The 72,089-nt window shown below is 40.5% G+C and overlaps 1 protein-coding gene across 1 annotated transcript; it reads right to left on the reverse strand.

The window, feature by feature from the left end:
* Positions 1–23,932: 23,932 nt before the first annotated feature.
* Positions 23,933–53,907, reverse strand: LOC117488886 (BMP/retinoic acid-inducible neural-specific protein 3-like). The gene is given in 8 exon segments (XM_034138039.1): positions 23,933–25,211; positions 27,043–27,265; positions 30,781–31,017; positions 33,814–33,919; positions 36,386–36,541; positions 36,543–36,604; positions 46,001–46,203; positions 53,675–53,907. Coding segments are annotated over 8 exon segments (2,346 nt in total). The 3' UTR covers positions 23,933–24,085.
* Positions 53,908–72,089: the final 18,182 nt, after the last annotated feature.

The following is a 72,089-nucleotide window of genomic DNA, read 5'->3' on the forward strand; positions in this document are numbered from 1 at the left end:
ACATTCCCCTGATAGGTGGAGAGTTGGCCCAATAGCCGTAGCGCCACTTTCCTGACGTCAGTAAAGTGTTCAAATCTGGATCAGTTTTTATCAGATCCGTTGCAGCCCCTTTTTTAGAGATTTGGGTATGGAGGAAAATAGAGAGGGTTGTGTTTTCTGACACTTGGTGAGTTCCCTGGAACACCGGGGACACATATTCATGTATAAAAGACGTACAAAAGTGCATTTTGCATGATAGGTCCCCTTTAAATTAACTGTTAATTAGGATTATCATCATCCAGTAGTCGAGGCGAAAGTAGAATATGTGTCTAAGCATTTTATGAAACATATGTAGTGATCAATATCATGTTTACTGTTCCTTTGTATATTCTGTTCATCGTAAAAAGGTTTTAAAAGAAGTGCTGCTACAGTTAGTTTCCAGGGAAGGTGTCCCTCGTGGCTTTTTAAAGCAAGCTGTCTGGGCTGTTCTGACGTATCGTCAGCTATTATCCCTGATGCCTCCCATGGGGCCGTCCTCTCCATAAACTCTTCCCCTTCACTGAGTCCCTGCCTCCCGTCACGAGCATGCTTGTTAAACAGACACACACATTAGTCTAACTCATGTTCCCTCTGAGGCCCACAAGCCACCAACCCAAAGCTGCTGCTTATCACTCAGCCTCTGCCCCATGTGTGTGTAAGTAAATGTGTGGTGTGTATAGTTGCTTGCATATAGTTATGCTTCTGCTTTCCCCTTAGATTAAGGCAAATCAAAATATGCATACTTTTCCCCTATTTCTAACATCCTACCTCCTAATGGCTAAGTTCTAGGTTTGTTTGGCTTGAACTGAACAGTTTGACCCAGAATCCTTTAGCAGAGGAGCACATATGCAAATATAATTGATTAAAAATCGAAATATCCTGGTGAAGAAGGAATCTTGTAGAAAACATTCAGATATACGGTTTAACATGTTATCGCAGCAAATATTCTAAATGGCCGCCAAGAGGAATGTCGTCTTTGATGCATAAATCTCTGCTGGTCAAGCGGGGTTTGAAGGCAGTCGCGTCACTGAATCTACACACATACAAGTCCCTCAAAAGCGTTGAGGTGAAGCACATCAAAACTATTCGAAGTATCAAATAGAAACTTACCCCAGGGGAAGTGGAGCAACTGTTAACCTGTTAAGCCTGGTAGCCCCCGTGGGAACATGTTTCAAATGGGGGGTGCTGTGGGGATGACACCAGGGCCGGTTCTGACCAATTTGCTGCCCAAGGCAAGATTTTGGCTGGCAATGAAAAACCTCTACAAAAGACCAATACACTACAAAAAGAGAAACGTATTGACATGGTGGACAGCTTATATAAAAAGGCTTAAAATATATTAAGTATTGTATGAACATGTTTTATTTGGGGGGTGGACGTCACATCCTCTAGGGGGGTCCGGGGGTATGTCCCCCCGGGAAGTTTTTTTTAACATAAACACCCATATAAAAAAGATCGGTTTGCATTTTATTAATCAAATAAGTATGTGAACATAACCTACCATAGCCAATAACAAATAAATGTAACTTATTTTATTTTTGTGGTTCATTTATATCTTATTTTACCAGTTAACATTTATTTATTTATGCATATTTTTTAATCTCTCCAGTTTTAAACGATATTTTTGGTTTACTTTCCTATAGTATACATTGGAATGATTTCAAACCTGTTTTTATTTAACCTAATAATTATAAAGGTGTGCCTTGGAAATATTTGTTTACATAAATTGTGATCAAACCGTTTGAGACCCACTGAGATAACTTAGACTAAAGTCTTCCTGCTTTCTTACAGTGCAGACGCTTTTCTGCTTGCTCTTGCCTCTGCTTACTTTTTTATGCTGATTTTCCTATTTTTCTTTTCTGAAAACTTCGAGCAGCGGCTCCTGGACATTAACTTATCACAGTTATTCTTCGTAAATAGATGGAGGATTTCAGCCATATTTCAATATTTTTACGACGACCTCAGTCTTATAGTAGCGTGGCCTAGCAACAGCTAAAGCCTGGTACTGCATGCTATTTAGCTTAAGCTAGTTAGCAGCAAAATGCCTCCGTTCTCTACAGATGACTTCCACAAACTTCTACAGAAGATGGACGTGTTGGAAATGAAAATACAACGGTTGGAAGTTAACGTGGAAGTGAATGGACTAGGTTGGAATGACACCACTTTACCAGTGTTGCAAAAGAATGGAGAAAGGCATGCTAACTCACATCTAGTTAGCAGCTACAAGGATTCCAAGGAACAGGAGGGCTGTGTACCGGGTAATAAATCTACAAGTGGTAGTCCTCCCTGGAACTCTCTGGGTGCAAAGCCTAAGAGTAAATAATTTCCATGGGATTTGGGAGGACGAATAACAGGCAGAGCCCAGCGCTCTGAAATCTGTGATGTGACCGGCTGGCCTGCATTGTTATCACCCAGGAAGAGCGCCTCTTCAACCCCTATTCATACTAGGAAACAGCCGTGGACAGCTGCTAAAGGGAGAACTACAAACAATCCTCCTAAACCACCAAGTGTGCCAATCCAGAACAGATACGCTCCGCTGACCCAGAACTGGAGATCTCTTTCTGATGACCTGGATAACCTGTCCTCTTCACACAGCCGGGTAAGGACCAATCGCTACTCCAAAAGTAAAAGGCTAGAGGGAAAGCTAACAACTGGGCCTGAAACTCTGATTGTGGGTGATTCTGCTGTAAGAGATGTAAAAAGTCTGTGTAGTAAGAACAACACCAAAGTACTCTGTTTTCCCAAGGATATGGTCTCTGACTTGGCTGAGAAGATCCTGCATATTGGGGCTGAACATCGGACTGTGAAAAATGTGGTACTGCACATTGGAATAAATGATGTTGTGAAACAACAGTCAGAAGTGCTGAAAGAAGACTTTAAATGTCTGTTGGAAACTGTCAGCTCTCTAAATGCGGAGGTGTTCATCAGTGGCCCTCTACCGCCAGTCAGAAGAGGAGTGGAGAGATTCAGCAGATTGTTTGCACTGAACACGTGGCTTTCAACTGCCAGTACTGACCATTCTGTCAATTTTATTGACAATTTTATTGACAATTTTAACTTTTTCTGGGACCGCAGACATATTTTTAAGGCAGATGGAGTTTGCCTGAACAAGTCAGGAGTGAAATTGTTTATCTCTAACATACTGTATTCAACTGCCTGCATCATCAATCTGTTCCCTCTGCCAAGGACAAGCAACAAGAGCAATCAAAACAACACATCGCACAGAAAACCTTGAAGAAGTATCAAGTTTCCGTCTCTGCACAGATACGACAGCTGACGGATCAGATGCAGTTCATCACTCACCTTCGGACTGCTCCGCCGATGACGTCAGTCACAGCTGACTGCTTTCATGTCGCGGATCCTGTTGACGCTGTCAACCCGAGCCAGGCTGTTTCCTCCTCACTACGGCTGGCTCTTCCGGAGAGGTTCTCCGGAGATTCCATAAATTGCAGAGCTTTCCTGGTGCAGTGCAATCTGCATTTCCAACACAACCCAGGGGCTTTTTCATCAGACCATGGTAAAGTGGCGTTCATTGTGTCCCATTTAATGGGAAGAGCTGCAGCCTGGGCTACTGCAGAATGGTCCAGAGACACTGAACTATGTTACTCATTAACCAACTTTATAGACACTATGAGTCGTATTTTTGATCACTCGTCACCTGCTACAGAAGCTAGCCGAAGGCTACTTCAGATGCGCCAGCACAATCGCCAGGTGGTGGATTATGCTATCGAGTTTCGCACGGCGGCAGCGGACAGCGGGTGGAATGTTCCGGCTCTTCGCGACGCTTTTCTGACTGGGCTGTCAGATCCAATCAAGGACCTGGAGTCTCTCATCGCCGTTTCCATCCGGATCGACAACCGACTTTGGGAAAGGGAGAGAGAACGTCGACGCAACCGTGACGGACATCCCAGTTTCCAGGGCTTTTCTCAGCGAGCCGTTCCACCAGAGGAGGTTTTCCAGCCAGCGGATTCGGCCCGTTGGAGGACAGCACTTCCGCCTGTCTCAGATGAACCCATGCAGTTGGGAAGGACCAGGCTTTCTGTGGAGGAGAGACAGCGCCGGCTACGAGAAAGGTGTTGTTTCTACTGTGGCCAGCCGGGTCACCAACGCGCTTCATGTCCGGGAATACCAAGCTTACCAGCCAAGAGGAGGGCGCTGGTGAGCAAGCTTCCCACAGACTTTCCTCCTTGACCAGATACGAAGGTAAACATTTTTATTAATGATCAGGTCATTGACCAAGGGGTGCTAATAGACTCAGGAGCTGACGAGAGTCTTATGGATTGGGGTATAGTCAAACAGCTTCGTATAAAGACTGTTCCTCACCCCATTAACGCCAGTGCTTTAGACGGACGTTTATTGTTTACAGTAACTCACTGCACAGAACCTATCCAGATTACTGTGGATAATAATCATACTGAAACTATGCAGTTTCACATTTTTGAATCTACTCAGCATCCGATTATTCTGGGTTTTCCGTGGCTAAAGATCCACAACCCACACATTGACTGGCGCTCAGGAAAAATTAAGGAGTGGGGAGAGGATTGCATTAACAGGTGTAAACATTCACGCTCTGTTAAAGCACCAACAGACCCTAGTAGGATCATCATAGATCACCCAGACTATTGTCATGGCCTGGCTCTTGGCCATAACAAAAAGCGTGGGAAAGGACAAGAACATGTATGAAAAATAAATTTATTAACAAAAGTTTGTCATAAACAAAGAAAAACTAACACAAAGGAAAAAGCCAAAAAAGGCTAAGCAACGTGGCTGCTCCGTGGTCAGGTCCTCTGCGGGAGAGAGAGATTGAGAGTCTGCTCAGGCCTTTCAATCCTCTGGTGCCAGCAGACAGGTGTCCTCAATCAGCGCTGACACAGAGGGAGAACATTAAAGGGCAATGCACACACACACCACAGGAGACAGTAAAGCAGGGGTCGTCACACCCCCCCCCTTAAAGTCAGTGTCCCTAGGACCACCGGCACAACAAACCAACCCCATCCCAAACAAAAACAAAAACCCAACCAGTAATGAAAAACAAAAACAAAAGACATAAGGTACCCTATTTTAAAGAAAACCAACAACTGTAACATACAACCCTCATTCTGCCAACCGCGCCTCCAACACCCAGCCACATCTTTAGCAACCCAGGTACCTGAGAAGCACACTTTAAAAAGATGGGCAGAGCAAGAAAGATTTACAAAACAGTATGAAAGACAATACATTACAGTCAAAGATATAAGTTATGCGCATTTTCCTCGGGGCAAACTGCTAACAGATGGTCCGCTTTTCTGCAGTTGTAGCCGTTAGCCTCACTGGCTTTACTGCAACGCCCCGCAACGTGGCCAATGTCGCCACACCTGTAACATTTCACCTGATTACAACGTCTCCAGATGTGACCAAGCCCACCGCAGAAGTAGCACCTCCGGTCGTTGGCATGCCCACAGTCACGAGCCATGTGGCCTGGTTTGTTGCAGTTGTAAACAAAGAAAAACACAAAGGAAAAAGCCAAAAAAGGCTAAGCAACGTGGCTGCTCCGTGGTCAGGTCCTCTGCGGGAGAGAGAGATCGAGAGTCTGCTCAGGCCTTTCAATCCTCTGGTGCCAGCAGACAGGTGTCCTCAATCAGCGCTGACACAGAGGGAGAACATTAAAGGGCCATGCACACACACACCACAGGAGACAGTAAAGCAGGGGTCGTCACACTATCCTGACCTACAGAAAGTACCGATATGTTATCACGATCTAAAGGAAGCCTTTAACCTGTTAAGCACCAAGCCTGTTTTTCATGTTTCAGGCTCGAAAATGACATGCCCAAAACAAATGACTACAACTTAACTTCTAAAAGGGTTATATGAATAATTTCTTTTATCAAAGCAAAGTTACATCTGTGAGTTGGATGTAGAAGTTTCAGAATCAATATAAATGTTTTTTATTTTAAAGAAAATTCAGATTTTACATAGTAAAAAACTGTAAATTATAATGTCCGTCCAAAAATTATTTTTTACAGATAGTGAAAACTACCCTTGGATGATGGGTTAGTAGACTAAAAGCTTTAGGAATCCAAAGTACAACATATAATAAGTACCCTGTATCAAGATTGATGCAAAACAAGTGACATTTGACCTTTTTAGAGAGGTTTAGCCAAAACCACCCCACCTCTGAGGTGATTTGGGTGAAAATGTTTTTTTTTCTATATCTCTGGCCCCCCTTGCTCGATTTTGATGGTTGACACCTCTTTCTGACCGTTAGAGCCAATAGAATCAAAGGGGGAGGCTCACACACACACTCATTGTGAAGAGAAAAGGTGGGGGCTGTGCGCATGTAAATGTAAAGCAGAGTGGAGCTACATTCTAGCTCTGTCATTTGGAAACAAAAAAGCAGTTTTATTGCTTGTGGATTATCAGAAATAATTTCAAAGAGGGCACAGATACATTGGATGAACCTATGGATTAACTGCAGCATCGTTTTTTTATCGTTTTAATGCCATTGAAGACCAGTTTTGACCAAGGTAAGCCATGTTAGCGTTTCTAGCTACTTAGCTCCACATGTTATGATGTACGCTTTCGTTTATAGCGTCGCAAATGTTTATCACTGAGTGTTGAGGTAGGCACCACTAGATTCAGTGTCTCCAGGACACCAAAAACGAGTGGTTGGCTGTGCATCTAGGATAAGTAATAAGGGAGTTAGAGTGAGTTTAAGTGCCGTTTTAGGTTAAATCTTTTCGCTCGTGGCTAATTCAGAGGCTGAGTGCTAGCATTGTGGGTTTTTTTTTGGAAAAAAAAATTAAAAAGATCAGTTAGCTGAGTTTCTTCCCGTTACATGGATATAAAACATTCATAGTTTTATTAAATATTAAGATTCCTTAGACGTTGTTTCCTGCAAATGATGCGTTTATCCGCCCGGTACCGGGGGGGCCGTGCGTAACAGGTTAACAAGTCAAAAGCCATGTCGCTACCTCCTCACCGACCTTTTGATTGCCCCATTGATCTCCTACCGGGGGCTCCCATTCCCAAGGGAAGACTGTATTCAATCTCAAGGCCAGAGAGAGCGGCAATGGACGAGTACATTTCCTCTTCTCTCAAATCAGGGATTATCCGCCCTTCATCTTCCCCAGCTGGAGCGGGGTTTTTCTTCGTAGGAAAGAAGGACGGTTATCTGAGACCTTGCATAGACTACAGCCCTCTTAATGACTTTACGGTGAAGAACCGCTATCCTCTGCCACTCATGTCCTCTGCTTTCGAGCTACTTCAGACTGCCAAGATATTTACCAAGCTGGACTTAAGAAATGCTTATCACTTGGTTATAATAAGGAAGGGGATGAGTGGAAGACAGGATTTAACACTCAGAGCGGTCACTATGAATACCTTGTAAAGCCTTTTGGACTGTGTAATGCACCGGCTGTGTTTCAGGGTTTTGTGAATGAGGTTTTGCGGGAATTTTTGAATGTTTCTGTGTTTGTGTACCTTGATGACATTTTGATTTTCTCACCAGACGCTAAGTCCCATGTTAACCATGTCCATCAGGTTCTGCAGAAACTACTCGAAAATAAATTGTATGTCAAGGCAGAGAAATGTGAGTTCCACGCAGAAAAGGTGGCTTTTCTAGGATACATAATCTCACCAAACCAGATTCAGATGGATCCTACAAAAGTCAGCGCAGTTTCCAGGAAGAAGGTTCAGCAGTTTCTAGGGTTTGCAAACTTCTACAGAAAGTTTATAAGAAACTTCAGTTCTGTTGCTGCTCCTCTGCGTGTTCTCACTTCTCCTAAGGTTCCTTTCAAGTGGACTCCCCAGGCGGACGTCACTTTCCAGCGCCTCAGGGAAAGGTTCACCACAGCTCCCACTCTCACCATCCCGGATCCCCAGCGCCAGTTTGTGGTCGAGGTCGATGCTTCCAATGAGGGAATTGGAGGAGTATTGTCCCAAAGATCCATGGAGCACAACAGGATACACCCATGTGCCTTCCTGTCGCGTAAGTTGACGATGGCAGAGAAGAATTATGATGTGGGGAATAAAGAACTGTTAGCTGTAAAAGCTGCTCTTGAGGAATGGAGACACTGGTTGGAGGGGGCAGAGCAGCCGTTCTTAGTCTGGACAGACCATAAGAACCTGGAGTACATTAGAAAGGCTAAACGCCTCAACTCCCGCCAGGCCAGGTGGACTCTATTTTTCAGTAGGTTCAATTTCACCCTCTCTTTTCGCCCCGGATCCCAGAATCATTTCCGCTTTTTGGAAGGAGTTTTACAAACTCATAGGCGCCACCGTCAGCTTGTCATCAGGTTACCACCCCCAATCAAATGGACAGTCGGAGCGCCTGAACCAGGAACTAGAGACTACACTACGCTGTCTCGTTTTCCAGAACCAGACCACCTGGAGCAACCACCTCACATGGGTCGAGTTTGCTCACAATACTCTTCCCACGGCGGCCACAGGTCTCTCTCCTTTCCATTGTGCCAATGGCTACCAACCTCCGCTGTTCTCAACCAACGAAGGGGAAGTAACGGTACCATCGGCTCATGCCTTGATTAGACACTGTCTCCGAGTTTGGGCTGGGGCTCGTCAGTCTCTTCTCAGAAGTTCGACTCGGATGAAGGCTGTAGCAGACGTCCACCGCAGGGCCGCTCCCCTCTACAGTCCGGGTCAAAAGGTGTGGCTTTCCACCAAGGACCTACTTCAAGCTTCCAAAAAGTTGGCTCCAAGGTTTGTGGGACCTTTTTCGGTGTCTAAAGTCATAAATCCTGTGTCTGTGCACTTACGACTTCCCAGGTCCATGAGAGTACATCCTACATTCCATGTCAGCAAAATCAAACCAGTGTATGAGAGCACACTTGTTCCCGCCTCCAAGCCCCCTCCACCACCCCAGTTTTTTGAAGGTGGTCTAACTTACAAGGTCCGCAAGCTGCTGGAGGTCCGCAATAGGGGTCGGGGCAAGCAATTCCTGGAGGATTGGAAAGGTTATAGTCTCGAGGAAAGGTGCTGGGTTCCTGCGAAGTTCATAGTAGACAAGACTCTCATTCAGGATCTTTATGATCGGCCTGGGCCATCAGGAGTCGGCCCTAGAGAGGGGGGTACTGTTGTGCACCGTCAAAAGTGCTAAGTCAGTCATGTTTTATATTGTTATTCTTGTATTGTCTTTCACTTCCTGTTTTGTTTTGTCACGTCTCTTTTCAGCTTCCTTGACTCCCTTTCCTAGTGTGTTCTCCCGCACTCATCAGCATCAGCCCCACCCCTGATTGTTTTCACCTGTGCCCTGTTATCTCCTGTTTATATTCCCCTGTTTCCCTCTGTTTGTTGTCAGGTCGTCTTGTCCTGTCCTCATGCCAGAACTCTGCTCATCCACGATTGCCTAACTTGTCACTTGCCTAAATTACGCTCCTGAAACTCTTTCGTAAGTTTCTGTCCTCACATTGTGAGCGTTTTATGTTATGCCTTTTTGAAACCTTTTTTGTCGCCTCGATTAAGAGTGTTGTTTTTCTTTTTGTATAACCTTTTTTGGCAAATAAAGTATATTAATTATACTTTACCTCTGGCTCCCGGGTCGTGCATTTGAGTCCTTATTTCCTTGTGTAACCAAGTTCGTAACAATATGTGCTGGGTCCAGGCTCAAGGGCGTATGACACTCTCAACTCTTTCCAGGACAAGCCTATGGACTGACTCACCATGTGACGGAGCCCACGCACAATAAGAGGCACACTCTGGACTTAATTATCTCAAAGGGTCGGAATATCTCAAAGGTTGTGGTGACTGATGTTGCACTCTCTGATCATTCCTGTGTTTTCTTAGAGAGCTCTATTTCTGTTCACAAAAATGTTCAAAAAGAGGTAACCACAAAGCGATATTTAACTGAAAATACTAGAGAAATGTTTACTCAGAATTTTTCTTCCACACTTGCCCCTGCTAACATCTCAGTAAATGAGCTAGTAGATCATTTTAATTCAAAAATTAAAAATGTTATAGATGCCATTGCTCCAACTAAGATAAAGGAAGTGACTGGCAAGAAAATATCTCCATGGAGAAAGGCCATGACCGTGAAAACAGAAAAAAGAGAGTGTCGAAAAGCTGAACGCAGGTGGCGAAAAACAAATCTCCAGGTTCATTTTGAATAATTTGGAATTGAAAATTGCACGACAGTCTTTCTTCTCTGACATCATTGCCAAAAACAAAAACAACGCACGTGCCTTGTTTGCTACCGTTGACAGACTAACAAACCCCCCAGTGTCAGTCGCCTCTGAATTTCTATCCACCAGGGCCTGCAATGAATTTGCCTCCTTCTTCACTGACAAAATTCAGAAAATTAGACAAGCAGTCAGTGCCTCTGTATCAGGTACAGCAAATGTTTTGTCCCTGTGTCCACTTAAAATCAATTCAAACACCATAACGCAATTCCATCAGATTAATGATAAAAACCTAGAGGACATTATTCAACTTCTGAAATCCTCCTCCTGCTGCCTTGATATTATTCCAACAGGATTTTTCAAAAATGTTTTTCATTGCATGGCCTCAGATCTACTTCTTATAGTAAACAAATCTCTTCACTCAGGTGTTTTTCCACAGGCCGTAAAAACGGCAGTCATTAAACCGCTCTAAAAAAAGAATAATCTAGATGCTTCAGTAATGAACAATTACAGGCCCATATCAAACCTCCCATTTCTAGGTAAAATCATTGAAAAAGTAGTTTTTCAACAGTTGAGTAACTTCTTGCATTTAAATAACTGTATCGATGTGTTCCAGTCAGGCTTTCGTCCAAACCACAGCACTGAGACTGCTCTTGTAAAGGTCTTCAATGACATCCACTTCAACACAGACAGTGGCAGAACTTCAGTGTTAGTATTATTAGATCTCAGTGCTTTGACACTGTTGACCACAACATATTACTAGACCGACTGGAAAACTGGGTGGGACTTTCGGCAACAGTTCTAAATTGGTTTGAATCCTACTTAAAGGACAGAAACAACTTTGTTTCTATAGGTAAATACACATCTGAGTTGACAAATATGACATGTGGGGTTCCTCAAGGCTCCATCTTGGGGCCTCTTCTCTTTAACATCTACTGTACCAACACACTCTCACTCCATAAACGTCCAGGAGCGACGCTTGGTCAGGGTCCCGAGGCGTGCAGTTGGGACGCTCCTAGGCTCCTTCAGCTTCATAAACAGACGCAAATAGCTTTCAACTGATTGCAATGTATTCCCATCTGCGGCGGGATTTGACGCTCATGGAAGCACGGCATTCGTTTGTGTCGGAGGCTGTTAAAGGCAATGTAGGCGTCCATTCCCATTGGATAACGGAGAATTGTACACCCGGAAGTAAGTATTCCCCTTACTGTCGATTGATTTGACAGTGATATCTCCACTACTCATCAACTCAAAAACACCAGATTATCCTTGTTAATTAAACGACATTGATAGGTTTTAGTGTGTGTACAATGCTTTTGTCACGTTTTCCCCTTCAATTCTGAGAAACAAGTAGTTTTCTATGAGTTTTGGATGGCCGAAGACATTACATTACCCACAATCCTCTGTAGCAACCATAGACTGTATAAAAAAATTACATACTACATTATTCCGAGTGTGCTTGCTTTTCTCTTTGAAAGTCATCACATAACGGCATTGTAATACACGTTTCGGCTGCATTAAATATGACATATCTGCCGTAGTTAACTCTATTTAAAGAGCCCTGATGACAAGACTTCTAGACAAACAGGAACTGTCGCCAAAACTGAAAACTTGACGTGGATCTTAAATATATAAGCAATTAAACAACATCTTACATTTCTTTTCACACAATACGTCTCCTTGCAGTATCAACACTAATTCGGCTGACTTTTATATTTGATCCAATTGGTAGATAGGCTGTATTTACGCCATAACGGTGCACAGCTGATAGAAAGGGACACCTACTGGTTAAAGCACGTTATTGCATTTTATAATTTTATTATTAGATATTAATAGGATCCCTATAAAGTATATTCTTTACTCGTCGTTATTCTCTACTAATAGTTAATTAAAGACTGTATATAATGACTATTTGGCACATCCCATTCAAGATTTCAAGATTTTCTAAGGTTTATTGACATATCATATTATACACAACTACGGTGTAGTTATGCAATGAATGAAAAACTTGGGTCGCAGGTTCCTCAACAGTGCATTACAAGACATCTATCAATATGTGTGTACCTCCACCATTACATTGTCATATTCTGCACATTTCTTATACTATCTACATACATCTTATAAGAGTATAATACATATGTATAATATCAGTTAAAATAAGTGCTTAAACATAGTTAACATTGCAGGAAAGCAATATATTAGACGTTAAGTACTTTGTCAGGCTTAATATTTATCTGTAGATACAAATTTCACTGTGTGCTGTGTGCTCTGCATGTGTGACCATCAAAGAGGGTTTCATCCCTCCATATTCATCTTCTATACCCCCAAAGCTTTTTTCTTATTCAAAAGAAGACCTTAACCTAAAGTATTCTTTAATGTTTAAATAAAGCCTTATTAGTTTGTCTGTTTTGCACATCCTCCTATTAATATCTAATAATACAATTCTAAAATGCAATAACGTGCTTTAACCAGTAGGTGTCCCTTTCTATCAGCTGTGCACCGTTATGGCGTAAATACAGCCTATCTACCAATTGGATCAAATATAAAAGTCAGCCGAATTAGTGTTGATACTGCAAGGAGACGTATTGTGTGAAAAGAAATGTAAGATGTTGTTTAATTGCTGATATATTTATGATCAAGTTTTCAGTTTTGGCGGCAGTTCTGTTTGTCTAGAAGTCTTGTCATCAGGGCTCTATAAATAGAGTTAACTACGGCAGATATGTCATATTTAATGCAGCCGAAACGTGTATTACAATGCCGTTATGTGATGACTTTCAAAGAGAAAAGCAAGCACACTCGGAATAATGTAGTATTTAATTTTTGTATACAGTCTATGGTTGCTACAAAGGATTGTGGGTAATGTAATGTCTTCGGCCATCCAAAACTCATAGAAAACTACTTGTTTCTCAGAATTGAAGGGGAAAACGTGACAAAAGCATTGTACACACACTAAAACCTTTCAATGTCGTTTAATTAACAAGGATAATCTGGTGTTTTTGAGTTGATGAGTAGTGGAGATATCACTGTCAAATCAATCGACAGTAAGGGGAATACTTACTTCCGGGTGTACAATTCTCCGTTATCCAATGGGAATGGCCGCTCACATTGCCTTTAACAGCCTCCGACACAAGCGAATGCCGTGCTTCCATGAGCGTCAAATCCCGCCGCAGATGGGAATACATTGCAATCAGTTGAAAGCTATTTGCGTCTGTTTATGAAGCTGAAGGAGCCTAGGAGCGTCCCAACTGCACGCCTCGGGACCCTGACCAAGCGTCGCTCCTGGACGTTTATGGAGTGAGAGTGTGTTGACTGTACATGCTACCACTGGCTCAGATAATGAAAAACTACAAAATAAGTTACCATAGCTATGTGGATGACACCCACATTTACATAACCATTTCACCAGGAGACTATGCTCCAATTCAAACACTGAGTAAGTGCATTGAACAAATCAATGACTGGATGTGTCAGAACTTTCTCCAATTAAACAAAGATAAAACTGAGGTAATGGTTTTTGGAGCCAAGCCAGAACGTATAAAAGTTAGCGCTGAGCTTCAGTCTGCAATGTTCAAAACAACAGATAAAGCCAGAAATCTGGACTCTGACCTGAGTTTGAACAGTCACATTAAAACAGTTACTAAATCAGCCTACTATCACCTAAAAAACTTATCTAGGATTAAAAGACTAATGTCACAGCAGGATTTGGAAAAACTTGTCCATGCTTTTATCTTCAGTAGACTCGACTACTGTAATGGTGTCTTCACAGGTCTCACTAAAAAATCCATGAGAAAGCTGCAGCTGATTCAGAACGCCGCTGCTCGAGTCCTTACCAACACTAAGAAAGTGGATCACATCAGTTCAGTTCTAAAGTCTTTACACTGGCTTCCTGTGTGTCAAATAATTGATTTCAAAATACTGCTGCTGGTTTATAAAGCACTGAATGGTTTAGGCCCAAAATAAATGTCTGACCCCCTGCTAAATTATGAACCATCCAGAACTCTCAGGTCTTCAGGGACTGGTCAGCTTTCTGTCCCCAGAGTCAGAACCAAACATGGTAAAGCAGCGTTCATTTATTATGCTCCAAATATCTGGAACAAACTCCCAGAAACCTGCAGGTCCGCTGCAACTCTTACTTCTTTTAAATCCAGGCTGAAGACTTTTCTTTTTGCCGCTGCTTTTAATTGATATATTCATATCTTAAACTGCACTGTAACTTTTATTATCTTTGCTTTTTATCTTTGCTTTTAAATGAGTGTTTTTAAATGTAATTTTATAGCATTGCTTTTAAATGAGTGTTTCTAGATATCATTTTATAATATGTTTCTTAATGCTCTTAATGTCTTTCATTTTTGTAAAGCACTTTGAATTGCCTTGTGTTGAAAGGTGCTATATAAATAAACTTGCCTTGCCTAAAGTGAACTATCTAAACCAGGGGTGGGGAACCTCCGGCCCCTGGGCCGTATACGGCCCGCGAGACCATTTGGTACGGCCCTCGAGGTCAAAAAATATATTTTACAATGTGTGTGGATACAAATTAAACAAGCGAGTGCCTGTTTTTCCTGGCCAAGGTCAGGGTCCTTGAACACAACACGAGCCTAACGTGTCATCACGTGGTATATGTCTGGTCTGACATGGGTGTAGTTCTGACGGAGAGCACCAGAACGTCGCTCCGGCACTTCCAAAAATTGCAGTACCCATAAGGAGCCTTACACATGCTGCAATTTTTGCATGGCTGTGTCTTAGTTGTAAGCCCAGTGGCGATCTGTTCATCTGTCATACTGATCATACAGTCAATAACTTTGTTGTTATTAGCATCTGGTTAGCTAGCTATGCTAACGAATATAAGAAGCTTTTTCTCCAACCAGTGAGGTAAAGGCACATCTTTATATGATCATTATAGTTATAAAAAAATAAGAGAATAAAGTAAACAGGTATAAAATACTATATGACAGTAAAAAAAAGTTGTTATTAATAAACAAGAATATAGTTTGAAAGGGGAGTGATTTGTAAAATATCCATAAAGAAAAATAAATCTGCTTACAGTTCTGTTTCATATGGGTGTTGAGAGATGTATCCATATATCTATTAATGTTGCCCTCAAAGTGCACCAGATTGATGCTTTTAACATCAACATTTAAAAAAAAAATCTTCCCGGGGGAGCATGCCCCCGGTCCCCCCTAGAGGAGGTTAGGTCCCCCCCACTTAAATCATGTCCACATGGATAGGAAACTAAATACATTTGCACACATCTTGTGTCCATATCTTTCTGTTTTGGTGGTCATGCCACAACCGTGCACGTGAATGCATGCGCGAGTAAGATATCTGGATTAAGAGGCTGCTTTTTCTTTGCACAGCATGAAAGAAAGGCGAAATGAATGGGCTGTGATTTTAGTATTTTTAAGCAGAGGTTGAGTTCAATAATTTGTACGGCCCTTGAGAGGAAAAAGGTTCCCCACCCCTGATCTAAACCCTCAGAGTCCTTTACCTCACTGAGCCTCTCAGTCTGACAGGAAATAACTCTCCCTCCACATTATTGTAGAAACAGCTTCTTATATCCGTTAGCGCAGCAGAAGCTAACAACAATCCCCGCCGGTACTGGTGCGTCTCTCTCTCTCTCTCTCTCTCTCTCTCTCTCTCTCTCTCTCTCTCTCTCTCTCTCTCTCTCTCTCTCTCTCTCTCTCTCTCTCTCACTTTGGCTGTGAGCTGCGGGCGCCTGATAAGCCAACATCCCCCACTTTCATTACTTACAGCGCCCATCGTACAGGGCAAATGGAAAATGTAACCGGGGTGAAAAGGGTGTTATCTTTACTTAATTATGAATGTTGTTACATCAAGGCTGAAAATTCGTTTTTTTTTGTATTATATTTGTATTATATTTCCAATGAATCTTGTGGACGTGCAGATTCCCTGTCCTCCATCAGCGGGTGCACCCTCAGCACCCCTACTTCCCACGGCCATGCGAGGGCTCCCGCAACATCTTGCAAGAAACAGCGTCTGAGGGCTTCTTAACATTTAACAAACTATCAATGTGTCATACCCACTTAACGGGAAGAAACTCAGCTACCTGACGTTATGAACAATTTTTACCGAAACAAAACACAAGTCTAACGCCGAGCCTCTGAATTAGCACTAAGCGAAAGAGTGCTAACGCACTTAGCACATAACTCACGGTAGAAATATATTATACTTCATCGGATCTGCACAAACTAGATATCATATGAAAGCTGAGATTCCACAGATTCCAATGGTATAAGTATCATCACTGTGCGACCAAAACTCGAGCAAGCAAAGACAACACACAACTTCACTTTACGGAGCCAAAACGGCAAATACGTCTTACCTTTGCTTTTTTCTGATCAAAAGTTGTGTTCAAGGGCATTAACACACATATAACACTGCTGAAGGTTAATCCAATGTCTCTGTGTCACTTTGAAATGATTACTGATAATCCATCATCATATTTATGTCAATAAACTGAGTTTATGAGTGTATGAGAGCTGTAACCCAGCTTCCGGTTTTGGGCATGCTGGCTGCGCATCACTATCATTCACCAATGGTAATGTTTAGATGGATTTAGGAACTCCCTCTCGATTCTATTGGTTCTATCGGTTAAAAAGAGGTGTCAATCATCAAAATCGACCGATGGGTTCCAGAGATATGGCAAATACACCCAAATGACCCCAGAAGTGTTTTTTTTTTCTAAACCTCTCTAAAATGGTCAAATTTCACTTATTTTGCATCAATCTTGATACAGGTTACTTATTATATGTTATAGTTTGGATTCCTAAAGCTTTTTGTCTACTATCCCATCATTCAAGGGTGGTTTTCACTATAAGTAATGGTTTTTTTTTGGACGGAAACTATAATTTACATTTTTTTACTATGTTCAATCTGAATTTACTTTAAAATAAAAACATATATATTGATTCTGACTCTTCTACATCCAACTCACAGGTGTATTATTGCTTTGAGAAAAAAGATTATTAATTTACCCCTTTTAGAAGTGAAGTTATAGTCATTTGTTCTGGGCATGTCATTTTCGAGCCTGAAACCTGAAAAACAGGCTCAGGGCTTAACAGGTTAACAAACCCAAATCAAAACATCAGTGAAATGAACTAACTCTGCAGAACTAACAGACTGGAAGTGTTCAAGGATCCAGGCCTGTGCAGTGGAGCAGCTGGTTATAGGAGCACAAACAGCATGCTCTTGGTAAACACCAGAAGCAGGCCATTACACAGCTATTAGTGAGAAAATAAACAGAGCAAGCCCCCCATTGTTACAATCAAATCAAGTAATTTAACCCAAGGATTTTTTCACTAATGTCTCAGTTGTTTTCTAGTTACAGAAAGTTCACATGCTGGCCATTATTTAAAAATCCACTCTTGTTGTTTTTCAATCTCGGAACGCATTGGCTATTGGTCTAATGATGATAAGCCTTAAGGGGCATGAGGGTATGAGCCAACATTTTGTGGCAAGGGCGTCACTTTGTGTTATAAAAAAAAGTGGGGGGGGGGGACGTGTCTTCTACATCCCTAGTGTAAATGAGACCTGCTGCATATGCTACTGAATCCAACACATTTTACCCAGTTTTGGGGGGTTGGATTGTATCCAGTTAATATCTGAGCCAACACTTTCATTTGTGTGTGCCACTCATTGTTTACGACCAATAAGCATAGCAGCAAATACAAGTACCAGCTGCCGACTCATTTTATACTATGAAAAAAAAGGCGCACTTTGTCACCTTTCCTTTTAGAAATATCCCCATGTATCTTTTCTTAGTGATTCTTTCCTGACTTAAAGGGGACCTATCATGCAAAATGCACTTTTGTATGTCTTTTATACATGAATATGTGTCCCCGGTGTTCCAGGGAACTCACCAAGTGTCAGAAAACACAACCTTCTCTATTTTCCTCCATACCCAAATCTCTAAAAAAGGGGCTGGCGCTACGGCTATTGGGCCAACTCCACCAATCAGGAGGAGACAGCCACGGCCATTGCCGTTCGAAAGCGCTGGAGACGCTGTAGTACATATGCCAGGCCAGTAGATGGTGCTGTTCTCACAGAATCAGCCCTTGCAAAAACAGAGCTAGAAATTGTCAAATTGAGCAAAATGAGGCATGGCTAAAATGCATGATCTGTTTGGTATTTTGAAAAAAAAAAAGTATAAATATGCCTTATATAGGTATGGTCCTACACTATATTATTCAAATATAGCATGATAGGTCCACTTTAACTAAGAGGATTTTCAAAATGTTATGCTTTGAGAAAGTGGTGGGATATTATGGTCATGCAGCTTGTCTAAGCTAAAAAAGAAAGAAGAGAAAGTAGGCTTACTTCATTTAAGAACTTAGAAAAGGAGAATACAAAGGTATGGCGGGTAAGACAAACAAGCACGATTTAAATCTTGACATAAAGATATTTCCGTAAAAATCTCTCAATTTAGGATCCCTATAGTATATGGAATCTAATCTAAGCAAATCAATCCCCCATGTAATGTACATAATTGTATGACACAACCAGGGCCGTCCCTCCCTACAGGCAGATCACGCAGACTACGTTGGGCCTCACCTCGCGGAGGGGGCCTCATCTTGCGGAGGGAGCCTCAACTGAGCCGCAAATGTGGCGCACCGATGCGCTTATGCGGCGCAATTAGTGTGGCACGGCACGGTTTCGCCGCTGCGAGGCTCCACTAGCACCCCACCCCCCGACACAACAGACCAATCTCAGACTTGTAAGGGATAATGTGCAGCGAGGCGGTCATTATGGGGAAAAGAACACCCGAAAGGCAGAGCCCGACGCGAAGCAGAGGGATCTTGATCAGCACATAATGACAATAATGACCAAGTCGCTGCACATTATCCCGCTTATTACAAGGCTACATTCTCAACAAAGCAACGATATGACTCCCAATATTAATTTAAATGCTTTTATAGATTTTGAAAATGTTTTTATTGATAGTAGGCTATTATTGATTTAAAATGACATGCATCCGCTAAGAAAAATAGTCCGTTGTTACTGTTTGAACTATAGTAGCAACGGCAGGAACTGCTTCGATAGCGTTTTTGCGGACCTTTTTGATTACAGATTTTAAAACATTGTTGCTTGCTTTAAAAGTAGCACAATTCATTATGTCAAACCTTGGAAAGTATCTAGATATCCCTGCCCTAATGCCAAAGTAACTGGCAACTGAATATGTTTTGCCGTTTGATGTCTATGTCTGGACCGTTGCGTAAAAAGGAGGGTTTCTGCCCCGATACTTCTCCGCTGTTTTCTTGTCCCAGTTTGAAAAGCAAACTGCATGCAGTTTGCTTTTCGACCAAACTGTATACAGTTCAATCAACCGGACTTCTTTCTGAAGATGTGAGCGTCCTTAACAACGATCAATAACCGCTTGATAGCCGTCTTCACTACTGGCTTAACAACGTGTCACGTTTTCTGAATTGACCAATCAGAATTGAGTTTTCAACTAAGCCATGTAATAAAATGTAATATTAAACCATTAGATATGAAGATTGGTTCCACATCTGTTTCATAAATATAAAGTTAATGCTAGTTGCCTTTCGGCCTAATTTTGTCTATGTCATTGTTATATGAATATGCTAATGTAGTTATTTCCTTTTGGAAAAATACAATCCCCAGGTGATTTATCAATAACACACTAGTGATTCTTGACATAAATACCAATTTCAGCTCTAAAAGAAAATGACATTGTTTTGACACCAAAAATATCTGTTTGCTAATGCTAGCAAACTGTTAGCTAAACTCTTACTAAACTCTCTTAGTTCAGCAAAAAGACTGGAAACAGAAGAACAGGCTAGCCTGACTTTCTCCAAATGTAACAAAGTCGACCTTCCAGTAATTCTAGAGCACACTTATCAACATAGTACATCATGTTTTTTTAATGCAAAAAAACGTGAAATGTCATGATGACACGTCAGTCTTTGTGCTAACCTAAGCTAACCTCCTAGATGAAGGCATATACAGTCATTAGACAACATTTTGCTCATCTAGCTTTTGGCAAAACAATTATTAAACCACTTCCCAAAAAGCGTGAGCTTATTCTGTATCCTTGTTCTGCCTCTTTCCTTTGTACACATAATCCTTAGTGTTTTGGTGAAGCTTTCAAAAGGTCTGCTCAGATGCTTTTTGGCATCAATTAAAGGTAACTCCTTAGAGAAAGTAAAACTTGGTCTTAGTAATTTTTTCTGGGATAATGCTTTCTTATGTAATATGCTAATGTAAGTTACATTTTTACCCAAATCAATAACAAATAAAAAGAGAGTTTTAAATTAACTCTCGGAACGAAATTCAGTCTAGGACGATCTTTTATGTTTTAGCTAAAAGTTCAACCGAAAATATGTCCTGTAAACCAGAGCTGCTCCTAATAACAAACTCTCTCTTGCCTTTTATTATGTATCACCTTAGAGGTACACTGGACTGCTTCCAATAACACTTCACCACGTTTTTAATACCCAGATGCAGAATATTTTAAAAATATAAAAAAAAATCAAACCAGATGCTCACCACGAGAATTACCCTTTACTGGGATGTGATCCAGATTCAATATTTTTCTCTCACACAAACTTTCCCCTGCAGTCAATTAAAACACTCCAGACAAGTTGGAAGATTTCAGCATATTAAATACTACTGCAGCAACTGCTTCGAGTGCTAAAACTATAAAGTGAAAATAACTTTAAAAAACGAGAGGCAGGGTTGTATAAGGGATTTTTAAAGTGATACTCTAACATTATAACTTGCCAATTCTATGCTCTTGTGATGTCTGATTGCTCCGTAAAGACTTGCATTGCAGCCTGGAGATATCGCAGCTGTGTCCTAAAATTGGTCAATTAAATTGTCAAATCAATGTTTAAGCTCAAAGGCAGTCGATGGACGATGCTTGTAATGAAATGAACGTCCTGAGCCCAATTCTTAAGCTTTTACAATCTGCTCTGTGCCACATATACTGATTAAACATTCTCTTTTTATTTTTTTACTGTAACACTGCAGCATGATGCATCATTAATCTGAATGACAGTCATGGTGGTATGCTCAGCATCTCATCTAAAATCAACAACCTCTTCATATTCATTCTGAACGATAGCATCAGAGCAAATTGTGTCTGCTTTAATCTCAGGAGAAACATGTCAGGTGAATCTTGATGAAGCTACGTCTTTGCTGCGAGCTCTTTAGATGCTCGTCTAATCAAAGCCGCAGCATGCCGCTCGCCTGAGGCTCCACTGTTGACAGCCTTTAGGGGATTAAAGCTGATTTCCCTTTTGGTCAGAGTCACTCTTTTGAGGGTCCGACTCGCTCCGGCCCCGGGCGAGAGTACTATCCAGTTGTCACTGATACCCAGCTTACTGTTGTTTGATGCTGGGCATGTCTCTGCGGCGCCCCAGCTCATCTATCACAGTAACTGTGAATGGCGGACGGGGACTTGGAGGAACAGAGGCAGGCTGCTCCGACCCTCTCTTCTCACACTATATACTTAGTAATCTGTGCCGAGGCTATTCCCTCAATAGAGAATGGAGACCTTGTCTTCTGAGGCTTCAGATGGGCTAAAACAACACAGCACACACCACCGAGACTCTCCAGTGGGATAAGGCTATGTGAGTATATTGTGCTGCATACTGGAGTTTTGTGTAAAACAGATTCAAATATTACATGATTTTAATACATTATTGGAAACCCTTTCTATGATGTGTATAATGCATTGTTAACATACTTATAAAGCATAATATGCGGAAAGATTATATTTTAAAGTACTTATAAATGTCTATAATAATACTTAAACCAATGACAATTACACATTTTACTTACAAATTCAAGTTTCTGTATGAAATGTAAACAATATTTGTAACCCTTTCTATGATATGTGTATAGGCATTACTATAGTTCAATGTTTAATTATCTGTTTATAGAACTTGAAGTTGTATCTAAAAGTCCTATTATTAGCATTCATTATCATGCAATTTATATTGACTTATAAAGTCTAGTCTCATATTACTTCATAGTTGCTGGTCACTTAGATTTAATGCCGTTTTTCAAGCAAACATTGACAAGATGGACCTATAATCTGAATGCATTATACAGTGTTATAATCATATTATTATGTGGTATGACTATATTTGTCATGCATTATAGACATGGAAACATAGGAAATGTTATAACTGTTTTTTTTTGTATGTCTATATTTTTATGTTAAAATCGTTTTTTTTTAAAAATCGTTTTTTAGAGTTCTTATATTTGTGGATCTTTTCTTACAATTTATGTTCATTAACTTTGTTTATGTATGCACCATATATACCAAGGCAAAATGCTCGTATGTGTAAACCTACTTGGCACTAAACATGATTCTGATTCTGATTCTGATGAGCGATGGGCTAGAAGTAGTTTTTTCCCATGAGAGATTTCTGGATTGTTGTGTGTTTTGGTCACTGGATTGAATTCGCCAAATTTGGAAAAGGGGATGTCATGACATGCACTGACAGTTTGGCCACATTTAAATCAAAACTTAAGGGCAGTTGTGAGGTTGTCTTTTCATGTTGTCAGGCCAATGCCATTCAAATCTGATCATACCAACCCCCACACAGTTCAGAGTAATAAAGCTAGGCACTAAAGGCAACATCATGGTTATTTTAATACACTGGTACATTTTGAATGTTGGGCTGTCTTGCATTTCTCCTTTTAGACTAATGGAAAATCAAATAGGTGTTTATTTATTTACGTTCTCTATTTGCATGACTAGATTTCTTTTGAAATCACCAAAAGTTAGCATTAGATTATTCCTCACACGCACAATTGACCGAAACATCTTAACACCAAATAATTGTCTGGGGAAGTGGGGACACAGGAAGTTTCATATTGATACATATTAGTAAAATATGTATTCCCAATGTGTGATTTTGCAAAACATATCTATAAAGGCTGGAAAAAAGAGATGTTCTCATAGTCTGAGACGGAAATCTCCACTTCAGTAGTTATAAAACAGGGCGAAATGTGTAATGGCTGTTATATATTAGATTTATGGAGCGATAAAAAAAGATATCCAACTCTAAAGACGTTTGACTTTAATAAGATACACTTTTTTACGGAAGAGGATTAGGGCCACATTTGACTTTCTTTATCAGATTTGCCCAAAAGGGATTTTCTTTGTTCATTCTGATATTAAAGTCTCCAAAAAGTTTTTTTAAAGGGGACCTATCATGCAAAATGCACTTTTGTACGTCTTTTATACATGAATATGTGTCCCCGGTGTTCCAGGGAACTCACCAAGTGTCAGAAAACACAACCCTCTCTCTTTTCCTCCATACCCAAATCTCTAAAAACGGGGCTGCAATGGATCTGATACAGACTGATCCAGATTTGACCATTTCTCTGACGTCAGGACGGAGGAGCTGACCTATCAGGGGAATGAGAGGTTGCCGTGGCATGGTAACAGCATGGTAACACGACGCTCGTAACTCGGCCCCCTCCTTTGCAGGGGGGCGTGGTCAGCTGCAGCGCATGCAAAGACAGGGTGGAGGAGAGCAAAATAGAGCGAAATGAGGCATGGCTAAAATGCATGATCTGTTTGGTATTTTGAAAAAGAAAACGTATAAATATACCTTATATAGGTATGGCCCTACAATATATTATTCAAATATAGCATGAGAGGTCCACTTTAAGTGAAAATGTTTTCCTATTCACCCAAAATGGGAACCTTTCATTATTGCACATTTAGACAAAAATGTTTCATATTATAGTGAAATATGTGAGATTTAAAAACGTTTTCAGTAGATTGAATCGATAAAACTACACTGAAATTATGAAAACATCAAATTTAATTGCACATAGTGTATGTACAACAAAGCCTTGAACAACATACCACACACTTGACACAAATGGATCCAGCTGACAGAGGATACAGGCCTATCTGTGGCAAGAGGAAATAGTACAAAACATCAAAAGAATCGCCCTTAACTACACAGTTTGTTCGCCTCGTACTCCGTGTGGTTTGGTTGCCTGGCACTGAAAGCTTGCAGGGCCGTGAGTATCCTGGTCACGTCCGCGCTCGACAGTTTGAGCCTGTGGCGGAGCAGACAGGCAAACAGATCCACGTGTGGGGCCCCTGGGGGCGAGAGCCGGTTAACCCTTAGGCGCAGCTCCACGAGCTGCAGCAGGGCCGAGTCCTGTGATCCCTGAGTGTACGGGTAGTCTATCTGCAGAATCAGGTCCTGGATCGCCTCGGGGTCAAAGTGCACGCTGTATCCGAACAGCTGCATGCTGTTCACTTTCATGTAGCCGATGTTATTCAACGGCTCGATGGCCTCCAGAGGCTCGTAGTACACCGTGGTGTTCTTGCTGGCTCCCGCGGGGTCCCTAATGCGACTCCTCAGGTAGAAATGTACCGTTTCAAAAAAGCTCTTCCATCTGTTTCCAAGAGTTAAAGTCCAATTATAGCAGTCCAAGGGGATATCCAGTTTGGTTCGCTCCCAGTCAGGGTATCCGTGCTGACCTATAGGCATGGTCCAGCTTTCCGAATGACTGCCCCCGAAAGGATTCACAAACAGAGACAACGCCGGCTCCAGAGTGCTGTTTCTGGTGAGGCAAAACTGCAGCGCCAGTCCAAGCAGCACATGGACGCGGTTGGACTTCACCCGGTTGCTCTTGAGGGTGAGCAGCATTCTTTTCCTCCACGATGGGTCGAACCAAGTGTTGACCCGCACGTCGTTGCTCACGAACACGCCGTGCAGAGCAATGCGGGGGTCGCGCCGCTGGAGCAGGAAGCGCAGCTCCAGATCCTGCAGGTCGCGGTCGCTTTCTAACCCCAGGTAGGGGTCCGTAGGGTCGGGCACGGCAGGGCGGCAGGCTCCCTGGGTGAGGGTGAAGCCGAGGTTACAGCTGGAGCATCGGGTCCTGTTCTCCGCAGAGCAGGAGGCACAGCGGGTACCGTCGCCCACAGAGCAGGGAATGAGGCCCTGGCATGGGGGGTGGGAGTAGGGGCAGGAGCAGCTGCGGCTCTCATCACTGTAAACACCAACCTGGTGGTTCTCGCTGCAGTATAAAATGGAGAGGGAGTAGCTCAACCAGAAGTGCAGAGGCCTGAGGAAGACATGGAATTTTGTCAAACACTTTAGGGATACAGCATGGATTAATTGGCTAATACAAAATACATCACATTGAGTCTTTCATGTTTTGTGATTATGTAAAAAAAGGAAATGTTTAGCCCGAAAAGATTATCCTAAAAAATTGGTTGTTTTGATGTGCAGGAAAAACACTGTTTTCGAAGAACTCCAACTCAGATGGCGTTCCAAAAGCAAAATAAGATCAAAATGAATGTTTTAATCACTTGAATTCCCTTTCTGTGGTGCAGATGGGTAGTGATGACAGACACAAACAAACACATACACACATTCATACATCAAAATTGTCATATTTCATTTGCAGCAGATAATGGTATTTAATAGGCCCTATTATGCTTTTTGTGCATTTCTCTTCCCTGTAGTGTGTTAGGCTGTTGTGGTTGTAATTGGTCTGCAAAGGCTAAAATCCCTGTGTTCCCTCCAGAGGGAATTTCTCTCCCTCACTCCCCCCCCCTGCCTGAATTTGCACTCTGAATCTCGTTGTACTCTGTGTACAATGACAATAAAAGGCTTTAACTTTAAACGCCTCCATTGGACTCCTTTGTTTACTTCTGTAACATAATGACATCACTATGTAACACTTGTGCTTCTATTAACTAGAGCTCCAACACATTTTATGGGATAGGCTAAGGAGCGGGACATCTCTAAGCAGTTGACCAATCACAACAGAGCCAGCAAGTTAACCAATCAGAGCAGACTGGGCTCTGGTTTCAGACAGAGGGTGAAAAGAGGTCCTGCAGCACAGGCAGTATGAGAAAAATAAAGAGCTTTATGAACATTAAAGCATGGAGACATGTCACAGTAGAGGAATAAAATACAGATATGAACCTTTAAGGCAGATTTTGAAAAAGTAAAAACACAAAACATGTCTTACCCAGTGACCTTAAACCACTATTGAATGATTTTTTATAAGCATAAGGGGTGTAATAAAGACTTATAATTGGAGTCTGGACTAAGGGGGCAGTACCTGCGTTTAACTAGTGAGTTGATTGATAATGTCATTTAGTTAATTCCCCTGCCAGAAATAGCTATCAACATAGATTTCATGAGAGGCATAAATCTGAGTGAAGTAAAGATCACCATGGTCTCTGCTGAAACAGACTACCAAGGTGGGAGTGCATCTGAGCAAAGAGCAGCCATAACATTAAAAGAAAATAAGCAATCACATAATTTGATACAAGCTGAGCCATTCTACCATACTGAATATTGGATAGAGTAATACAATTACCAGCATGGAAAATAGAAATAAAAAGATTCAACTGTCAGCATGTAAATAGTCTAATACTTCCAGAGCAAGTAGTCAATAACACTTTTGGGCGGTCATATTCTATGATGATAGACATATTAGGCAAATGTTCAGGTTCATATTTATATGTTGACATGTCTCCATGCTTTAATGTTCAAAAAGCTCTTTACTTTTTAGAAATATCCCGCACATTAGCCTAACATATAGAATGTGTTCACAATTGTACGGAGGTAAACAAAGGAGTCCAACGGAGGGTGTGTGGAACTGTGGGATTTTAGCCTTTGCAGACCCTTTACATGCACACAACCTATATAACACACTACAGGAAAGCCCTAAGAAGCTAAATAGGGCCCTTTTAAACTCCACAACTGCTCTGCCTCAAGTGCCTTCTAATAAGTAGCGTCCTGCTCTGCTGCTTTCTCACAGTGCCTGGCGCATAAATCATTTTCATAATTATAAGCTTTTGGGGAGCACCTTGGGTTAACAGGCTGTGGTATAAATACCACCCCCAAACACCCCCACTTGTTCTCGTGTCGCCTCTTACCTCGCCCTATGCAGGACTATTTTGGGCTGTTTTCGGCACCTCTTGCTGAGGCTGAAGAGCTTGTTAACGGTGCGGCGGGCTTTGGCCAGGAGCTGGCTGCTGCCGGCCTCCAGCTGCCGGTGGCGCTGCAGCAGGCTGCCGTCCGTCCTCCACATGTGTTCCACCACAGATGTGTTCACAGCGTAATGGGTTGGCAGTTTCCCAACAAAGCTTTGGAACTCCTCTGGTAGAAGGAGGAAAAAAAGGACATGAATAAGTAAAACTCTGCCTGTGGCGATGCGCCGCGGGGTAACAATACCCCCGGAAAATAAAGTGTCAACTCCTCATTGTTTGTCCCAGAAAAGCAAACAGCTCCAGAGGAGAAATAACAGCTGCAACATGCCAGGAAAAGCATGTTTTGTGATTTTCTTTTGAAGCGGGAACGCAGATGTCTCAGAGAACAAATTATCTTTCTGCAAAAAGATATATGGTAATCACCACCTGTTGCCAGCATACACTGCTACCCACCTTTGAGGCAACTGTACATGATAGCAATGAAAGAAAAATTCCTGCCTTCAGCAACGCTCACTTAAATCCCATGTGTCAAATAGACCAACATAAACAGATATGTCTGAAAAGTTCCCTGACATGTTTCAAGAAAGAATTTGACATGTGTGTTACACCTACAGTCCAACAAAGTATTTGCTCACTTGAAAGCAGTGCAGTCACCCACTTTCTCTTTATATATTGTTTTATTTTTAGAAACAGACTTAAAGGTAGGGTAGGTAATTCACTTCAGAAACACTTTTTGTTATATTCCATGGAATGCTCTTAACATCCCGATAGCAATGAATAAATTAAATGCTTTGACAATAAATATATACAAATATTTCATCTGTGGAAGCCGTGGCGCTGTAAAAAGCAAGACCAATTATCTGCCTCGGCCCGCGGCAGATAATTGGATGGCCTACCTGCCTGTCAGCCTTCCATCTCGTGCACAAACTTATCTCGTGCCCTCATTGGTCATGTGCGCGTTCGTGTGTGTTGGAGGAGGGGCTCTGTAAGGAAGTCTGAAGGAAGGGGCAGATTTTTTTCGGTTGTGTACTTTCAAATTCTAGCGCACTCGAGCTGGTTTCTCCATTCTTACCTACCCTACCTTTAATTTAAAACCACAGGGTGTTATTAAAAGTATGCTACTGTGTTTTTCATCTAACATCAAACACCCTACCGTGGAACTATAGTGGTATAAAGTTCCAACAGCAGGTTCTTACTTCTGATTTTTGCTACAAAACATCAGAGTTGCTGCACATATCTTTGTTAATGAGTCTCAGTTCAGGCTAATAATCTTACAGGGCCTTATTCATAATACAAATCCTAGTACAAAGAATTGCTCCCAGTGATGAAATTCAAAGGAAATTCCTTAGATTCTTACGTTTCAAAAAATGTTCCCTCACAGTTAAGTTTCGGGTAGAGATCAAAGTTTTTTCACTAAGCATCCGCCCTTAAGAGAGCTGCTATGGTAAAAACAGTTCGGAGTAAGGAGGAGGACTTTAAAAAGGCTTAGAGTTTCTTAAGCAGAGGAGAAAATAGCATAAAGGCAAAGAGGTAGGAGGAATATTCTCCAACCGCTGAATGACAGTGAGTTAATGAAGCGCTACAGATGGAATTATTACATTTAAATGCAAATCAACGCCGCTACTTATATAGGCCAGCAATCACGGAAATTGATATAAGCCGAGACGTTTTCCTATAGTTAATATTGGATAGATTAAGTAATCAAATTACCAGCATGGAAAATAGAAATTAGGCAAATAAATATAACAACTGTCAGCATGTAAATAGTTTGCAAAGCAAGTAGTCCATAACCCTAACCCTAACATTCCAATTTATTTGACAGAAAAACGTTTTCCTGACAGAAAGGAGAATTCAGAAAAATGCCACATCTTAAAAGAGACAACATTTATCAGACAAGGTTTTTTAAAGAGGAAATGTTATACTCATTTTCAGGTTCATAATTGTATTTTGTGTCTCTACTGTGACATGTCTCCATGCTTTAATGTTCAAAAAGCTCTTTATTTGCTACATGTATTGGTTAGCTGGCCGGCTCTCTTATGATTGGTCGACCGCTTAGAGATGTCCGTGCCCTTAGCCTTTCACAATGTGTGGGATCGCCAGCCAATAGGAGTGCAATTGTTACATACTGTAGTGATGTCACTATGTTACAAAAGTAAACAAAGGAGTCCAATGGAGGCGTTTTAGCCCGAGTGTGGGAGAGAAAGTCCCTCTGGAAGGAATACAGGGATTTCAGCCTTTATAGACCATACATGCATAATAGGGCCGCTTTAGTTTCACTGTCCATTATATGCTGATTATTATAGAAGGCCTCAAACTTAGCAGCAATCAGCGTTGCTGCAAATATATGATTCATTTTTGTGTAAAGGCCAGTCGGGCCACTCACTCTCTGGGCAGTATGTTAAGGGTAGTTATACTACTGTCTCGATATCGACACAGTCATACAATATTAGGTGCTTGGATGCAGGCCAGGCTTTTCGTAACTGCTGGTTCATTTATGGGTGTAGAAGCCTTTTTAAAGTGCACAGAGCTGAGGGAGATTACTATAGGAGCCGTGAATGAAGCAGTGTGCTTCATATAGCGGGCCTTCAAATCAATGCCACACAATCAATAATAGAGTTACACAGTGGCGGTGAGTTACATTCAGCAACCATGATGAAAAGCTCAGTGGTGCTCTAACTGTAATGCAGCTATACACGGAGGAGTAGCACAACATGTTGCATTATTGTTTCATATCCTCATATTATTATTATTCTCTCTTGGTTAATCTTTTTGATAGAATGTATGTAGAGGTAGCCTTAGTTAGTATAATCAGCAACATTTACTTTGATTATTTAGCATGAAAGTAACCAATGCAGAGACATTTGAAATGTACTGTTTAGTCGTTAGGCTAGCTAGGTGGCTGGTCTTTTATAGCAAATCATTATATTCTAAAATAAATGTGTTTCTCCCTTGTTTCTCTTCTACTTTGTAGATGTATTAATAACGTTGTAAGATAAATGTAGTGAAATAAAAAGTACAGTCTTTCCCTTAGATGTGCAATTCAGTAATATACTTGAGCAAATATATTGATTGACTGTCCACTACAGGAGGTTGTATACCACTCTCATGTGACCTGCTAGTTAGCATACCAGCTGGTTAGCAACAACATTTGCAGCTCTTCTTTAATGATTAACATTTTACATCTTTGGGTGAGGTTTGAGTAATATGCTTTTTTTCCCCTTTTAAATATACTGAAAAAAAGAACAATTATTTGCTAAATATGAATTCTACTAGTATTTGAATAGGGACTTTTTGTATAACTTTTGGCAAGAAAGCAGGTTATCCTCAACTTTATATTGTGATTCCCAAGAGCACTTTGGTAGGAATAGACTTTTGAAACGATAAGTGGAGTTGATAAGTATAATTTTACATTGACTGAAAGGTCTCATGATTCAGCGTCTGGTAGCTGCCAGAGTTTGACAGCCAAGAATGCACTTAGAACAAAAACCAGACATGTGTTTTTGTTCTAGTAAACTCTTATTTCCAAGTTTAAATGTATAATCTTTTATCAAAATATAGCCTGTACTCCAAAGTCAAGCGTTCTTAAAAGCTGGAAAGCCAATGTTCCACCTGTGGTTAATTGAAAGCACTATTCAAGCTGACATTTTCAGGGCCAATTTTGGTATGTCTTAGTAACTGACTCACCTGATTCTTCAAACTCCTGGTAAGTAACCCTCTGATTGTCTCTGAAGCGCAGCAGGTTGCTTTCCAAATTTTGCAGGTCAGAGAGAGGACAGTTACACTGGGGGAAGTCCGCGCTGCACTCACACCAGCAGTCGCTGCTTTGGCACACAAAATGGCCCTCAGATTTACAGCCGATGTAGTTGAGAGCCGCCTGAATGAAGCTGCTCTGCAAGTAGCCCGGTAGGATGACCTGCAGCCCTGTGGAAGGTAGAGGACTGGATGAAAATGGGCGACGGTCATGTTCAAAATAAACAATGTCAACATTGTTATTCTTGTCATGTCAAATTAAAGAAAAAAGTGATATTCTATACTTTTGTTTTTTCAGTCCCAAAGTCCATGAAAAGACCAAAAAACCAACAGTGAATTGATCTTACGTTAGATAGAGTACGTTACCTATATTACATAGAACTCCATAGAGTTGTGCAGGAATGAGTCCTAAAACCCGGAAATAAGTTAGCATTTTGCCACTTCTGGTACCCTTGACTCAAAGTCAACAGTTTTTGAGATTTGTTTTTGGTTAGATGCCTTAATATTGATCTGTGCCTAGGGATGCATATCGTTGACTTTTTTACGATACCGATACCGATACCGATACCACTGAACGATACCGATACTCAACCGATACATATCGTGATACTTTCATGTTGCATAAGGGAAACATTTTATCATCCCGCAATTACTCCCATGAAGCGCTTTATTATATAGTTAACATGTCAAATGAATATTAAATTCAATTGTGGGACTTGGATCTTTTAGTACTGAACAAACAATGAAAAACACGTTATCTATGAAGAAAACTGATTCTGCAATATCATTGATAACAACCATCAGGCGGGAATAGTACATCTTGTCAATGGAAAAATAAAATAGCACCAGTGTAATTAATATTCAACATGAGATTACACTGACCAGAGAACACATAAAGGATCATGAGATCTCGGCATTGCACATAAAACAAATAGCATCCTTAAAATCAACATTTGCCTGATGAAAGAAAACAAATCCCATCACAGTTCAGTTTTGTGCATTCATCTTCAAGAAGATGAGCATATCTGCTCTCTCTGGATCCAAACGGGCCCTTTCACAGCGTAGGATATCACCTGCTAAACTGAACACTCTCTCGCTTGGCACGCTGCTTCCCTGAACACAAAGGTACTTGGTTGCCATACGAGACAGCATTGATTGGAGATTGGATGTGTTGCCACCTTTCCCAGAAATAAACTTCTTGCAGTGGTTACCATTCAGACTGGCAGTCATATGCAGCCACACTTTAGATTTTCAAAAGTGACTTGGTTGCGGAGTTTCACTGCGAAATTGACATCGTAATTCCGACGGTTTGGGCACAAGTTTAAGGATATTATGCCTCACTTTTATAAAAAAAAGAAAAGAAAAAAAAAGAAAAGAAAAGTATCGAAAACCGGATCTGATTTCGGTACGGTATACCGTAGCCACCAGTAACCGGTATTTCGGTACTACCGGGAACCGGTATGCACCCCTATCTGTGCCAAACAAAAACTTATAATAGTTTCATGTTTTGTTCTACAACTTAAAGTAGTCTCATCTCTCCAATAAAAATGTAACTATTGCACTTGGCTTGACAAAAAAAAAACATTATATTATAAACATTATAAACTATAGCAATGTCTCTTTCCGGATCGATATTCCAGACCTTGCAGTGAGCATTTACAACTAGGAACTATTTTATTATTCCGTATCAAGGCTTGTGATTATGTGAGATGAAAATATGAATGGCTACCTACTTGGCTGGATTGTACCATTAGCTAGCTCAGGATAGAGCTCTTCGTTCGATGCTAATAGAACTGTTTCAATTCTAGAACGTTTGAACCTAGATACTTCAGACTAGTTTATTACAGATAAACAAAGTGAATTAAACCGTTGTCATGTTTCCCTATTTAGCTAACTTTTACATTAGAGTCACTTAGAAACTGCTCCGTTCTCCCAAGCTAACATGCTAATATCTTAGCATGGTTTTGGAATGGGTCATTGTACGGTAAAGGAAGTGACAGATAAGGTGGGTTGTAGTAGTGGTCACAATATGCCTGTTAAATTGGCACAAATGTTCCCCATCTTCAAATATGAACCTTTTTATCAATACATCAGAATTTTATAATTTAAAGAATATATTTGGCAAACACCTGGGAGAAAGTGTATACCTCTTTGGTGGTCTGGATCCCACTTTGAAAATCAATTAAGTAACCCAGCACTAATAAATAAGTCCAAAGGAAGAGCTCAGACTCAACTGTGCACTGCTTTGGGTCCTCAGCAATACTGCCGCCAAGTGTGAAGTCGATCGGATGAACATTTGTCAAGGAAATCGAATGACAGTCAGACAGAAACTCCTTCCATTTAAGTTAGATAGATGAGCCAAATAATTGCACTGGGTTAAATGTTCTGTCAGTACCATGATCACACATACACAACACACACACACACACACACACACACACACACACACACACACACACACACACACACACACACACCACACACACACACACACACACACACACACACACACACACACACACACACACACACACACACACACACACACACACACACACACTCACTAATTCATCAAATGTGTATTAATCCACAGCTGAAAATGGTCCCAGGGAAATGCACTACTTGCTCCTGTTTGAGTCATGTTACAAAAAAAAACATTCCCATAGCTTCAATAGAAATTAGTTTGTATTTAGGACATTCCTGAGCTTTTTGTAAAACAAGAGAACAAAATATTTCCTGTTTGTAAGGATTAGTGTCTTAAATAATCGCATTGTGGTTGCCTTAGGCTAAAGAAGATAGAAAATAATTGAGAAAAGGATTCACACATTGTTGGTTTTGGGTGTTTCATGGGATGTGTTGACTAAAATATAGATTCATGCTGGATGTATTATTTATTGCAGTTATCAAATGACAATTCATATATTTGGCTATTGCCGATGTCACCATTGCCATCTAAGGAGCTTTTACCTTGCAGTTGAACCTTGTTTTCTGGACTGTGAACGAGAACAGAGCTGACTGTGTCCAGATTGTCATAGTTGCTGCATCCGAGCGGCCCGGTTCTGGTTTCTGTCACCTGCAAGGAAATTAATAGAATGTGAATGATTGTATTGTATCTTATCTTTGTCTTTTCTTCAAGTCATCCCCACAGCAGCATTCTTAGTTTTTTGGATCTAAATATGGTGGTATGGACTGGAAACTAGCTCTGTTGTTACGCTAACATGGCTCCGAGCCATTCCTGTAACATTATGGAAGCCGTTAAGGATTTGTAAGACATTTTCGTTTTTTCTCCCAATTCCAGTCAGTTATTATTTGTGGTGCGTGTGTTTGGAAGCCCCCCTAAAAACTGAGAACATCACAGTGGATATTTTAAGGGCATTTTCAACCTATTGTTTGCTGTGGTCCTAATCAGGGACCAATTTATTACAAAGTTGCACATCGCCTCAAATTTGGTTTGTGTTCACAGTTCCTCTGTTCTCGAAGGAACTGTTCACTAATTAGTTTGAATTCCCATGTAGGGAGAAAATAAACCTTGGCCGCAAAAAACGCGACAGGAGCTGGTAAGAAAAGTGCACTACTTCCTTCAGTTGGGTCAGAACTGGGTCGAATCATGTTTTTACTTGCATTTAACCAAACGAAGAAACCACACAATGGGCTAAACCATTGAATTTTGACACCAATTTCACATATTGACCCATTTTATTCGTTTATTAAAAAAAATAAGAAATCTGAAGGGATTCATCAAAGGCATTTTATGCCTCAAATTAATTTGGAATGCAGTGAGTCACTTGAGTAACATTGAAAGGGTCTTCAATTAGAAAGCTTTTTTCTGATTTGAGAGAAAAAAATCTACTTTCCTCCGTCTTAAAAACGATTCACTTCTCGGCTTATTTCTAACTGTAATTAATCCTGATTTTGGACCTTCAAACTCTGCCACTCTGAAACAGAAAAACACATAACTTACTTGGTATTAGCATAAGTTTATTCCACCAATCCGTCCTATTTCACACAAAATGCTCAATACTGTGTGTGGTTTTAATGAAATGCCATGTATCATAGGTGCAGCTTTACATCCCTCATAAAATGTAGCATTCATCTGCCTCTTTTGCTCCCTTTCTCTCGCTCTGATCTTCAATCTGCCTGAGCTCCACACACTCTGCAAAGTGGCAAATGAATGGAAGTGGGCTGGCAGGAAATTAATGGAATGATATTTCTAATCCATCAACCTGATGCATAACCGTAGGAACACGTTCTCAGTTCAGGGGGGGAGGGCACTTGTCTTCATCATTGGCTACTCACTTTAGCATCTATGTTTGCCCCTCAGGCTGATTAATGTGTACACACTAATGGCCACTTCAGATGATAAAACGGATGATTGGTGTTTTATCGTACAGGACGCACCACTGCTCCCCCGTTCTGCTTCTTCACCCTCCTTTTCAAAGCTTGGTACATTGGGAGGCAATGGCCTTGTGTTTTGTAACATGTTTTCTACTGAGTTAAAAACTTCAGCCAATTAGCCCCTAATAGGTCATTAGAAAAGATGAGGTTGACCGTCTTACTATAAAAGTTCAACAAACGTATTGAACAGCATCTGATGCAAATCATATCGTACCAGTTCCTTCTCCACACATGAGTTTTATATGCCAATAAACTGCACGGCAAAGAGAGACAAAAACAGGAGATATATTTGGTGTCAAGCCAATTCTGTAAATATGCATTTGTTCTTAATCCTACCTGATTTAATACGTTATGGATGTTAATTCCCTGGGCTCTAATTAAAGGATTTGTAAGCACACGATATCTTAAGCTATCATAAATGTCAACTTTGTTTATTTTACGCTACTGTACTCCAGCTCCAATTCATTTATTTTAAAGCTACAGTTACTTGTGGTTACTTTTCAGATTCAGATTTTACACACAATCCCTACAATTTGTTTGTTAAAAACGTGTTACAAATAAAACAACCAAAATTGTCATTGTGAATGAAAACCAAAATCATATTGAACATAACATAGTTGCGATGTTGCCAGTCCATTTTTTTCTTCTTTTAAAAGCCTTCAAATTAAGCCAATATGAATCCTGACAAGGAAGCGCAATGTGTTCGTAATCAACGGTTTTAGGAAGAGTTTAGGGTAAACATTTAATCTTTTCAGTGATTAAAAGGTGTGGTTGGTAACTTTTAGTTTTTTTGTAAAGCTTTCACTTAATGCTGATAGTGATAAAAGAGACAGATCATTTTTGAAAAAGTAATGTTTCTCTTCCCTCGAGTGCTCAGTATGGCATTTGCATGATTCCTACATGCTTGAAGGAAAACAACCAATCAGAGTTAAGAAGTCCCTAATGCAGTGTAAGTCCCTGTTTTTAAACTCAGATAAAACTCAGCAGAGCTAATCAAATATTAATTGAGATTCTGTCCGTTTTTGTATTTTGCCATGAAATGAGAACGTTTGTGACTTGGATGCCATGTTAAAACATTTGAGCCTAACTAGCTAAGTCCCACCCACCAGCCTGTACACCCCAGTTCTGGTTGACTTCCACGTACCCGGATGGCGGTGGATGCGATCTGGAGGTGGTGCAGCCTGCGCAGTGTGCTCTCTCTGTCCGTGAAGTAGGAGGCGGCTAGCTGGTGGAGGGCCTCCAGGGTCACCGTCCCCGACGTGTTGGAGTTCCTGTTGCTGTTACGGCTGCCATCGCCCCCCCGCCGACGAAGACTCCTGGCTGAGCTTCCTTTTGTCCACAAATATTGTCAAAGACTCCTCCCCTGGTGACAGTGAGATAGAAGGAAGGGGAGCTTCATTAGCTTTGACAGAGCGGCACTAATCACCTTTCATTAGTATCTTTTTAGATCGGGTATAAAAGCGCAGCAGTGATTAAGTGCTGTGGGGAACTGATGGTTTGGATGATTGGAGGAAAAGGCACAGACAAGGTCTCTGCATCTTTTTCAATGTCAATGTTTATTTATATAGCCCAATATCACAAATGTTACATTTGTTTCAGTGGACTTCACAGTTTGCACAGAATATCAGTATGACAATACGACACCCTCTGTCCTTAGACCCTCACATCGTACAAGGAAGAACTTCCAGAGAAAAACCCTAAAGTTTAAAGGGGAAAATGGGAGAAACCTCAGGGAGAGCAACAGAGGAGGGATCCCTCTCCCAGGACGGACAGACGTGCAATAGATGCCGTGTGTAAATCGAAGAGATAATACATTTTACAGCATAGGTAGACCAAATGTTTGGAAATGCATGTGTCTATAATAAGAAGATGAATCCATGAGGATGTCAACAATCCTGTGGGAGCCATCAGGGAAGTAGTATGATGAGAGTCAGGCAGGACCACAGTGACAGGTTCAGCCACGACTCGAAATCCAGGACTCAGGATAGAGGATCCAGGACACAGGATCCAGGACCCAGGACTAAGGATCTAGGACTCAGGATCCAGGACTCCGGATCCAGGACTCAGGATGCAGGATCCAGGACACATGATTCAGGATCCAGGACACAGGACCGCAGCCACGACTTCCCGGCGTAGATAGACACCAAGAAGAAATTTGGGGGAAGCTGGGTTATTCGGAACATGAGAGTACACAGGTACAGACAGACAGAAGGAAGAAGTAAGGTGTCCCCTGACAGTCTAAGCCTATAGCAGCAAAACTAACGTGTCTACGTACATGGACTCCCTTAGGATAGGTTGAGGGAAAGGGGTAGCAAGTAAGAAGTAAGGAACAGAGGTGGAGAGGCATAACGTGTCTGCGTACATGCAGACCAGTTTATTACAGATAAACAAAATGAATTAAACCGTTGTCATGTTTCCCTATTTAGCTAACTTTTACGTTAGAGTCACTTAGAAACTGCTCCGTTCTCCCAAGCAGAGTTGGGTGTAACGCGTTACTGTAATAATATTACTTTTGTCGGTAACGGAGTAGTGTAACGCGTTACTTTTATAATTCAGTAATCACACTACAGTTACTAACATTGCCCCGACACGCGTTACTTCGTTACTTTTATAAAATCAGTCATAATCACACTGACAGACAAGAGGGGTTTCCGCCGCAGGTTTATATGTACGTAATCTGCGCGACTCGCGAGTTCACATCTCCGCGAGCAGTGCTGCATAAACATGGCTGAGTCAGCGATAACTTTCGAGGGGTGGAGGTATGCCCATTATTTTGAGTTCGTCCGAAGAATAGACAGGAATGTGACGGTGAGGTGCAAACTGTGTCCAGGCCAGAAGCTGTTATACACTGCTGTAAACACCACGTCAAACCTCAACAAACACCTGCAAAGAAGCTAAAGTGAAGCTAATAGCTAAGGACCGGACCCCCGAACCCAGAGTGAGGATGTTGTGAGTGCGCCACCGCCGACTCTGAAGCAGCACAAATGAGAATTTGGAGGACCGGTAACCAAAGCAGAGATGGACAGGCTTGTAGCATCCTTCATAGTAGAGGAAATGTTGCCCATTTGCACAGTGGAATCACCATCGTATCGTTCAGAGATATACTGCGCAAAATACAGATAGCAGGAGACAGAGGACAGCCATGGTCAGAGCTATCTGGATCAGTCTTATGCAACAATAGAAACTGAACTAAAGAGAACATTTGAAACTTTAGCAGTCTGCGTGATCTGCCTGTAGGGAGGGGCGGGCCGGCCCTGCGAGTAAAGTAACGAGTAAAGTAACGAGTTACTTTATGTAGAGAGTAACGAAGTAGTGTAATATATTACTTTTTTTTAAAGTAATATGTAATATGTAATATATTACTTTTTTTTAGTAACGACCCCATCTCTGCTCCCAAGCTAACATGCTAATATCTTAGCATGGTTTTGGAATGGGTCATTGTACGGTAAAGGAAGTGACAGATAAGGTGGGTTGTAGTAGTGGTCACAATATGCCTGTTAAATTGGCACAAATGTTCCCCATCTTCAAATATGAACCTTTTTATCAATACATCAGAATTTTATCATTTAAAGAATATATTTGGCAAACACCTGGGAGAAAGTGTATACCTCTTTGGATAGGATAGGGTGAGGGAAAGGAGTAGGAACTAAGATGTATGCGCCACATCTACACCATGGGCGCATTGCTCCTAAAAAGTTTGTTTTTTGGCATTGACACCAATCAACAGTTGTGCGTCGACTCGGCAGGGATCAAGGCACGTATATGCCTCTCTCGCTTCCACCGTCTACACACACAACCAAATTACATACCATCAGTAAGGAAAAAGAGTAAGAACTGAGATGTATAGGTGAAGAGGCACAACGTGTCTACGTCAATGCACTCTTATTAGATTATTTTATCAACTATAAGCTTTATCAAAACGGAAGGTCTTAAGCGTACACTTAAAAACGGATTGGCTGTCTGCCGCCCGAACACAAACTGGAAGCTGATTCCAAAAAAAGTGGAGCTTGATAAGAAAAGGCTCTGGCTCCCATTGTACTTTTAGAGACTCTAGGAACAACCAACAACCAACAACCGTGCATTCTTGGAACGCAATGCCCTAGTAGGACAGTAGGGTATAATGAGTTATTTCAGGTAAGATGGCGCCTGCCCATTAAGGGCTTTGTAGAAGAGAAGAAGAATTTTTAATTCTATCCTGTGTTCTATAGGGAGCCAGTGTAAGGCAGCCATAACAAGAGTAATGTGGTCCCTTTTGCGAGCTGCAGCATTTTGAATTAGCTGAAGTGACAAAACTGACTTTTTGGTACACCCTGATAATAAAGAGTTACAATAATCCAGCCTTGAAGTAACAAATGCATGGACTAGTTTCTCTGCATCGTTTTGAGGCAAGATATGCCTGATTTTTGCAATGTTACGTAGATGAAAGAAGGCGGTCCTTGAGATTGATTTTATGTGGGCGTTAAAAGATAAATCCTGATCAAATATAACACCAAGATTCCTTACAGTCTCACTGGAGGCCAAAGTAATGCCATCCATAATTAATATATCTTTAGATAGTTTGTTTCGGAGATTCTTTGGGCCGAGTACAATAAATGGGGCGAAGCCTGCGAGCTAGTTCAGGCAGTCAACTCGAGCACCAATCATACATTAACATGTGACGCACCTCGTCCCTCTTACAACCAACCAAATACATTCTCCTAAACATGCCGCTCTATTTAAGCTGCCAGGCCTCTGCCTCGCTATGCTGGTGCTGCCACTGCTGTGTTCACTTGCTATTGCTGCGTTCATGTACCTGCTGCTGTGTTTCATGTTGCTGCTGCTTACCTTGTTTTTCGGGGTTTGGGTGTTTTGTTTGATTTTAAATAAACAAAGTCTTGGCTTTCAGAATATGAAACATTTTTGAAGCTTGTAAAGGGAAGATAACAGCTCTCACTCGCCACTCTGCTGTTCCGCAGCGCTGCTTCCCCTCCCTCCGGCTGAAATTATGAATGTAAGGCGTATAGTAATCATAATAACACGGCAGGGTCCGTTACAGTTTGTTTTCATCTGATTTCAAATAAACAAAGTCTTGGCTTTCAGAATATTAAACTTGTTTCGGCAAATTCAGATGATAAATACAACTTTGAAGCTTGTAACGGCATAATTACAAGCGGAGAACGGAGTAACTTGACGTTACAGCAGGCATAACAACAGCCGGTGTTTCTTCTGAGTGTTTTCCCCGGGAAACAAACACAATACACACAAAACGCAAAAATACACAAACACACACGTATACACACACACACACTCGCGAGCTTCCCCCAGACCAGTAATCCAAACCAAAATATTTTCCCTCCGGACTATTTTGATCATTTGCTCTGCTAATAATCAATCAGATCGATGGATTCCGGAGAAGAGGAAACTTTAAAGGCCTTTTTCTCAGAATGATGACTCGGTGACAGTCATTATATAATGTGACATATTTTGCTTAATATTTGGAGTACAAAAACAATCCTGATATCATTAGAGAGCTATGAATCTCCTCTTTCCAACAGTGTATACAACTCAAAATGTGTCTTTGCGTCAATGCGACTGATTTCGATGGAGCAGGTCACATATAATGTGAACAAAATAGGTCCAAGCACTGAGCCCTGTGGCACTCCATGGCTCACTTTGGTTTGCATGGAAGATTCATCGTTGACACACACAAACTGAGAGCGTTCAGATTAGGGCTGCTCGATTATGGCAAAAATCATAATCACGATTATTTTTGTCAATAATTGATATCACGATTATTAAATACGATTATTCATTGACTTTGAAAACATCCATTTATTGAACTTTAAAACAAATACAAATAATAATTTGAACAGTATCTTTTTAACTGTTGATTACCCTGAACGTATAATTCAACTGAAAAACCAATACAAAAATAAATGATACATTTATATTTAAATAAATAATATAAAAATAATAAATACCAATATACAAGATCAACAAATAGAGACAAGTCCTTTGTCTGAGGCTATGTGAAGGTCATTTGTGACTTTAACCAGAGCTGTCTCTGTGCTATGATGTGTTCTTTTAAACTCCCCTGGAACAGAGAGCTAAACCAATGATCAACTTCCCCTAATCATTCTAATAATCCTAATTATTGGCCGAAATGACATTAATAATACAATTATCTTGGAGACATTCCACACTTGGAAAGATCTGAAATCTGAAGATCTGTTTAAACTATAATATGGTATGCAAAAAGCAGACAGTAAAACTAAACTATGAATAAAGGAACACACAAAACACATACATACATACAGTATTTACCATAAATACTGGTATTTATGGAAAAACTGTGTGGTGAGTGTGCACACCTTAGGTCTACTTAAAGGGGCCCAATTATGCCAATTATCTTTGCCGTTTTCCCTTTCCTGTAGCGTGTTATAAAGATATTTGTGAATACAAATGTTCTGCAAAGGTCAACATCCCAACGTTTATGCCAGAGGGTCTCCCACAAACTCCCCCCCTGCCTGAAACACCTCCATTGGACTCCTTTGTTTTCTCTAGTAACATAGTGACATCACTGTGTAACACTCTCGCTTCTATTGTACTTGATTTGTTGAGGGATATCACTAAGCAGTTGACCAATCACAACAGAGCCGGCCAGCTAACCAATCAGAGCAGACTGGGCTCTGGTTTCAGACAGAGGATGAAAAGAGGTGCTGCAGCAGTATGAGAAAAATAAAGAGCTTTTTGAACATTAAAGCATGATGTAAACATGTCACAGTAGAGGCACAAAACACAAATATGAACCTGACAATGAGCATAATAGGGCCCCTTTGAAGAAATGTCTCCTTTTTATTTACACTCAAGCCATTATTTCCCCGGTAATGTTCTTCTAAATTTGTCCTAAACTGTGAAGAACTTTCTGAAGTCTGGTACAGCTTTAAATTAATCATTGATCATTCCTCATGACTTTTAATAATGAAGATTGAGATGGTTTACAGGTTTGTGTGATGAATTAGCAATATGGAAGCTATAAATAGCTACAGCTGGGCGGAATGACAGATGTTGGAGAACCTTGGCGATGAAATTGCAATACTTATTTTTCTCATTGACAGGTCTAATGACCAGGGGAGCGGGCAGTATTGATTTGCAAACAGATGTTAAAGAGTGCCAAACTACACATTATGTACTCACTTGACAATATATAAAACATTTTTCATTATTTAATAACTTATAAACACACTTTCCGTCATTTTGTGATAAATGATGACATATTGAAGTGGTTGTTACAAGATGCGAGAGTTGCAATATTTTAATGAAAATGTTGTAATACATGCATTTTGTAGAGGCCATAATGGATGTCCTCAGCTCTACACTGTCTATATTATAAGGACAAATAAGAAATACTGTGCCAAAATATATTTTACTGCACCTTTTTTCATTTTTAATTTTGGTTCAGTGTGATTCTTAAATACATGAAGTAAACTTTGTAGCTATGATGTTATAACAATTTTTTTTATTGAAGACATACATTTTGGTTTAGTATTAAAAAATGCAAGTAACGAATTTCATTTTTTGGAAAAAAACATGCAACTTCTAAAGAAAAATTATAACCACTGCAGAATGTGTTAAAATACATTTAAAAATGCGGAAAGGTGTATTACATATTGCGTTCAGACTGTTGATTAAAGCAAACAAAAGATTATGAAAAAATTCAAGTATACAATGAAGTGAAAAAATATTACATTTTTTGTAGTTTTGACATAATGTCGTGTTATTAATAATTACTTTTTTACATGGCTAGCTGTGGGAATGGAAAGGAGTCCTATTGTATGTGCGGCTTTATAAATGAGACTACTTTTTTTGTCTTTGTGAGGGCAAAATGTATGTGAGTTTTGTGTGTCTAGCCCCGGGACTTTTTTGATGAAGTGATGTAACTTACTTTTTTTGGTGTTATTGCTGACCTTTTTTCTCAAACTGCCTCAGTGCTTCTATTGTCAACTTACAAATGTGTGCCCCGGAGAAAGTGTGTGAAATTGCTATATTCAGCTGTGGGTTATTACAGTACATTTGCAGGTAGAATCAATAGCATAGCTTCTACACTGTGACCTACCTCACTAACTGGTCAGTAATAAGCCCAATTATTTTGAATAAAAGGATGATTTACTGGGAAACACGGCAAATAATTTCGAATTCAATAGACAAATTGTGTTGAGTGCAGTTTAAAGGAGTGAGTGTGCAATCAGTGAGGGCACTTAGCAAACTTTAAGATTACATCTACTGTTAACTCTAACAGCACGGCAAGGCCATTTTGTATATACAGGCTTCATTGGCCAATTTCAAAAACTGGTCCCTTGCCACACTTAGAGGAGATCCAGTTGGTAACTTTGAGATTATGTCTGTTAATGCCTCACACCAAAGGGTTCAATTGGGCAGATAATATATTCGGATTAGCAACCACTCATGACAGAAACACCCCTGTGATTGGGTTTACTCCAAATTCTGTCCAATTATCTTCCTATAGAGAAGTGCAATGGGATTTTATTATTGGATTTTTAAATATGGTTCTGTGGCTATCACACATTTATGATTCTTACACCTTTTTCAGATGGAAAAATCACATTTGAACTCCACTTTTATTATTTTTTAAGCGTAAATGCAAACAAACTACATCATGGTCACATGGCACTAAGCTAAAGGCAGCTAATGTTCGGTGCCATGACATATGGAAGTCTCATTTAGTGAATTTAGCAAGGCAATTTTTTAAAGACACACTGAAGCTTCGGACATTCATAAGTGGGGTATTTACTGACATATTTTATGAAAATCTCTTAAACTTGTTTTAACTACAAACCTAATACAGGCATCTACCCAAAATCACGTTTTAAACTATTCTTGGCATTGAGATTAGGTCAATTATTTAATCACCATCTAAAGTGACACAAGTTCTTTGTGTAACATTGGTTTTTAAACTGTTATGAACTCAGCTAATTCTCGCTGTCTCCAGGGTAGTGAAGCAGAAAGCCTGCAGAAACAGTGCCACTCTGCCATTGCAACTCAAACTGTGTTTGTTTTTGCCATACAAACTGTTGAAATGATCACTGGCAAAATACCTCCACTAATTTGATCCATGCCCCTATTTATAAATGCAGTGATAATGGCAAAGTAAGGGACCTATAAGCCTTACAGCAATTAATACATCAGCTCAGTACAATTCACCTGTGTTTCTGACCGCGATAGTTGCCATATTTGGGTTTGTTTTATTACTGTGAACCATATATTATACCGGTGTTTCTGAGTAGTTGTGAGTTGGTTGTGTGACGTAACTACAATATGTCGTGCATGGCAGGTTTACTGCTCAGTACCATAGCTCAGGATCCAGAACCGCAGTGTTGAGTGTGAAGTTGTTTCTAGAAGTGGTTCTTAAGAAATCTGCTTGCAGCGATATCACAGGAGAAGCATTTGGCCCGTTCCAAGACTATCTATTTTTTGGACCGGCTTCTGGGAAGTTACATATCAATCTCAAAGGCTTCCCAGTTTGACCACAAGAATAAATACAGTAGAAACGCCATTGCAAATGTGCACAGGTTCTCCAAACTAATTGATTTAATCACCATCTAAAGTGACACAAGTTATTTCTGTTGTGTAAGATTGTTTTTTAAACTGTTACAAACTGTATGACAGAAACTAAACTTATGCAAGTTACTTTAATGATATGCCACAGCTATTGTTGTTTTTTCTTCACCAAACCGGTATTTAGTGAAAAATCCCATGGTTAAATGTAAGCAATGTTGATTTTAGGTTTCTTGACTCTTTCCAACAATCAATGCGTTTTTTGTAACCATGGCTACCACTGTTTTTTACCCTTCACCAAGTAGTTTTGGAGCCGTAACCAACCAAACCTCGATCATAACAGTGTCAGGGCAGAAAATAGTCTCATAAAAAGAGACCCCAGACAAAGTGAGTTTACGGAAATTAGAAAACATTTCAAAATTTGCATCAGACATCTATCTTGGGTGTTTCAAGTTTCACCACCCACACCCTAAGCTCTATCAGTAGGGTCTTACAGTCTTGTATCAGAGTTTTACTCTGTGTTGCATGGCACTCTGCTAAGTCTAAAGTCAGAATAGGCGATTTTTTTGTCTGTTGTTTTGATGGATTTCTGCCCGAGAGATATTTGAGAACTGGTATGAAATATTAAAACTACAGTATAAATAGTTGTTTTGTCTGCTCTTTTGAGACACTCACAGCCAAACCGTATGTTTACTGTTGATTTTTGGATGGTTATTGTATGTGTGGGAAAAACATAAAAGCGCACCGAACATCAAAATAATCCTGGATTTCATCGCCAATAGCTGTTTTCAACTGAATTTGCATTTGGATAGTTCCATCACATTTGTGTTGTTTTTGTTCATACAGCAAACACTTTCAAACTCAATCTTCTTCAAATAAATTACAATATCTAATGCTGATTTATTAAAAGAGATAAGCCCATTGCATACAAATCGTGTTCCTCCGTTCATTTTCACGGCCAAACAGAAATATTAAATCTGCCTTTCACTGCCTTCTCCAATTAAATTTTTGTACACTAAACCAGGGTGATTTCATGTATTTTGAGAGCCAAAAAAACACTGATCCAGAAATATTATTATATGTTTTGTTGTTTAGAAGGCAACAGACGGTAAAATTGGTGCCCCATGTGCTGAAAAAACAAACAAATCACGTTTGAAGCCGTGTGAAACAGGCTTGCTTTGAAGCTCTGCGTTCTCAACCGTACCTCCGAGAGTGGCGGAGAGGAGGAGGTGGGTGCCATATTTCTTGATTAGACTCTCAGTAATGGTCTGGAGGGTGGGCCGCCTCCCCAGCTGGCGGATGGTGTGCATGAAGTCGGGGTCGAGGGGCAGAGCCAGGCCCCCGCTGCCACCCAAACCATCCCGCTTCTCCACCGCCAGGCTGTTGACCTTCCATCGACCGAACTCCCTGGAGACAGAGCAGCACAAACACACACACACACACACACACACACACACACACACACACACACACACACACACACACACACACACACACACACACACACACACACACACACACACACACACACACACACACACACACACACACACACACACACACACACACACACACACACACACACACACACACACACACACACACACACACACACACACACACACACACACACACACTTTGAGACCGGAGACATTTGCTCTCTTGGTTTGGCCTTTAGTGATGTATAAGGCCCCAGGCGGCTGTTTAACAAGCTGTATGGAAAGCAAAGCATTAGGTGAATGTGTACTATATATAATACTGGACTGACCTTGCACACATGCACATGAATCATTAACACACGATGCAGATGTAATGTAACCCCCGGGGAGCTCTATATGCTGTATGCATAAAAAAAACACTTATTTCTGCAATTTATTTTCTATTTTTAACTATCAGGTTGTGGTTGGTTATTTAGCCATTGTTAGCTTTTAACTATTCCCAATTGGAATAACTTCCATTAAATTGATTGGAACTGGATGTTAAAGTGTATTGTTGATTTTTAAGCTTAACAACTTTTTTAACATTTTCTATTTGTTCTGCTAATACACTTAGCTTGACACTTCAACCAGTTATCCAGCACTTGATTTTTTATTAATTTTTTAAGCCTGTTTTCTTGCTAGCCTATTACACGTTAGCACATTTCTGCATAATTTTACAATTTTCTCTGTTTGTATTTTGAAAAATGTGACATATTGTTATAGTATTTTCCTTTTTATTTTATTATATTGTCTTTATTGTGGGCCTGAAATTGTGTTTTTTTGCAAGTTGTTATAATGTTCCTTCATTCTGCATTAAAAAACTAAAACGGGAGATTGTTGTTGACTTCATGAGAACCCACACCCCCACCCACCAACCATCGATGGTGCTGCTGTGGAGCAGGTGAGCAGCACCAGATTCCTGGGGCTGAACATCACTGAGGGCCTCTCCTGGAGGAACAACACCACGTCAACCAAGAAAGCCCAGCAAACTGAAGAGAGCAGGAGCCCCCACTCCCATCATGCACTCCTTCTACCGAGGCGCCATCGAGAGCATCCTCAGCACCGCCTCCAACCGCAAGACCCTGCAGCGCATAGTGACCACAGCTGAGAGGATCATCGGTGCCTCACTCCCAACACTCCTGGACTCATTTAACACCCGCCTCACCCCCAAAGCACTCTGCACTGTGGGTGACCCCACCCATCCCTCCACCTGCCTCTTCACCCTCCTGCCTTCAGGGAGGAGGTTCCGCAGCCAGAGGTTCAGCTCAACCAGGCTAAAGAACAGTTTTTTCCACCAGGCTGTCAGGAGGCTGAACTCTCTCCCCTTCCTCCAGGCTCTCCCCCCTACCCTCACTTTTGTCTTCTCTACAAGCAGCTTCAACACTGATATGACACCTGTAGATATTGCACTGTTCAATTTCACTCATTGTCATATAATAATCAGCTTTTTCTGTCTACCAGACTTTTGTTTTTATTCTTATTTTTTATATTCGTATGGATATATATATATTTTAATCTTTGGGACAGTGAGGAAACAGCATTTCTTCCTGTTTGTATAACACTCAGAGAAATTGACAATAAAGTTTACTTTGACTTTGAATATCGATGGAAGTTTCCTGAAAGAAAACCGGGAATAACAACAGTTTTGCAATAATTATTTCGTTTAGTTGCACCATATCTTCTCATCTATCTATCGTTAAGACTAATGAGTCTATTTTTCAAAATGTCAAAACATTTTAAATTACTGCTTTAGTTATTAAGACCACTCATGTTGAGGTGTTGTCAAATGTATCTGCTAATTTTCCCTCCTCAAGACAACTATGCCTGTAATTATATTTAAACATATTCTACCTTCTATTTCTTTTCAAATCTGCGAAGCTACTCTGCAACATTTCCACGCACCCCACTTGTTGGGAATCTCTACCATCTGTCACTGTTGTCTGATCAAGCTTTTCACAGCTTTAAATAACTCCTGCGCCCATAAAACACAACTTATTGACATGCAGCGCTGCGACTCCCACAGCAACAGAGAGGCGTCAAAACCAAAATAAAGTCACACATTATCAGCTGCCATCATTTGTTATCCTTTGCCCCCTGGACACAATTCTGCTGAACTCTAGCACTTCACAAGCCGTCTGGGAGATACCGCTGCTCTCTCTTTCTCTTTTTCTCTTCCTCCCTCCTTCCCTCTATGGCAGGGATGGGCAACTTGGATGGTGGTGGGGGCCACATAATTGATGTACTGGCCACCAGGGGGCCACAGATTCACTTGGAACACACACACACAAATACCATGTATTGTATGTAATTATTAACAAATATACTAAGTCTGACATCTTCATTGACATTTTACAATCTTTCAGGGAACATCCTCTAATCCCGCTGAAATTATGAATGAAAAGTGTATAGTAATCATAGATAACACGGCAGGGTCCGTGACAGTTTGTTTTCATCTGATTTCAAATAAACAAAGTCTTGGTTTTTATAATATTAAACTTGTTTCGCCAAATTCAGATGATAAATACAACTTTTTAAGCTTGTAAAGGCATAATTACAAGCAGTAACTTTACGTCACAGCAGGCATAACAACAGCCGGTGTTTCTTGTGAGTGTTTCCCCGGGAAAGAAACGCGTCACAGATTATTTCGCGGTATTTGGCTGCCGAACTAAATAATGTACGCGCTCGCGACGTAACTAGGAGTTTAGTGGACGGTATCAGTACTACAAGTACAAAAAAAAAAATATATAATAATTATTTATTTTATTTTTTTATTAATTACGTTGTTTATAAATTAATCTGAGGGCCGCAAAAAGAGGCCACCATTTGCCCATCCCTGCTCTATAGCATCACTCTTTCTCTTTCCCTCTCTCCTAACATAGCATCAGTCTACCTCTCCCACCATGCTGCCTAAGGCTCTGTGTACCTTTTCTCCTTCTGGGACGCAATCAAATCGCTGCCTAGAGAAAAAGGATCGGCATTGAAATAATTGGGAACCGGGACAGTGTGGAGAGTGTCATTACAGCCAATCATCGCCATGAGGGGACAGGCTGAGTGTACGTCTCTGGTAGAGAGACAAGCTTTTTGGCCCAGGGTTGAGCCTGAAGCTACTGCATCAGCATGCACATAAGGAGCGATGCTTACTGCAGGAACGTATAGGCTTTTTACAGGCTTAATGTATGCTGTAATCAATCAATAGTGATGACAAAACAATTCCTAGGAGGGAAAACATTATGCAAGGAGCCTTGAGGAGTGAATTGACATCTTAATCACTTACTGCTTCATGACTGACAGCAATGTGATACTAATGGTTCAGTTATTACAGAGGTCAGAGACGGGCATAATAGCAGTTTAGCCTCCAGGCTATTTTTGAGCACATATAAAATACTGAGCATCTACAACCCTGTAGGGACTGGTCAAAATATTTATGATCTATTATAAGAATAAATGCCTTCTGTTTTCCAACAATGTATCGGTAAAAAAACAGATAGCATCTCTGCAAGAGGCCCAAAAAGGCGAATTAACTGTCAGTTATCTTGTTACAGCAGTTTTCTAAAACCGAAATTGAGTCTCATATTGAGGTCGTTTTTAAAATCCTTAATCCTTAATCCTAAAAACAGCTTTTGGGTTAGAAATGCCGGCAGGGATTTGACAGGGTGCAGGATCGACTGCTCGGGGGTGAAACACCCGTGAGCGGTGAGACGTCAGCAAGCCGATACAGAGGGCCTTCCTTCAGCCCAATCTGTCCGCTGCTTGGTCACTTTCAATGATTTCCACTAACTACTGTATGTAAGGGTGTTGGAAAAGAAGAAGCCTCATGTCAGGGGGCATTTGGGATATTTGTGCAGCAGCTTTATTGGAAAAAATGCAGCTGACTTCGAGATAAACACCACAGCCTGAAAGATTCCTGAGAGAAGATAACGGTTGATTTATTCACCTACAGATATAGCAGACTATAACGTTTCTTCTTCAGAAGAAACTTTGGCCTTGAGACTTTGATAAGTCACCTAAAATATAATGAAAACTGAACCAACTTAATACCATCTTTCTATGGGACCACTCCAGCTACCATGCCAAATTGGGCAAGGGGCATAAAAGTGGGCCACCAAATGGTCCCTTCGCAACCCCTTACTTCTGGTGCCTTTCCTCTGACCTCACCTGTCTTCAATCTCAGTCTTCATTTGATGACTATATATATCTGTAAAGATCTGTAAAACTAAATTGATCTGGGGGGCAAAAAGTCGAGGGACCAGAGCCACCCTCGACCCATTGTTCGCATCACGACCATTTTCAAACTCATATCCTGTTTCGTGACTGCATTTTGCATGGTTGCAACACTGTCTATGTAACAACATTTGTCCACTGACACATGGGCAGAAATATAACACCTGACAAAGTAATGAAAACTTCCTTTATGGTTGTTCTAGCTACAGTAGGTCTCCAGACACACATCACTCTATGATGACACACATAAGACTCTCAGGGTGAAAACAATACAAGTGTCATGGCTGGTAATAAACTCAAGAACAGACTTCACAAGAATGTCTTCTCCTCAGCAAGAGGGACCTGTTACTAGACCAAGTTTCAAAATACCAATGGACACAGACTTTCAAGAAACCATAAACGTTTATATGTAAAATATCTAATTAAGACCCATATTATACATGTAGCATGTGCGTAACCTACTTCAAACGCACAATATACACATCATTTTTCTGCCACAAGGGGTCTCTCAAACAATATAACAACAAAAGATGTGGTTTGGTGCCATTGTATCGTAGCATGAATGGGATCATGGGAGTTTGCAGTCAGCTTCACTTGTTTAGAATTCCACTGTTTTAAAAAATGTCTGAGGTTTTTACTAGGTGCAGAATTCCCAGAGGTATGTTCCGGAGGTGTTTTGAACATAGTTAACGTTAGCTTAGCGTGTTTCTCTGATAACGTAAGATCCGTTAATTACATTTTCAAACCAAACCCAACTATCCACAGGGGTGCCCTCCACTCCAAAACAAACAGACACAGTAAATATAAATGGCAGAAACAACAAATGAATCAGTTTAACATAAAAATGATTTTTTTGTTTTTTTCCGACAATGTTCGGCTACCGCTAACGTTTTCTTAGCTTGATTTTCCAAGAACTATTAAAAAATCCAAGGACTAACATTCCTTTGTTCTTAAATATATACAAATGGCTGATGTTAAAAGTGTATTGTAAAAATGTGGCTGAAAAAAAGATACACATTTCATTTTTGACAGCTTCTAGCAGAAGACCACAACTCTAAAGGTCCCTACACACCAATCTGACACCAAAGAACACGTCCCAACGGACCCGACTGTTGTGTCGCCTCACGTCTCCTGCATCTTGGCCAACAGTCACACTGACTTCAGCCGACGGCCAAGTAGCACGTACGAACTGCGCATGCGTGAGTGGCAATAACTCTCCTTACCAGCAGGCGGCGGTAGTGTGTATTCGTCATTCAAAAGAGGCAACAACCGGAAGACAGACTGCGTGATACACCGAGAGAAGAAGAACAGACTGCGTGATATAAACAAACAACAAATAGCGTGTGCGTTCCATTTTCACTCTACAGCAAGAAGCTCATGGGGCTTTCCCGAACCTGTGTCGAGAGCTGGAGTTATATTAAATCTCAGATTTGCCTTCTTAATAGTTTGTTTGGGTCCCTCACTTCCGTTTCGCTTCTCATGCACTGATTCGCTAAGCTGAACAGCCAATCAGAGTGATTTCTTTAGCCGACGGCCTTTTACCGACAGGCGGCGGAAGGTGTCGGCATGACGGTGCGGGACACACCAATCTGAGTAGGGCGACAGGACACTCATCGACAGCCAGACATCTATCGACATCTATCGACGCCGAAAATCGGCCCGGTCTGTAGGGGCCTTAACACATGCCGAAGGGGAATACGACGACCATTATAGGTGATTAAATAACATGCACCGTTAGCTTGATTCAATTATCGTTCTACTTGGGCGGAACATTGTTTTGAACATTTGGGATTATGTGAGTACACAACTCAACAACATATGTGTAAGGGCTAGTCGTTTTTTAAGACATTTAAATGGAGGAATGTTATAGCTTTAAACCCTGACTGAAATGCATCAATTAACATAATGGACTCCTACAGTAAGAGTTGCAGTATATTGCCACTTCAAACTGCTTGTGAGGAACATTTAGATAAAGGCAGCAGCAGTGGAGTGTGGCTCAGGGACACTGCAGGAAGTCACTGAGAGGAAGTAATTCTCCACACACTGTCAAAGGAATTAACTCCTACTCTATAATCAAATGTCACACCCTGAAGCAAAAAGCGCAAGAAAGGCATAAATCAATATTTGGTGCTATTCACATGACTGATCAGCTCTCGGTCAGCAAAGGGCACTCTTTGCATCGCTACAGTAGCTTTTCAGATTTGATCATTTACTTGCAACTAATACGGTGCAGGTGTTTGATACCTGTGAGGCCAAATTCTAGAGTGTCCAGGTTTTAATTCTAAACTCCACAGCTGCTGCTTCCACTGATTAGTTCATTTCTGGCTCAAAGTCAATAGCTGCAATTACTGGAGGTATTTCAGCTGGAATGAATGGCTGCAAACATTCAAACCCCCAAAAGGTAACACCAATACACATAAAGCCAGAAGTGGAAGAAGTACTCATACCATTTACTGAAGGTCAAGTTCTAATAGTGTGAAAATACTCAAGTAAAAGTTTGGCATTCAAAATGTTACTTTAGTACAAAAGTATAAGCATCGAAATACACTTAACATACCAAAACTAAAAGTTTTGCAGAATAATATATATTTTATTGATAAATTATACTTAGTGATCCATTTTTATTATGAACATAATTTTGCAACTTGTAAATATGGAGCTAACTTTAATGCACGAAAAAAATTCAAATATTGACTTGAATTAAATGTATTATGTCAACAGATTACACACATTTGTATTAGCTTGGTTGAAAGCAATAGTATCAAGTTTAAATAAAAAAAATATTGGGTTGAATTTAACATTACTGCTTTCGACTAACGTAATACAGTAATATGAAATGTGTTGACTTAATACATTTAATGTAAGTCAACATATCCATTTTTTCAGTGTGACAGTCATGTCACATGTGTCTTCATCTATTAAGATACAGTAGATCATAATTCAATTGTGGTTATATTTTGTGTTAATAGTTTGAATGGAAAAGTAACTAATCTTGTCAATGAAATGTACATACAGTAAGTATACAAGTTACAATATTTCCTCGGATAGTGTAGTTGAAGTATGAAATAGTATAAAATGCTAAAACTATACAATTATCTCAGAATTGTAGGCTACTTGAGTAAATGTAGCCTACTTAGTTTCTTTGCACCACTGCATAAAGCCCACTCATTCCACCTCACCTGTAGATCTTGTATCGGGTGCTGAAGCCCTGCTGGTACCTCTCCGCAGCCTCCGTGAACTCCACCGCCTGCTGGAAGGGCCCTTTATCGGACAGCAGCCAGCCCAGGGGCCCGGGGCCACCGTCTCCTGGCCCTGCGGCGGCCCCGGAGCTCCAGCAGCAGCAGAGCCAGAGGCTGAGAGCCCCCCCCCATAGCAGAGACAGCCGCTTATGACTGGTCCTCTGACAGCTCATGTTTCACCCAGCGACACCTCATCCTCTCCGGACTGCAAGAGGACACACAGTTCACACATTTTAGTGGTGAATAAAAAAGTAGTGCGTCGCGCACATTTGGAGAATCGCTTTTAAATCCAGTATTTATAGTAGATAGTGCGACGTTCTTTATTATAACACACTTACCCGATTTTGCAAAAAAGATTAAATGCGCTCTCAGGAATGAGTGAACTCTATTTGGTGAGAGCCCCGAATAAAACCTCTCCAGTCCAGTGATCCGACCCAATGCTCTCATCCGTGATGTTCCCAAGCTACTCCAACTTGGTCTCTGCTCGCGCTCAACTTTATTTTGGGTGACGATCCTCCTGCATCCGTGCACGCACACGCTCCTTAAACACAGAGGAGTTCATTCTGGTGATGTCCGTGCCCAGGATATGGCAAAATGCAAAATATAGATGTCCCCATCCTGTGAAGAATCCGTTTAACGTACCGTACGATCCTTAAAGTTGCGGTTTTTCCTGTGGATTCTCGTTAGTGTTGCGAGCTGTTATCCCTCCCCCTCCGCGTAGAGAGCTGCTGGATGAATGAGGCTGAGCTGCTGCTCCACACAGAGAGCTGTTTCTTCCCCTGCTTTTTTTTTACAAGTGAGATAGCAAGAGGGCGAGCAAGTGCATCATAATGAGGGTGAAATATACAGTGTGTATACAACACAGGTGGGAAGTAACTAAGTACAATGGCTCTAGTACTGCACTTAAGTCAAATGTGTAAGTACTCGTGTAATCTCTTTACTTGATTATTAGTAGTTATGCTACTTTATACTTCTACTCTTTTAAAAGGGAAATAATGTAATTTTACTCTACATTTACTTAACAGCAGTAGCTACTTTTAAGTAAATGCATCTCAATAGTGCACTAACTCTTTAAGTCACAAAACAAAAGAGTACAATTATTTAATTATTTTATTATAAGTATATATAAATATAATTACACACACACATAAAGGCTGTTATTCTGCACAATGATTAATTTTACAATAGTATACTTTGAGTACATTTAGCTGATAATACTTGTGCATACTTAAGTAATATTTTGAATGCAGGACTTGTACTTGTAATGAAGTATTTTGACAATAATATGTTGGTACTTTTACTCAAGTAAAGTATCTGAATACTTTAAGTAAGTACAGTAAGTTTTAGATGGCAGGATGATAAAGCTGGTGATGATGCTGATGATGATCATCTACCATTTGACCTCATTTATCCTCATTATTTGCCATCATAGTTGCACTCAGTGTGAACGTGGGACATTAAAAGTGTTAAAAGGAGCTTGATAATAGGCTAATTATCTCCCAGCAGTGTTTTTTTTTCTTCTTCTCCTCTTCTGTATTGTCCTGTGCCTGGAAGCCTTCAGCTTGCAAGACTAAATGGTCCCAATCAACCTCTCCTATGGTGACATGCACATTGCTGGATTTACCAGTGAGAGTATAATTACAGCCCATTATCATAGAACATGTTTTTCTGGTGATACGATTCAAGTTCAGGAAAGCATCTTCATTTTTGCCAACTCCAGGCATCGTAAATTGTTTTTCAGTTGAGGCGGTACAGGGAAAATAAACGTTTTTTTCATGCACTATATAATTTAGAATGTGATCTTTCATACTCATGCAAAGAAAATGTGTTTTTTCGTGTCTGATTTCTCCTTAATTCACAAAAATGTAGCATTTGATATTTCTTCATTTGCATATTTAACCTTAGATGCACGAGTGACTGGACCCGACACTCTTCCATAAGTGGGTCAAAAAGAACCCGTATTAGAATAATATGTGTTTTTATGCCATTTTTGTGATTTTGGTTAAGAAACATCACTTGTGTAATATTTAGTATTATATTTTGGTTTACTCTAGAAATATTTTATATTTAATCTTTCACTATTTATAATTTTAGACTTTTTTTTTAACATTTTGAAAAAAAAGTTTTGAACATATTGATGCAAATATCTCCGCTATTCTGAGACCCTCACAGTATTCCAGTCCCTTTTCAAAACTCATCTCTTCTCCTCTGTCTACTCATAGCCCACCCCCCATCAATCCATGCCGGTTGATCAAGTTTGATAGTCCTATACCCCCCACCCTAACCTTCCCTTATATTGTAAAGCGATTTTGAGTCCTTGAAAAGCCCTATACAAATATAATGTATTATTATTATTATTATACTGACAGGTATCAGATCTTGCTGTGTAAAATGATCTTCCTGAGAGGTGTCACTTGTGATGTCGTCTTTGTGGTTTACAGTGAATGTATTCCTGACAGCCACAGGTGATAAGAATCAAAGGTTCCCATAGGATTCCATAGAAAATGCATGCGGGTCATTGTTGACCCACTTATGGAAGCTTGGGGTAGTAATACAAAAACTACAATGTTTTTAAATGTATAACATTTAAATTTAAAATGTGAATGGCATGATATCCAGAACATGTTTTTTGAGGAATAGCTGGAATATGAAATGATACAAACATTTAATTACAAAGATACTTCAAGAAAACCCCCCCACTGGGTCAAAAAAGACTTATGCATCTAAGGGTTAAACAATTTCTACCAGGGAAGTTCCACCGTTCCCTATTCACCTTTCTTGTCAAATCTATGGAACTACACATATACATATCTCTAAAGGCGTTTTTTAAATGATTTGTTCTCTTCTTCTGAGCCATACATCTTTACTTCAGTAGCACTTACAAACACCAAACATTTATTTTTCCATTCCTATCTATATTCTGAAGGTTTTTACAGAGGGTTTGGCCATTTATTATTCATAATGTAATTTATAAACCATTTTTCCCCCCAGAAACATGGCAAAGATCGTTTTTATGGCTGTTGACACTGTTTTCTGATCCATCAAAAAATCCCGCTTAAAATCTTTGGTAGTTATAAAGCAAAAAAAAACATGACTTTTGGACCTGGCTTTATAACATTTTCCAGATTTCAGTTCGAAAGATGTGCAAATATGCACCTATTCAATAAGATAATGCCTTATTTGTATATTTAAACATCAGATTTCTTAAGACATGTAATATCAACAAATAATTGTCTTAATTCAACTTGGGAAGAATCATGGTGATATCTTCATGTTTTACCCTATTTGCATATAGAGTGGTGCAGGAATTACGTATCTACCCGGAAGTAAGCTCCGCATGGGTTCGCTCGACAAAAAAGCAATGGGATTTCTCCATAGGATTTGGGAAAATAGCTCGAAATAAGGTCTGTGGAAAACAAACCTGTTTGATAAATGCACATTTTGTTCATCTGGATAATATCCACATGTCTACCCTACTTTTATAATTTTCTAATCATAAATCTAATCGCCAGAAGCAAAACGCTAAGGTTATGCTATAACTAACTACAGCAGGGTCGCACGACTTCAACGTCACGCCAACTTGATAGATATTCAAAAATACAGATTCAAAATGTTACAAGTTGAAGTGTTTGTTTTAACAGTTTGCAAGAGCGCAGGTACTTGCTTTCAAGCAGAACAGGGGCAAACAAACTGTCCTCGACAACTTCTGTAGTCCTATTCAGCCACTTGTTAACAACCATCGTTTTTCAAACACGTAAACTCTTCAGAAATCACCAGTGGGGTCACTGCAGATGTATTGAATGTCGTAGAAGAAAACGTGATCCGTCTCTTAAATTTGTGACAGACCTTATTTCCAGCTATTTTCCAAAATCCTATGGAGAAATCCCATTGACTCTGAGACGAGGGAACCGGAGGTGGTAACATGCTAACTCACTGTCCCTTTAAGAAAACAATTTTTCCATGTAAAAGAATGCTTAAATTCACTTTAATGCAAAAAAAAAGTTTTTCCTGTTACTTGTTCAAACCCTGTACGCTCATAATGATTTAGGGTGGATTTACTTTGCTAATGATGTGATATTTCTCAGACAGTGATGGGTGAGACGGGTGAACAGATGCTGATGGGGATGATTCCCCCCCACCCCACCTGCCTTCCTTGCAGCACGACCATAACTACTTGACGTGCCGTCGACACATCTTTCAGACAAGTTGAAGTTGGATGACGTTTAAGGAAATGTAGCCGTCACAAGCCTTCAAATGATGGTGGATGAGGTAGCTGCGACAACATGTGTGTGTTTGTTTTTCTATCCTGATGGGGTCAACAACCTGCAATATCTAAGTAAATTCTGGTTTAAAATGTATGAAAAAATTGTTTGAGATGTTCTAAGTGATTTCCATGTTCACATATATTAAATGTGGTATTTAAAATGATGCCTATATACCCTTGACAAAGGGTGTACCCCATTACACTGCTCCCAATCATTGGTCCTCACTGTGTGATAAAAACAGGAATGTATGTTTGGTGATGGGGGTCAGCAGGTAAAGCAAATGAATCTCTAATTAGACTCCTGTGTCTGCTCACAGGGGACTGCAACAATGAGGGAAAGCTACATTCCTGGGCCAGAAGTTGTTTGATGTTGAGGCAATTATACTTTATGTTTGCCAGGAGAGTGCTTTGTCCGGCTCTTGCAAGTCATCTCGTCATTATGCTTGTCATTCACACGGAAAAGCCGATTGACAAAGGCCTTCCTGTGTTAAATGGGCTGCGAGGGGATGTCAGTTATCCATGATGGGGTTGAATCAATACCGCGCTTCCATTGATTCCCTTTTGCTTTAATGTTATTTGGCAAGCGCCCGCCGGGATGCCAGGGGACATCTTTTTTCTTTTCCTTTTTCAACCTCAAATTAAGACAGTCAGTTCAATAACCGGGAATCACATCCTCAAAGCCTAAATAGCCATAGTCACCGTCAGTGCTGCTGACCGTCTCAATCAACTGAATCACTTTGAAATGTAAAAGCACAGGGACAGTTTTTCTTGTAATCCTCCAACAGGAGAATCTGCCTCCCTAAGGGGATCTTTGCATTGGGGACATCTATACTGATAAAAGAAGGCTGCTTGTGCAACAATAGAAACACATTAAATATTCCAACTTGTAATTTGTGTAGAGAAAGGAAAGGAGAAATGAAGGAGGCTAAATGAGCTTTTCCCGACGGGCTGCAGACTGTTATAGTCTCTTGGAATCTGGGTCTTTGTTGTCTGCTATAATTGAAAAGTTCCAGCCCCCCGTTTTTCTATTCCTTTCTTTGCTTTCCCTTACGCTCTCTCTATCCTAGTTTCCCAGTATGACTTCCCTTACTCCCCCTTTCACCACACAAACCGCCACTCTTTCCTTTTTTCTCTCAGCGAGTTCCTCTGTCTCTTTGAATTCTCTGTCTCGTTTGAGTCATTCCCCCCCCCCGCCCCCTCCTCGGCCGCCTGCTGAGCTTTAGAACGAATGTAGCTGATTTTGATCATTTGCGTCCCAACTTTCCGGCTGAATCAACCGGCGAAGAGCAAAGGGCGGAGAAACTCAGAAACGTCCAGGAAGATGATGTGAGAGGGCTTGACGTGGCAGTGGTGTCAATTCGCCCGAACACTAACGCCTCCAGAACACCAACATGCAATGTGCCAAACTAATCACAAGTCAAGAATGACACACTAGAAAGTCAGTGGAACGAGATACAGCTGCACTTTCTGACATGAAGGCTCTGGCATAAAACATGCCTGTGTGTCTGTTGAAATGACAGAAAAATGACTAATTTTTCTCAAGAGCTTTAGCTTCTCCTGAAAGAAGTCCCCACACGTCTTTCTGTTTTAACTGATACCACGCCGCAGCTCCCACCCCGTACTAGAAATGTGTTTTTACCGAGTAATTACTTCTCCTTGCTCCTTTTATTGTGAAAGAATGAATGGCGGTTGATGAGCACAGTGTGAAACAGATCGTGGACACACTGTGTGCCGTGTGCCCATTGTTCTTTGAAAGTCTCTCCACAATGGAAAGGCAATGTAACTTGGCAGATGGTGACTGTGAGAGCACGGGCAATATGGAACGGATGATGATGAGGTCTCGGCTTAGCTAATTCCATTTAACCCCGAAAGTGAAGAGAGCGATTGGACCGAAACCTCTCTGGTGTGAGTAATTGGACAAGCGTCGCAGAAAAGATGGCTGGAAACGAAACAGCTAATGCTCCCGCGCTTTTATGTGAGCGTGAGGAGGGGGGGCCGGGACACATTAGAGATTGTCTCAGCACATTAAACATGATCGCAACGCTGAGATATATTAAAATAAATGAATGATTTCCTCTCTTTTGTTGAAGAAACAATTATCTGCTGCTACAGTAACTTGGGCGAACAAATGAAAAGAGTCGATGGATGTGAAAGAAAAGTCGTGTTGTTTTTCCGTCCGGGGCCTACCTGGTTGAACGCTCCGCAGCTCTTTTGGTTATTCAGGTCAGGAAACACATGTCCGAGGCTTTGTCAAAGCATTGGCTTCTGTGGCCCAGCTGCTATTTTTGCTTTTTCCCTGTACATGCCCTTTCATTCTTGAGTCACACTCGAGCATTGGAGGGATGACCTAGAATAATGAAAGCCTGTCACACAACAGGACAGGAACATCTGTGCACGGAAAAGGTACCAGAAGACATACAACTTGCTTTTATTTCCATTAAAAAGCCCAGCTAATGAAGATGACCTTTGAATAACTGCACATATGTTGCAAAAATGCACTTTCCTGCCATCGCTGGATAATTATTGAGTGCTATCAAGTTCAATCCATTGTTTTTAAGGACTCTGATGAAGTACTAGCACATCTCATAAACTCTTAATAGCTTATGTTTCTCCAGAAATGTCGCAAAAAACAAACAAACCCACTATAGGCCTAACCTGCATATCGTTAGCCTAATAGCATAATTGCCCATGTCATATTTGAATGTTGTTGGAAAACAAGAAAAAACTAAATGTTTAGCAAGCACATTGGTATTTTTTATTGATTTTGTAACAGTAAGTTCAACCAGATGTGTGAACTAATTTGCACAAAAAAAAAAGACACAACATCAATTGCATAACAAATAAAAATGACTTAGGCAGAATGTGCCATGACTTAGGCCCTTTTTCTTACACAACTTTTTTTACACATTTATACAAACATAACATAGAAAAGTAGTTTTACTGTCCTAAATATAACCAAGTTGTGTTACCTCTCTAACCTTAACCAAGTTGTTCTTAATGTCTGACCTTAACCAAGTTGTTTTACTTGTTTAACCTTAACCAAATCCTACTCAGGTGCTGTGTGAACTCGTTTTCTATTGATGAGGGAGGTTGTCGTAGTACTGGTGGGCCACTCTTGGTAGTACTGGTTTCATTGCCTGCAAGTCATTGTATTTCCTGAGAGTAATTGGCAATTGGGCAGGAAAGAGTGGGACCCAGTGGACCGGTTCTTCAGGGATGCTGAGTCGCTGAGGTAGGTCCTCCCAGTCAGACTCAAAATCCAACTTGTGCCGGATTCGACCATCTGCCAAGTACTGGAGAGCCCGAAGGTCATGGACTGTGGGGTCGCCAACTTTTCTGCCTGGTCGAATTTTGGTGACATAGGCCCAAGATAACTTCATGAAGTCACTGTGGTATAGCTGGGTCACCTTGTATGGGGATGGGTGCAAACGTGCAGTCTCAAAGATGACAATGTAATCACGTGGAGTGTGAATATCTTTGATGGTACGCCGTTCAATGAGGCTATGCATGGAGTCACACTCCATTTGTGTGTGCCCTGCAACCAGAAACTTTTGTTCTATGGTGACACCATGCTTCATGGCCAGATCTAGGTACGCATTTGTGATGGTACAACATCGATTTTGATAGCCGCAGCCATCACTCCAGATTATGACCTTTTCGATGTTTCGGTTGGCATCTAGGACTGACTCAAAGTGCTTGTACTGCAGATGGGCAAAAACCTCGCTGCTGAGGGAGCCCTCATGCTCCTCCCAGGCGTAACAAAACCCATCTTTGTTACCCAGGTTGAAGCAAGTAAAGTTGTGCATCTGTAATTTAGTTTTGTAATACATCTTGCTAGCTTTTGTCTTGGGACACAGAAGAACGCTCTGAAGGTCCATTGTCCACACTGAGACCTTGTCACTGGATTCCTGTTTATCCTTAGCTTTTTCAGCTTGAGCTTGAGCCTTTAATTTCATGTGAGTAGTAAGGGTATCCTGATCTATATTTCCCACCTTGGCGCCGGTACATACATCACACTGGTCTTTTTTTGGTACGAACACAGAGTATTTCTGCTCACTGAACACTTTTCGGAAATATGTCTCACTCACAACACGTGCTCCACTTTTACCAGCAGCTTTCTGGTATTCCTTGTGAAGGTCACTTAGAACTGTTCCCGGCTCCACAAACTTCTTATCCTGATAAGAGGGAACCTGACGGCAGTAATGGGATGGAACAGTAGGCAGCCCAGATAGCCATTCTTTCAGGAAGGTCTGGTCAGCATCTGATATGGGCATATGTGGACCAGTCTTATTGATCTTGGGTTTGGGCGGATCAGTTTTTGTTTTCATGTCCACAGTTAACCATGATCCAATGGTTCTGGGGGCAATGCCAAGGGTTGAACAGAAAATAATCTTACACACAGGTAGTTTACATCTATCTGCCAGTTGCAGGTGGTATGATAGGGACGTTTTTCTCCTTGATGCAACACCACCTTTCTTCTGCTTTATAGGCACATTTTCCACTAAAGTCTGGATATACAGCTTGCGTGTCTCCCAGGAGGGCATGGACCAGAAATTGTTGAAGATATCCGTTCTCTCTTCTTCACTCAGCAGTTCACAACTTCGTTTCTCCGACCTTAAGCAGTGCTGTGATGTGCAGGGTGGGCCCATGGTCTTTGGCTGCCTCTCCTGTCCCGTTGCGTTCTTGTAATTCTCCCCCTTAAGGCGCTTCTCTTTTATCACCTGTCGCTTCCACATATGTGACCTTGGACGCTTATGACGTTTAACAGCGGGAGCTTCAAGTGCAGCCTCTTCTTCACTATGTTGAGCCGTGTCTGCATCACTATCATCATCTGGGAGGTCATCTTTCTTAGGCCTATAGTCCTCATCCAAGACAGAGTCATCGTGTTCACTTTCTGACCATGAATCAGGATCAGAATCAGCTCTGGAGGCTTCATCGGCTGTTTCTTCTTCAATCCGTTGCCCGGTGTCTATGTCATTTCCTTCTTTCTCACATCTACTGTCATCTAAATCCTTCTCTGAGTCCTTCTCTAAATTGGTATCAAGTTCATTTCCTGACCCTGAAGCAGAAGAAAATAAAGTTGCTGAGTGTTGCTACTTCATCATACCTTGTCGCAGAAATGTGATTAAACATTTAAACACACAGTTCCTAATCCCTTTGATTGACTGAAAGTACATTTAGTGTCTAGAAAGTTGAAGAAATATGAACTAGCTCACCAGATGAATCAAAAAGAAGAGCTAATGCTTCACTTGTGGTCAACAGAGCCCTCTGTCTCATGCGGTCCGCCATCTTTGTATGTAGCGTCAAAAATGCCTAAGTCAAAGAGATGACTTAGGCAGATAGTGATTTTGGACTCTAAAATGCGTTCTGATGGCTGAGGACATAGGCAATAAGGCAGGGTGATGCAGCAGTGGTAGGAGAGAAAAGTTAGGCAGATATCACAATTTGGCCAAAAAATGACTTGGGCAATTATGCTATTAGGCTAACGATATGCAAATCAGAGGAAACATGTTTTTTTAAACACTCCTGGTACTGCTTAATCAACTGAGATGCTTTGTCACTGTGAAGTTGTGGAACATAACCCATATACAACTTTTTTAATAGAAAAAGCCAGCGACCATAATGTATTAATGTGTAAGCTTTAGACATGCTGTTAAATAAAGTGTTGAAGTAATGAGTCCTAAAACCCAAAAAATACTTTTTACAACTTCTGGTTCCCATGTCTCAAAGTCAATATTTTTGTCAATGTGTTTGTGGTTAGAAAGGTGAAATGAGGTATGTATGTGGTTAACACGCTAACAAGATTTTCATGTGTTTTCAACATAAAATATGTCAGTATGTACCACACACATGAATGTCCGAAGCTTCTATGTGTCATAAAAACAGAGGTTGCAAGAAAGTGACTGAATGAGACTACTAAACGTCATCACGCCAACACGTGTCCGCCTTTACTGTAGCTTAGTGGTGACACGCAACTATGCTATCGTGTGTTTATAGCATTTAGTTTGCTTTTTATTTCTGCCTACTGAGTTTAAGCTTCAAAAATCATAAAGTGGTGTTAATATGTGGAGATTATTCTGCTGAACAAAACGTGTATTATCAACGTGTGTTGGCCACAAACCTTATTTCTGAAATATAACTAAATCCAATGGGGAACATTTGTTTTTTGTCAATGGACCCCTAGCAATACTTACTTCTGGTCGGCCTACACACAAATGTCATCTCTGCACCACTCTGTGGCATTTGTTACCGTAGAATAGAGCCTAAGCGGCTGGCTCCATATTTAACTTAAGTACATTCCCAAATGTCAAACTATTCCTGCAACATCCTTTTATTATCTTGAATTCTTTATGTCGATTTAACTTTTTGTTTGGAGGCATACCAATCATTTATGCAGAGGTAACCTTTCCCTAATGTGAGAGCTTTGAATAACTGACAAACATTTAAGTTCCAACTCACTTTGAAAGTTACAGTGCATCGAAATAAATACTTTTAGAGAAAGGAAACACTAATGCTGACTGAATGCATGCAAGTTCAGTCCGAGTTCTAGAGTGTTTTTTTCTGTTCCTTATATCTCATTCAATGTTATCAATACAGGGGAAATAACTTGGTTATTTTACAGCATAAAAGGCTATTGAATTCTTCCTTTCCCGTTATATATATATCCGACAGTAACCTTGGGTGGAATAAATGTAAAGTAATTTACAGTTTTCTGAAAAAAAAACAATAAAAAAACCTTCATGTTGCTTTGCACCATCTAATAGGAGGCAATTTTATTATTACGTTTTGAAAATGTCAAAAATCTTCAAAGGTACACACAAAGCAGCTAGATCCTTGGCAGAACCCTTTTGGCCTATTTAGTTAATTTTGATATATTGCTTCAAATAGCACAAGTTTGAAAGAATCCATTTGAGCTCTCTTTTTATTAGAAGTCGAGCAGTCACCATTACCTTAGACTCAAGGTAGATTGTTTTTATTGTTTGCTTTATCAAAGAAGTTCTGCACACTTGTTTATTCCAATCTTTTACAATGCAACAAATTATATTTATCTATTTCCTTTCGAGGAGACATCTTTTGACACTGAGGCACTTAGTAATCAGCAATTGATGATGTTAATCAGTTAACAAAAAGTCTATTCAGTAAACACAGCAGAAAAATTGTGCATAAATACACACGGAGGATGCAATAACAGGATTAAAGCCGACAGACTGTGTAGAGAGAGAAGTTAAAAGCTTTTAATATTAGCCATACACACAGACAGGAAGACAAATATAATTCGACAAACAAATGATGCACTGAACTGTATGTTTAGGAAAGCCACTAAGATAGAAACATTAAATGTAGAAAGATAAAGCCCAGATAGAACATTAACGCCCCAGATAAAAGCTGTACTGTTAGCCTATATAAAACGTTTTTTTTAGGCTCCTTATTGGACAACTATTACATAATTTTACAATGATAAATACCTACAAAAGTTGTTTGGGTCACTTCCTGTACTCGAAATCCGTATCTGCATAAGAAAACATGTACAAGCAAAAATCACGAAAAAAACCTCATGTTAGACTTGAAAACAAACGAAAAGTCGTAACACAATTTGTTCCAAGCCAACACCATTGTTTTGCAATCCAGTTGAACCCTATTGGTACATTTAGAAAAATGCATTTAAATAATTTGCAAAAAGAAGAAAAATAGAATTGTTCGAAACATTCAATTCATTTTACATGTATAAACTCAATGAAACCGATTTTTTAGGATAGTTTTTATGATCACTCTTCTTCGCCACATCTTCTTTAAATGGTTTGGAAGTAAGTACCTTATTATTATGTTTTATTACGAATCTGCCATTTGCCTATCATCACACTATGAAGGGGTTAGTATTGAAACACAACACTCATACCGGACAACACCCTAGCGATCTGACAAACACAATATAGCCCCGCCCTAAATCATACGCCCCAATATCAGCTATTTTCAAAATAGTTTACTATATAAACATTGTGCTATGTTCAAGTTGATTGAAACAAGAAATATAGATTATAAACTCATTAAATTAGTTTTGACTTAGGTCTAACTTTAAAGGTCCCATGTCATGCTTTTCCGGTTATTACCCGTCCCCTTGTGTGTTATATAGCTTTTTCTGCATGTAAACGGTCTGCAGAGTCACAAACCATTAAAAATGTACACCCTGTAGCGAGTAAAACTCTAACACAGAAAATACCTGTCTATGCTGCCCCAGAACGCCTCGTTGGAGATTTTTCTTTATCCATTTTTTTCTTCCGGGAACCAAGTGACGTAACGACGACCCAATGGACCAATTGGTCCAAATGGACCAATCCGCGGAGCCGTTACGTGGAGCCGTTTTCTCACACACACACACTCAATCTTTTCTCAGCTGCAGCTCCGCGGATTTCTCAGCCTGAGACGGTGGGACGCGGCGAGGCTGTGAGTCTGTGTGAGCACACACACAGACTCACAGCCAGGCTGTGAGTCTGTGTGTGTGCTCGGGCTGGTTTCGGGCTGGGTTTCGCTGTGTCTCGCTGTCTCGCCGACCCCACGCAGCAACCAGGAAACCACACCAGTAACCCAGCTCACACTGTGTCCGCTCCTCGCAGCAGCGAGCCTCGCAACGTCCTGCCAACACGGCACCCAGACCCCACGCAGCATTCTCATCTGTTTGTCATTACTGGTGTCATTTCCTGGTTGCTAACGCCATTGTAACACATAATCACAGTGTTGGGCAAGTTACTTCCAAAATGTAATACATTACATATGACTTATTACTGTCTTTTTTAAGTAATAAGTTCCATTACAATATTACTGTCTCTGAAATGTAATGAGTTACACTACTTTTATATAACTTTTGAGTTACTTTAACCAAAATAACCGCAAAATAATGGCTAGGTATTTTAAATGCTAAAATGTAGTTTAGTGCAGCAACTGTGTAGGCCCTTGAGGATCTTTAAGTTGGAAGAAGGGCCATATTCTCATAGACATCATTGCAAGCTTCCTTTTTTGTGACCAGCGGAATGACCACCTTCTGGCTATTACAGCAATAACAAGTTAAGTAATTTTGCATTTGCTTCTCATTTCAGAGCCTTGGGTTGCCGATTCGTGCTTTTAGGTTTGTTGCATTACCATCATGAGTAAGTGCCTTAACCTTGAAAAAAGCAACTTAGGTATCTTTGCTAGTTCTTATTCCAAAGTGAAAAGAGTGCAATTATGTGGCTGTCTGGAAGGAAGTTAAAAGCACAAAGACACACACTATAACCCGTTGACTTATGAATCACCAAAAATAAAAATAAACACTGGTTTAGCCCTGAAACTGTTTTGCTAGCTCCATGGTAATATAATGGTCAATGTTACAGTGCAGATTCTTATTTTTTTCTTTTAATCTTTTCAGATCATTATTTTTCTCTGCTGCATTTGTGAAACACTAATGAACTTGCACTCTCCATGCTGTACCGCTCCATCGATTGACACCGTTGACCTCAGAATCAGTCGAGCTCTCCGGGGGGGGGGGGGTTTCAGTCCGACAGCCGGCCGCTCAGAGACACAAAGAGAGCACAGAGGTTTACTCCATGGACTATACGGAAGAACAAAGTCATCATTTGATTATTATTAAAGATGAATGTTACGAGGGCTCTATCTGACAGCCTTGCGATGCTCCTCGTGCATCATAATTGCTCATAATGCATTTTTGTGAGCCTTGAGAGCTTAAGTGAATATGTAATGATTCCTCGGTCAGTGGCGCATTAACACGTGGGAAGAAAACATCATGAGCCCTTTGCTAGGACCCTGCCATTTGAATACATCACATCACTTCTAATTCAAACAATTGCCAATATATCCCTCCTCGCTGTGTGTACACGTTCTGAAACCTGTCGCACCCTTTCCAAATAAACCGTCTCTCTTGAGCACCTCCAAACTTATTCAAACAGTAGCCTACAGGTGGAAGATTTCTGAAACAAAGCCTGACCTTCAGTTCTCATTATATTACATTCAGTTAGTAATTTGCTCGAAATGGAAATTTAGTTGCCAACAACACTTCTGCAGGAGACACTGGCTCATTACACTACAATATATAATAATGTATTCCAGCAGAAAGGTCACACTTATCGTACTCTATTTGGTCAGAAGAGACAGATAAACAATGGTTTCGCCTATCATGGTTTCATAACGCCCCTCTTAGTCTTGTTTTAATGATGTTGTGATGCTTTGTTGGCATTGTCAGAAGTGCTTAACAGCATGGAAGGACCGTTGTATGTAACCATGTTAATGGTATGGCTCTATTGGGATGAATATTAACATCATGAGGCATATATTGGATTGATTGTGAGGAAGTGTTGTGCAGACATTCATGGTCCCCTGAGGAAGTACCCTAATGACATTGGGGACCCCCTGAAGTTTCCACTCGCGACACCATGAAATTATTAAATGCAGTTTACACTGGAATGTCTCCTAATGTATTGAGAGTATTGTCAGGACATTTGAAAAATTAATGTCCTCCCCACAATAAATGTTACCAACTTAATAACCATCAACTTAGCGTTAGATTTTAATTTTTACAATGCTATCAGGCTCCATTCCTTAGTACCTACTGTACAAAATTACTTTAGCAAATGCTATTTAGGTATGTGGTGAAAAAACAAGAGATACAAGTTACTTTTCAATAATATGATATAGATTTCGGAAATGATGTTTTAACAATGGTTTATATTTATTTGTATAACTTATATAACTTGCTAAAGACCTATTTCCTTTTTATTTGATATCATATTGTGAAAACTACTTTTCCCCCCATCTTTCTGATCATCTTTCTCCATACAAATCTGTTGGATATGTAGTTTATGTTGCAGTGATGTATTTCATATGTATGCTTCAGTAGTGGATGGATCATCACATACATTAGCAATGCAAATGTAAGCGTTCAGTAAGTAAAACTATTCTGGTGAGCCTTTTTCCCCCATTGTAGCAAATAGCAGTTGTATTGATGTATTGTTATTTATAGGACAGAGATAGAGAGTGATGCAGTATGCATGTATTTGCATGTGTATTGATTGAAAAGGTTATTTTAATGTATGCTTAATTAGGTTTATGGAAAGTTTTTAGTGATTCCTTTAGGGTTAGGGTTACTAAATAGCTTTATTCTCTTTCTTTTCATGTGCTATACATCCAACTGTACTGCATTGTGAGCTTGTTAGCCTGCTAATGTTAGCATACATGTACAAGGAGCCGCTGGCCTAATACGTTTATTCTTTTTCTGGTGTGGAATTTTTAATGGTGCAAGGAAGACGGAAAGCAGGTTACCATACATATCTTTTTATATATGTGAATTATTGAGTCTCTCTTTCTTTCACATGCTTTACAGCAGATCACGCAGACTGCGTGGGGCCTCATCTTGCGGAGGATGCCTCATCCTATGCGCAAATGCAGCGCAATTAAGCGCGCCACAATTTCGCCGCTGCGAGGCTCCGGCGCTCGCAGTTCACGCGCGTGCTCCACTAGCTTGAAACTCGTGACACAGAGGGCCTCATCACATAACTTTGCGTGGGGCCACAAGTTGGCCAGGGGCAGCCCTGCTTTACAGACATGTTAATATGATCACTGTGAGTATGTTACCATGCTAATGTTAGCATACAAGGAGCCGCTGGTATTATTATAGCATTATTTCTTTGTTGGTGTGTCATGTTCAACCCTGCCAACGTGACAGAAAGCAGTTTATCATAAATTGTTTTTTATATCTGTTACTTTTTTAGTCTTTCTTTCAAATTCTCAAACCAGAGTTAATGAGTGTTGGAAAGTCTAACAGTCTGTGTTGATTGAGTTTCACTGTGTAACAGTTGTAGGTTTGGCAGCAAGATATAATGATATAAGATATAAGATATAATGACCATTTATTCAAATGAATTCTGGTGGATTTGAGAAAGGCATATTCATTATATGTTTTTTACATGAAAATTATAATAATTATCCAAATTCCTGATGATTTTATTTAATATAAGTTCACCTTAACACGGGTCAAATACAGTTTTTCTTTAGAAAAGGGACAACAATTAAATTAACACCTTGTTGCATCGTTTCCATTACTGCCTAGCAACTACAGACAGCAGGCAGATGTTAGTGGGTATGTGTGGGCTTTTTATCCATTGGGCTTTAGTCTTGTTTGTATTTTATTCCAATAGAGCGCCTGTTTTGCCTCTACAACAACTTCTTGTCACAGAACAAAAAAGTTGGGCACATTTACAGGGGCTTTATGCTTCATTTTATATTACGCAACAGTGGACCATGTTATTGATGTGAGGAATTGTTGAGTTTTGTACTCAAAGACAGACGTGACATTCACTCTGACCCCCATGCTGTCAGGATAATCTGCTCTGTCAGCTTTCATAAAGAACCAAAGGACACCGAGAAGGGTCTTTTGACTAAAACTAAGCCTCTTACTTGAACTTTAAGTCTTGTGCTCTTTTCATGTGCTCTTCCTCTCCAATTCCCCGTCTCCGTGCATATTAGTCTGGCTCCTTATCTATTAATCTCTGCCTCCAACCTCTTGCACTCAAACCTGTCTGAGGCTTGTTTGAGGAGCAAGCTGATTTAGTTAAAACTCTCCTGCGTTACACTTTTCTTTGATTAGTTAAAATTCAGGAAGAGCAGATGCTTACTGATGTTTTCCTTCCCTCGGTGCTCCTCTGCAGCACACCTGTAATTATATGGAAATCACTTCCTCCCTGTCACTGTAACCTGTGTAGGAGCTATTGCTTCTCATTAACCTCTTTAACTGCAGTCGTCTGGCTGTCATGACAACTCTTGCACCACGAGTAGCATACATGACATCCCTGCTTTCATGTACTAAATTCTCAGTGAGTTGAAGACAGCGGGTGTGAGATTATGCTGTTCATTGGATCAAGTGTGTCCAATCCCCCGCCTGGAAAAGAGATCAAGAACAAAAAGAGATAGACAGTGTGTATATGTGTGTTTGTGTGTTTGTGTTTGTGTGTGTGTTTGTGTGTGTTTGCAGACAAGTTTTGTTTTGCTTAGGAGTGACATTTTGAGCTTTGGACTTTTGGGGGGAGTGAGATCATTTTAGCCAGTCCTCGCTTCACCCAGTCCATTTGGTAGTTGAGGATAAGGATTTTGGATTAGGGATTAATTTTGAAGTTTTGGCAAGAATAAACTCAAATAAGTCACATTTAACACCTGCTCTTTGCGATAGTTTGCACACATAAGCAGATGTCCTCATCCCCTACTGGAGGTGTAGAGAGGCTTCTGTATGTGTATCTGTCTGGGTATCTGCTTGATCAGCAAATGTTTCGTTTGTTTTAGTAATGGACCACGAATCAAGGGGGGAAAATTACATTTCATTTCTCTGTGGTGTCCTTTTCATGATGTTGCCAGACACTCACATTACAGTATGAGCCTTTTGGTGGCAAACACATGCATATTTAGTTACAAACATTGACTCTATGGAATTACTCTCAGCAATAACATTGCAGCCATTTTGCATCTTCAGTGTTCTCGCTCAATACTGAACCAATAAAAAACAAAGGTTTCCCCATTGGTCGCTTAGACACAATAGATTGGTGCAGTAATGTGTGTTGAATCCGGAAATTACTTTTACCATTTTACCACCTCCTGGCTCCCTTATCTCCAACTTGACGTTTTAACAAATTGCTTTTTTGGTTTTTGGTTAGTAAATACAGGTTTACGAGATTTTTGCACTATAGTCTAGTATTTATGTTGTAGACTTTACAACATAAATTACATCTGTAAACACCAAGGGTGTAACTTTGGTTTGAGAAGTGGGGGGGACACAAAACAGGGGGTCCTCCGCAATGAAACATTTTCTCGATTTAATTCCATTTTCTGCCTTTCTACAAATATATTAGGGACTATAGTGTTAACAAGATGAGTGTGCAGATATATCTAGTATCCCATCCATGTGAACCTGTTTTATTTGTGATGACCTCACATCCTCTAGGGGGGTCCGGGGGCATGCTCCCCTGGGAAGATTTATTTCTTTAAATTGAAGTTAATGCATCAATCTGGTGCACTTTGAGGGCAAAATGAAGAGATTTATGGATACAGCTCTCAACA

Source organism: Trematomus bernacchii, unplaced genomic scaffold (genome assembly GCF_902827165.1).
Source record: "Trematomus bernacchii unplaced genomic scaffold, fTreBer1.1, whole genome shotgun sequence".
Classification (NCBI taxonomy): Eukaryota; Metazoa; Chordata; class Actinopteri; order Perciformes; family Nototheniidae; genus Trematomus; species Trematomus bernacchii.